Source organism: Thunnus maccoyii, chromosome 16 (genome assembly GCF_910596095.1).
Source record: "Thunnus maccoyii chromosome 16, fThuMac1.1, whole genome shotgun sequence".
NCBI lineage: Eukaryota > Metazoa > Chordata > Actinopteri > Scombriformes > Scombridae > Thunnus > Thunnus maccoyii.
Genome location: NC_056548.1, coordinates 22,026,120 through 22,098,208, shown reverse-complemented (window position 1 = coordinate 22,098,208; position 72,089 = coordinate 22,026,120). Strand labels below are relative to the sequence as shown.

At 39.1% G+C, this 72,089-nt stretch overlaps 3 protein-coding genes across 3 annotated transcripts in view; 2 read left to right on the top strand and 1 right to left on the bottom strand.

Moving 5' to 3' along the window:
- Nucleotides 1-9,453, bottom strand: part of metap1 (methionyl aminopeptidase 1) — a 12,050-nt gene extending 2,597 nt beyond the window's left edge. Inside the window, exons 1-9 of the mRNA XM_042387950.1 lie at nt 9,337-9,453; nt 7,986-8,037; nt 7,608-7,717; nt 7,043-7,103; nt 2,394-2,485; nt 2,181-2,264; nt 1,252-1,390; nt 345-476; nt 1-79 (exon numbers count right to left, since the gene is read on the bottom strand). The exon at nt 1-79 is cut by the window's left edge and continues 65 nt beyond it. Of these exons, the coding sequence (XP_042243884.1) occupies nt 1-79; nt 345-476; nt 1,252-1,390; nt 2,181-2,264; nt 2,394-2,485; nt 7,043-7,103; nt 7,608-7,717; nt 7,986-8,037; nt 9,337-9,453 (866 nt within the window). The remainder of the gene's footprint in view (nt 80-344; nt 477-1,251; nt 1,391-2,180; nt 2,265-2,393; nt 2,486-7,042; nt 7,104-7,607; nt 7,718-7,985; nt 8,038-9,336) is intronic.
- Nucleotides 9,452-21,622, top strand: eif4eb (eukaryotic translation initiation factor 4eb). Its single transcript, XM_042387951.1, has 7 exons — nt 9,452-9,610; nt 11,863-11,966; nt 16,278-16,373; nt 16,515-16,578; nt 18,660-18,773; nt 20,747-20,886; nt 20,977-21,622. Exons 1-7 carry the CDS (start codon nt 9,452-9,454, stop codon nt 21,089-21,091), a joined length of 792 nt encoding a protein of 263 aa, XP_042243885.1. The 3' UTR covers nt 21,092-21,622.
- A 17,035-nt stretch (nt 21,623-38,657) lies between these two features.
- lingo2b (leucine rich repeat and Ig domain containing 2b) lies at nt 38,658-71,169 on the top strand. Its single transcript, XM_042388616.1, has 4 exons — nt 38,658-38,699; nt 38,937-39,236; nt 55,351-55,447; nt 67,832-71,169. The coding sequence occupies exon 4, from the start codon at nt 67,875-67,877 to the stop codon at nt 69,741-69,743; it is 1,869 nt and encodes a 622-aa protein (XP_042244550.1). The 5' UTR covers nt 38,658-38,699; nt 38,937-39,236; nt 55,351-55,447; nt 67,832-67,874; the 3' UTR covers nt 69,744-71,169.
- The last annotated feature ends 920 nt before the right edge of the window (nt 71,170-72,089 follow it).

The following is a 72,089-nucleotide window of genomic DNA, read 5'->3' as shown; positions in this document are numbered from 1 at the left end:
CGCACCACAGAGAAGCCGTTAGCCTGGGCGTGCTTCTGGATGATGTTACCTAGTTCTCTGTAGCGAACGCCAGGCTTTACTGTAAAAAGAAGAAAGCGTGACGGTTATAGCGTTGTAAAAATGAAATGTAGTTTACAGCCTGAGAGATACTGGGAATTTTGATAAGGCTCTCTTAAAAGTTAAGACTGAAAGTTCTGCAATAAGCTAATATCAGCCTGCACAATTAATCGGTCTGGCTCTGTATGAAACACTACCATAGTGAAGGTCTGGTTAGTACAGTAGTGAAGCATTCTGTGTGCGTACAACATCAGGAAAATGAATGAAAATAAAGGTTGAGCTCCTACCAGAGTCGATGGCTTGCATAAGGCATTCATAGGTGGTCTGAATCAGCTTCTTCGCTCCTTCATCCACCTCTCCGACATAGAAGGTTTCATTAAGGTCACCATGGAAACTGTTGTGGTAGACGGTGATGTCCACTGCGTGAGCGAGAAAGGGGAATATGTCAGCGCTATTGTGTTACGTGACAAAATGGATTCTATTATGTTTCAAACACAAAGAGACTTCTGTTATGAATAAACATTTATTGATGTATCCAGCGGGTGAACATCAGTTTTAATAAAAACGCACCCGTTTGCAAGGCCAAACAGAACGTCCTTTTAAAAAAATTGCTGATGAGATTGGAATTGCCAGTGGGCAAACTGGGACTTTTCCCCCACTTAAGGAGAAATATAGAGAGTGGAGAATTTGACTAGCAATGCCCCACTGGTAAAGGTTAATGAAACAATTTGTCTTGTCGGGCCACACAGCGAGAGATGAGTTGCTGGCAAGTACTCCATCAGACGCTCTGAGGGGAGTGGTGGATAGAAGACATCTACTTAGCAGAAATATTAATAAAGAAGCTAAAATTGGCCAAACTCCTGCTGACACCATTTCAGGATGCTAGTACAACCATTTGTCATGGAGGAGAAAACTTTTCCCCCTCTCTCTGCAATAAAATATTTGCCTACATCAAAACTTAACTATATCTTAAGACTTGGTTTGGCTTTAAATTAAGACAAAACGGAGACAAATTTGTTAAGTCTTAAAGAAACGCAACTCGTTTTAAGAAAAGGTCAAAGTTGGGTTTGTTTAAATGAATTCTGTTAATCAAAAACATACAAATGTACAAAGATAAGATTAAGATAAGATGAAAAATGAGGAAAAACAGCTGTTAGAACGTAGGTTATGGTGCCCTGAATCATATGAACCTACCGTTGAGTATATCTCCGTCCTGTAGTAGTCTTCTGTCCGGGATGCCATGGCAGATGACCTCATTGACAGACGTGCAGCAGGATTTGGGGAAGTTGTAGTAGTTTAGAGGGGAGGGGTAGCAGTTCCTTTCTATACAAGCCTGAACAGACAAAGCGTGGAAATAAATGGATAACGGAGAAAGCAACAAGTGAGGAAGACAGAGTGGGTGACATGTAATGAAGATGAGTGACCCCTTTTTCCCCCTCATGTGGCTGCTCAACAGGCTCTGTTTGTCATGCTGACTCTCAGCTGAAGACTAAGGGGGACAGAGCTTTTGAAATAAGAGCCCTGAGGCTCGGGAACATCCTGCCTGAGGAAATAAGGCAGGCTGAGTCTGGCTTCTTTAAAAATCTAAGCTCAAAACTTACTTTTATCACACCGCCTTCTCTGATTTCACCTGATTCTAGTTTTTATTCTGTTCTCTGGTTTTCACTACTTTTAATTATTGTCAAGCTGGCTTTTTTATGTTGCCCATACTTTTATTCTATTATAGTTGTGTTTCTATGTGAAGCACTTTGTAACCTTGTTTTCATAAGTGCTAGATAAATAAAGATAATAATAATTATTGTTATTAAGGTGTGTATCTGTACATCGTCTGCCTTAATGTCAGGATATGGTAAGAATTTAACTTAAGTTAGACTGATGCTCCACTGCAGGGGGCTCTGTTTACATCTATCAACTAGTTGTTTATTAGCAGTGGCTGCTGAAATAGATTTTTTAAACAATTATTTGAGGAGAAGACAAAATTATCCAAATATAACTATTTTCACAACATTTTATTCTCTATTTGAATTGAATTGAAGCTGCATATTTGTATTATTAGAAAACAGAAAAGATACAACATCCCAGATTTAAAACCTGTGTGTGTGTGTGTGTGTGTGTGTGTGTACCAGATGCACGGCGTGGTCGATTTCTTCTGTTGTAACGCCCGGTTTCACCATCTTGGCTGCGATGTCTAGGACTTCTCGTGCCAGCTGAAAGTGACATATTTGTTAAAACCTTAAATGCAATCGATGGAAAACTAAAACGCCAACCATGGCAACACAGTAACAAAGACGGTCACAACATCTAACACAAAAGACGATCTGAATTTCCTTCGTCACCTTGCACACCACTCTCATGGCTTCGATGTCTTCGGGACAAAGGATCTTGATCTGTGACGTCCCCTTCAGAAACTGCTCGGACTCAGACATTCCTGTGGGAAGAAGACGATGACAGACGACTGGAATTATTCACATGTCAATACTCACTGAAGCTGAGGAGAGGACTCAAACGGGACTCTGTAAAAACAGCTGCTGTCAGTCTATCAATTTTCAGACGCGACATTAACTGTGGACCGTCACAGCTGGATTTACATTCTCCTAATCGATTCCTTTTTCCCATCAGAAGCAGCTGTTCAACAAGTTCTCTGGCTGTGAGAGGGAATAAAGTAATAATAAAATAATAAAGTATCATGTTGACTTTTACCTGTTGAGGTGTCTGACTCCTGGAAGCTTTGACAGGTCAAGCAGACATTTTAAAATAAGCTTTATATCATGAGCACAAGTCATGTGAAGAGCTCCAACTTTACACTAATGAATCAATAGACCCACCCTCTACAGAACAAAGGCATATCTATCCATCCACTAGCCAAGTCTATATATAGTCTGAGCAGAAGCCATGTCTACAGTCTAAGTAACTAAATGTAAATGATCATACGCAGCCACTGGTTTTGTTATATTTACTACTTGTATAGTTAAATCTTCATTGTGTGAAATTTTACACTACTCGAGCTGTTCACACATCTCATGAGAGTTGGCTTTTGAGCTACGGCGTATCTGGTGCAATATATGCATTTTGCATCGTCCCTGTCAAATAAACAGAACAAAAATACACTGGAACAGACTAAACCAAAACCTGATTTCATGAACATTAAATATATATATATGTAACCTCAATTATTGATTTCTGAGATTTGAAAGAAAGACTTGTTCTTTTGAATCAAATCAAAAGAAGTCAAATCAAAGTCAGATCGGAATAAACCTAACCTACGCAGACAACTGTGAACTTCTCGAACAGATGAGAGCGAGTGGAGGATTGCTTTCATGCTGCATTGAGGAACTCCTTGCTTTGGGTTTGTTGGAGGCATGCGATGTCAGCATAGTGTTACAGTAGAAATCCCTCATTAAAACTCATGTTTGGGCCTTTTCCTAATGGTTTACTCATTTCATATATTATTTTCATATTTCATACTTTACACTTTAAACACTCTTTTTATTAATATCATTCATTATTTATATTATTATGAATTATTGGCATTGTTTTGTTATTTCATGTTTTATTTATATTACTATTCCTTGCTTACATTATATATACACACAGCACACAATTTGGTATACATTCCAAATTCCTAAGAAACCTAAAAGCATCTGTCAGCACTATGGAAAACTGGCAGCTCCTGCAGAGACTACGCTACAGCATCAGCACCTGAGCAGAAGCACATTATCATAACACCAACACTGACGACTCAGAGGAACAGAGCAGGACTGTTACTGTTGTTACATAAATAAAACTACTTGTAATTCAACTATAGATTCAACAAGATAAGATTATAACTAAACTGAAAAGTGCATAAGGCAGTATTTAAATGTGTGCTGGTCAAAGCACTGGAGTCATCAACAATTCGTTGATCTATAATTTATTAACTCAACATGATGATTGCTGGATGAACACGAACAGTTGCCTGGCAACACGGACTTTAGACAGGTTTGTGCACAAGTCAAATACAGCCCTCCTTCTGACCCAAAGAGTCGACAGTGTGAGTGCAACAATCAATTACACTTACTTACGCTCTGACACAGCTGCTCAAAAAAGAAACGAGGTATGAGAAAAAAATCAAACAGTGAGCACAACATAATGTCTTCATAACGTTATGGTTCACTTCATTTCATGTGTAATAACGGTAATAATCAACATTTGATATGTATCTATTAAAAACAACGCTGGATTTGACAGCAGTGCTGTTGAGAAAAATCAGCTTGTAACAATAGCGCTTTGGTCACTGAGACGGCATCACATGAGAATGAAAGGAGACTGTAACCATGACTACCTGAGTATGGATCTATGCAGTCAGATGACAAGGATGTAGAGGTTGCCATGGTTGCACTATGAATGGCTTGCCCAGAGAAATAGATGTAAATAGACCAGGTTACAATTACGGGTGTCTTATAATTGACATGAGAAGAGGTATAAAAACCACACAGTATGTCAGCAGACCTGCCAGCATAGTGACATGTTGTTGGGCTGCTCAACACTGTAAAACATCTGCTGACAGAAATGTCATCAGGATCGAGGTACCTATGGAAGATTAATTTACTCTTACGTGCTGGAATATCAGAAGAGAAAATGAAGAACTGCATGACATGATATTGTACGTGTATATGAAGAAGAAATAAAGAGATTTAAGATGACCAGTTATCACGTATCAGACAGCTGGAGTTCAAATCAAATTGTTCATTGTAATGATGAATACATTTACATGCAGTGAGGGAAAACTAGTACTGCCAATCCAAATGAGAATAGACATCTCAGCCTGCAGCTCTGTGCAGCTTTCAGCCACATACACAGACTTATCAGTTTATCTCTAAGCCACATGCATGGATGACCACATTGTCCGGACTAAAGTAACACACTGAGACAGGCCTTCAACAGGATGAAGCGCTGAATGACCACTTGTGCGTTATCAAATCTCTGCCATCACAGCCTACTGGTATGTTGTCAATCTACGGATCTCAGAGGTTCCAGAACAAAAATTTAACGATTTGTAACCTGGAGCTTCCCATAACCTAAACGTTTCAGAAACCAGAAGGTCTTGTTTCTGCCTTGTTTTACAAACCAGAACACTCTGGATATGATGTCACTGAAAATGCGACACTGCTTTGGAAACCAGGCCAAATATTGTCATACTATACTCTGCTTGGTAGGCGAGTGCAGTTTTGGGACAGACAACAACAAAGGAAAAGTGGTGCTGATATTGATTTTCTTTCACGTTTATACATAATGACTTTTAAACTTCAGTATCATTAAATGAATGGAAGGGAGCCATACGCCATAGAGGTCAATAGAGAGAGGCAAAGACGGTGAATGAGGCTGGCAAAAACCCAGCTTACACTCGCTGACCGGGCCTCCAGTGGCGGGTGCGTCCCTTGGGAGAGGTCAACTGCCCTGCCAGACGTTCCGGCGGTGGGGAAATCAGGGGGAAATAAACTGTGCGATGCAATCATTTCTGAGTTATTGTTTTCTTATAGCGATAAATTGTGATGTAGCGTTTGGGTAGACTGCCCTGCTACTTAGTGGAAATAGATTATTCATAAATGGAAATGTTACCTGTGCAACCTGAACATTACCTACTATATCTATACAAAGAAACAGGTCTTTTTTTTTACCATTTAATATTCATCTCAGCACTCTGCGCACTCTTCACTTCTTTGCACTATTTGTATCCTGTCAACAGGTTTACAGTTTCACCTGTATATAGTCATTCCTTGTGTGTATTTCTGAAGATTGTTGTGTTGTTATTCTATGTAAGTCCATTGAGAGCCACTAAAACGGAGTCAAATTCCTTATATGTGTAAACATACTTGGCCAATAAAGATGATTCTGATTAGTAGGAAATGTAATTTGTCAGATATTCTGAATCAGAATATCACCAGTAAATGAACAATTCCTCACCTGGCTTATCTAAACCCAAGTAAACCCAAGTACTGCTTTATCAATTTGCGTGTTGGAAATGAGTTGTTGCATTTCTTTCCCCTAAGAGGACCTAAAACTTATAAAAGAAAAGCAGAACATGTGACACCGTCTAAACCTTGAACTGTGGCTCGTTAAGTTCCTGTGTGAAAAAGGCCTAATTGTATACTTTCCACTCGGCCGATAGGAAAAACATTTCATTGGTTCTCATTTATGATTAGCCTTCACCACTTTGGAGCTGAGCGGTGGAGAAATGTGCTCACTGTGTGGAAATTGTTTTTAATGCTTATCAATCATTACCAAGCAGCACAATTCTTACTTAATAACAAGACCGGCAGTTTAGTGCCCCACATAGCCCCTGATCAGTACATCCCACAATATGAATAAACTGGAAAAAATAATTGTTATAATTAGAGTCTCAACAGAGCTGGTGATAAAACTGTAGTTTGATCTGTGGTTGGCGCTAGAAAAAAAAGACCATGGGAGCATTAAAATCAGATGAACTGATCGTCATGAGAGCATCAATCTGCTCAGTAAATTCTATGATTATGAGTGCAGTAGGTTTTGATAATAAATTGACTTTTTTATCCACATCTTTCTTGACAATCTGGCCAACAGGAGCAAAGTGTTGAACAGACAAACAGAACATCACAGTCCAGTCGTACGCACTGCAGTGACAAATCAAATGACAGCTTTGCCGGTGGAATCCAACAGTACTGGGAGACAATAAATACCTCTAACACTTATCAGCTCTTATTTTTTTCTTGTGTTTTGAATTTTTAAACAAGTGTCTGTAGTGATCCTGGGGCTGTTGTGGCTGTGTCTCCATAAACACAGCCTTCAAACAGTTAAATGCATGATGTTGTTGCTATATACAATTCTGAGAGCACAAAGCTACAACAGCGTAGCATGCCAAAAAAATGTGAGTTCTAAAAAAGGACAGCTTTCCGAATGATTTCCAAATGGACGATGAAGCATTATGATCAACTAAAAACGTATTTCCTTGTGAAAGAAGCTCGGTTACCTCTGGGATGATCAGCATAGTCGGGTCTTTGGATGTCACCGGACACGGGCCTCATGGGAGTCTACATCAGGGGCCAAGAAGAGAGATCATCACGTAAAGCAATCAAGAATATGAACGGACATTTCTTATTGTGTGCTGTCCTGCCTTCTTTTTGGGAGGCACATCAGTGTTACAATATTGTTTTGACATATTCAAAACAAATATGTAGCAACAGGTAGCAGTATATACCCATGTTTTTCTCCAAAGTTTGAAATGTATGTAGAGGCGTCTAGCATTTATCCTGACTGCTTGAATGGGTTGATGTACTGTAACCCTTTAGTACCAAAGTGTGACCTGTCTAAGAAAACTCATCTGTACCAAAAAGATTTCTTTCCAATTGCTACCATACTTTCAGCTGTTAGTGGTAAATGATACACCAAATGTTAAGCAAAATGTGCAAATCAGAGCAGTACAACCAATTGGAAACAAAGAGTGACATCATTTATGCATGTCTGCACTTGATTACTCATTTTAAAAATGTAATAATATGTGAAATTTAAAAGTTTCTTAACAACAAAGAACTTACCAGTGGGTAGTAAGGGCGTAGTTTTCCTGTATAGCGGTAGCCTGGCCATGGGTCTGTGTTGATGTCGTTCTCCACACAGTTCTTGGACTCATTCTGGTTCTTGTCTTCCTCTAATGAAACAGAACACAAGGTGTCAAGCATCTGGCACCACTGTGCCAGTTCACAGTCAGAGAGTATCATCTATTCTTCACTTGCATAAAACAGGCTCCGACATACCACGTTGTAGATCCAGTTGCTGGTTTCTAAAACCTAAACTGGTCCATCTATACTATTACCCTAGGTAACGAGCAACTTATTAATATACTGTGGATGAATCCACCACAGAACTTGCCATCTATCTATCTCAGTACACAACTAACAGTGATCGGTGATACCTACTTGCTTTTTTGTGCAGCAACTTGTGAGATGCCCAGCTCCCCTTGAAACATTCCTGGAAATGAAAACACAGAAAAACTCTAAATGAGGAGGTTCAGTGAGAGACACACACTCCTAATTATTACTGATGCCGTGCAAATTGTGGTCCAAAGTACACCTGATTAATGTGTAACAATGTCATTCATGGTCACTGACATTGTTCTGATACAGAAGCCATTCAAACTTAACTAAAAAACTAAGTATAGGAAGTACCCTGGAGGAAGACACGTTTCAAAAAATGTTTCTGGAAGTATGTTCACCGCAATCGCACTGCAGTTGCTTTTTATTTTTATTGGTATATTTGACTTTATTAACAGCAGAAAGAAAGACTGGAAATATATAGAGCAGGGTCCGGTAGCAAAGCCAAAACTGCAGTCTCAGCAAAGGCCTCTAGGGTCAAATACCATGGCATTACAAGAGCACTTCATCTGCCATCCAACCTATCTATTTATAAAACTTTTGACTCAAAAGGACATTACAGCAGATCCACTCAAAACAGAGCTCTTCTGCAGAGAGAGCACCACATCATACTAGTTAATAGGGTAATTTAAGGTGGGCTTTATTGAGAAAGACTTAAGTGTCTGCTGCAAGACAGATAATCCACAAGGCAGCATCCACAGACTTGACCAACACAGTATCAGCTATCAGATGTATCTCACCCTACTTGTTGCAAGCCACCTGCATATTTAAGTCAAGACAACTGTAGTGACAACAGGTCTGTCAGTACTACTGGTTGTAATATTGTTCAATTGATCGTGTCATATTCAGCCAAGTATGACGACTTGTCGACACACGATTCATCTTTAAACTTAGAGATTTGTGAATGGGGTCTGGTCACAGAGGGAAGCGAGTGATATCACGCAGCATTAACTTCGCAGCACTACATAACTCAAAAAAACGTTATGTGCAGCCTGTTGTATTACGGGGATACATTGAAAACTAGACGATATGCATTATTTCATACACGGTTTTTTTACTCTTTAAGCTTTTCATTTTGGATAAGAACGTTATATTAATGACTTTATAGCTAACCAGCCAACCGTTAGCTAGCTAAATGTTTTCCCTCGGCCTACTGTTACACAGTAAGCATCAGTTACAATCGATGACTGCATTATTTATCCTCAGGCACCTGTATAACACTAAACAACCTGAGGGCATTCGCCAACTTTAAACAAACACGTTATTAGCGGTTTACCAAGCACATACACATGTCTGCCTAGCTTGACAGTTAGCAGCCTCGTGAGAAGACACAGGGGCCTTGCTGCGTGGCTACAAGCGATATTTAAACTGGGCGAGTCGAGAAAAACAACAGTACCTGTGAACAGAAATAGGAGCCTTGAATACCAAGCTTAATACATGTGGGACACTGAAGTTTGGCGTCCTTGCTGCAGCCGTCTGTCTCACACTCCCTTCTAGTCTCGGTGCTCGCCATGCCTCCGTCTGCAGGAGGGGTGGAGTCGGCGGAGGATCAGCCAGCCAGCGGCGGCACACAGCGCATGTGCGCAGCGGGGTCGTCACGTTGCACAGCTCAGTCCAATCAACAGAAAACTGTCCTAACACAGATTTGTAAGATGGCGACCGCCGAACCGGTGAGCACTTTCTCTTAAAAAAAAATCCAAAAAATATATTAAAACATTTCGGGGGGGGCATCTTGTTTTAATTACAGGGCGAGGTCACACTTTAAAGTTTTATTGACACGTTTCAGCATTAGTCCTCAAATGAAAATTGACTGTTGTTACATTCACACGGGTTGTTTTGACTTGTTTAAAGTTTGTCTTCTGTGAAGCGACCGAAGCGTGAAAAGAGGAAAGCCTGTGAGTGGAGATCTCCTAAGTTTAAAGCTGACGTTATGGCTAACCGACGTGCCGTTACTACACCAAGTCCCACTCCGAAATTAGCCAAGTTTTCCGTAGCTTGGGTTATCCGTAAAAGTACATACTTGATTAACGATAATTTAATACACGTCTACTTATTAGAGACTTTTAGTAAATTCGGCGTGTAGAATACTCCACCAAAGACAAACATTGTTTTAGTAGCTAACGTTTCAGCTGTCAAAATGAGTTGACGCTGCTCTCTGCCGACCTCTAAGTTACGATGCAACGTTAACTATTTTAGTAACTAAGGTTAACGTCATTTAGCTAACTAGCGTTAGTTGACGGTTAGACAATTCTAAAAGTTTATATTTTCCCCAAGAAGTACTATTTAGTGTATGAAATTGCTCCAAATTTCGAGGTTTTGAGGTCATGTTATAGCTGGTATGTAACTTTGTCCTAACTAAGGCAGCATTAAATGAGCAAATATGTGAAGGAAATGTTGCGCAGTGTTCTTTCCGTTCACCAGCAAACATTTTGGGAATAAATGCGGCCCAGTCTAACAATGAAGTTAACCAGGGTTAATGTATTAATAATTACAGCACCAGTGACTAATGTTAGCTGCGGAGTAACTTAAGTAACATCACAGTGAAATGTGTACCAGATGTTCATATCGGGTTTCGTTAGTGAACAAGTCTGTCACTGAAGTAATTTTAATGGTCATTCAATTATATTTAAGATATTTCTAATTTCATTTAAGTTTCCAAAAAGGCACCATAGTTTTGTACTGTCTAATTTTTTAACTGTATTTAATTGTACCACCAACTAGCTGTTAGGCTAGTGGCCACTGCTTTAAGGTATACTAATGTAATTTAACCTAATCAACAGCTGGACATACAGAGACTAGATGTCGCGTAACCTTTACCGGCAGGCCCGTATCAACACAGTGTAGTGCCCTAGGGTGACCACACTTGAAGTGCGCCCCTCCTCCCACTTTACACGTGAAAAGGTGAAATTTACTATTGGTATATAAAGACCATAGATTTACATGAACCTATCGCTAAAGTACTCAACACACATACTACAGAAAAATGTAAGACATAACCAAAAAAGCTGACACCATAGATAGACCTGGGCCTACAAAAACCATACTAGCCCAAACCATGACGCAACACATCATGCTAAATATCATTATTTCAATCATAAATGGCCTGTATGAGGACTACATGCAAAACCATTACAGAGTATGTCTAAAATTGTTATTACACACATATATACAAAATAAGACAAGTCCAATATCAACTGTTTGCAAGCAACCATTTCAACAGCTGAATGATCACAGAGCGCCAGATGAGGTGATGTGAAGGTATAAGGAACAGCACATTGAGACAATATATTGCAATGTGTAGGCTATTAGAAATTATGGTTGTTCTTAATGGAATGAAAACAGAATAATGATTTGATTTTTGTTTTAAAATCCATAAACAGCAGCTCAGAAACAGCAGATACAACATTTACAAAGGACTTGATTTTCCTTCTTGCCTTTGTGAAACAGAAAATAAGACTTCCACACAGGAGGCTGGACTAGTAAAATGGTCTTTGAACACATTTTCTATCAGTAATAAAATGTACTACTGTTATCACTGAAATAAACAGCGTCCCTCTCTCACTCTCCACGCCTCTGTGGTGCCGACAGACACACAGCAGCGGCTACTTTTCAACTGTTTTCTTATTATTCACATTCTTGTTAATAAGAATAATGATAAATAAAAGCTAAATCAAGTACTTTATAAATGTTGTATCTGCCATTTCTGACCATGAAAAGTATTTATGTTTTTCTTTTTTTTTTCACATTGGTGCCCCCCCACCCCACTTTCCCTCCCTCCCCTCCCCTCAGCATGCGATACATGGATATTCCAGCCCAGGTTACAGAGCAATTTCTCCAGTTAAACCATCATTTGCATTGGTAATAGTAAACATACACATCATATATGTATCATATCTCCCCACTGCCCAACTGTCTTTTTTAGGAAACCAACCCAAGTCCACCCCAGCCTGAGGAAGATGGAGCTGAGCAGACCGGACAGGAGATTGTGAGCCCAGAGGCCTACATCAAACACCCCCTCCAGAACAAGTGAGGGCCCGCTCTTCTCCTTACGGTGGCAATTTAAAATATATTTGAGGCAGCCAGTGTCTATCTGATAAAGGCAAACTTTAGAACACACATATTTGATCTGACATTTGAATTATTTAGAACGGTGTAGCGGGTACAGTGTCAGAAGGTCACTCCCTGAAGCAGCACAGTGACACTCACTTGGCATCAATGAGTCACTTGAATCACAGCGCTGCAGAAATCACTGCACTGTATACTAGTTTTGTGAGCAAGGGGAAAAACGTGAAATTGAAGGTTTACTGTGCGTTAACACCCGCTGTATCAAGAACCTTTTTTTTCTTACATCAAGAGATATTTCTAGGACAGACACAGACAACCAAGCAGATTAACAAACTATTTATTGAAAGAGGAATAACAGAAGAGAAGAACCTAAACTAACAGTGGTGTGTGTGATCAGAAAGATCAGCAGTGTAGGTGACTGCATGAGTGGGGAAGTGTGTCGGTGTTGGTGCAGCAACACAAGCCAAACGCCAACCAAAAACCAAAGGGTCTCTCAGGGAGGAGAGCACGCAGCAACTGAGCTCCAAGAGGGTTTTTGAAGTAGCACTGGCACACAGAGCCCCAGGTGTTGCTGATGACACTCTGCCACGCCCCCCTCCAGTACCTGCAACAGCCACACAAACTTAGTAACAGACAGACACAATTGAGAGGGTTATCACAGATGGCTGATGTTTTACGCCGTTATTACTATCATCTCTGATTTATGTCATTGTAAATTGATTATGTTTTGGTTCTGGACTGTTGATCAGACAAAACATGACACTTGAAGACGTCACCTTGTGCTCTCAGAAGTACTTTAAACTATTTTTTGGACTTTTCGTAGACTTGAGGGATAGGTTCACAATTTTTCAAGTCTGTCTTAAAACAACTTTCAGGTGCTCATATGAACAGTGAAAGAGGTTTTCCTCACTCAAGCTGTTAACAAGGTTAATGACAATTCATATTCCACTAATATTCCTGTTTACATGAAGAGGGTTTTCAGGGTTTCACTCTGCTCCAGTGGGAACAGGAACCACAAGATCTCTGCAGGCAGTGAAGTAAACTAGTAAGGTGAAAAACATTATTGAGCTGCTGCTTGATATTTATAAGTGGTTTTGATATGACTGAGATTGTAAATGTAGAGTTACAGGCTCATCCAGTCCCTAGGTTGTCCCATGATGTTTACTACACTGCTGAGTGTGACGAGTCGTCACCATCAGTCAGGATAATAAGCAAACCCCTCCACCCACATCGTGGAGAAGGCGGGCTCCGTTTTTGCAGCCCGCCCTGAGCAGCTCTCAGCTCTCCTCTCATTCCTCTCCTCTGTCTGCCCTCCTGCTCCAGCATATGTCATTTTGCCTGCACAGGGGTAAATAGGCAAGAGGGCCATGTGTCGCAAACTGTGGTTTAAATCCTCAGTTGAGAAGCATATTCCAAATGTGCTGTATACATGTCCAAAGAACGCTCCTACAACCCAAATAATATTGTCATATCCCCCGTCTTAATCGGAAAATGCTACACTCAGAATGAAGTCTTATTTGGAATATCCAAACGGAATATGCTGTTTACATGACCTGTATCAAATTCGGAATATTGTCATAGTTGGAATAATAGTGGAACATTAGTGTGCATGAAAACATAGTTGCTGACTCCTGTTCAAATGTGCTTTCAGTGATAGGGCCCAAAAATGCATTAAAAGTTGATGTGAAGCTTATATGAGGCTTCAGCAGTCTGAGTTAGTCATATCAAGTGGATATCTGACACATTTACAGTCGTTTTAGCGTCAAATTCCCTCTTTGTGTTTCCTCGGACAGTGTTTCACTGTCAAGCTGTGTTGGAAGTACAGTGACAAAAAGAGGGACTTTGGCACTAAAAAGACTGTAACGTTGAAAGGTATCTACTTGATTTGATTCATTTGGACGACTGAAGCTTCATATTAGCTTCAGATAAACTCTTAAATACATTTTTGCACAGAGGGAGGACTGTGGATTTTGTCCCCCATCACTTCCGTTGTAAGTGCATTATGAAGGGATCTTCTAATGGTCAATATGAACAGGAGGAATGATTACAGCAAGAAAAAACAATTTCAATGTTATTTTGGGCACCTGACTATTGTTTTAAGAGAGACTTGAAAAATTATGAACTTGTCCTTTTAACAGTTCAACAGATAAATTGATAATGAAAATAATCACTAGGTTCCAACTTTAATATTATTTCCTATTTTTAATTTAAGTCAGAGTTGTGTAAAATCAGGCTTTACTTAGCATTTTTATGTAATGGGCTATGGTCAGTACCTATGTATTGCTTTGGCACACCTGTTGAATTGTCTTGGTTGTCTGACACAAGTTAGGTCAGAATGTAATTCAAATAAATAATAGCTGTTTTCTAAAAGTTTAACGTGGAAGGCAGAACAGAGAAATGTCACGCACCGGCCGTGTTTACACATGACATTCGGATACACCAGTATCTGGTCACCCACTGGCTGTGCTGGGCAGCTCCCAGACGTGAGTATGTGGAGCTATATGAATGTGAAGTGAGGTGAACAGTATGCATCACCGACCTCAAAGTAAAGATTGGTGACTTTTACATCATACTATTGTTTGATCTCTCAGCATCACTCAAGAACAAAGTAACCCTTCCTGCATACAACTGAACGGACTCATACAGAAGTGAAAGCGAGACATGAATTGACCATTCACCGAAAAACAATGAACGCTGTGTTCACCAAGTGAAGCGGAGCAATTCACAAAATTGTCTGTGCACTGCACACGATACAAGCAAAATGTCAAAAAAATAAAATAGATGGAAAGAAAGTAATTCCTCCAAATGAAGACATGTTCTAGATAGATTATGTCTGGTTACTTTATATATTTTCAACTTCACTTGTCCAAAAATGTACAATCCATGTACAATAAATATGATTACATTTTGTTTGTTTCTCTAACTCTGGACTTGTCCTAAAGTAACAAATGCAATGATATACTGTATATAATGTACAACATACTGACATCACATTGTGCCTACAGTTAGTGGGTAGCAGTGTTATCTGTGGTTCGGGCCCTGTGTCTGTGTGTTTTTATGTTCTTCAAGTATTGAAGCGGATTTCGTCTCACAGTACAAACACTTGCAGTCTGCTGGATTGGAGACTTTTTATTTCCCCACAGAAAGACTGATTGTTTGTGATGGTCTGGTGACCTGTCCAGGGCGTTTCACTGCTTCCTGCTCAGCCCAAACTCAGATAGGCTCCAGCTCCTGACGGTGCTGAATACCAATAGACGTTGAATGAATATTTAATATATATTTAAATTCCACAAGGATGTTTATGTTCAAAAGGGTCAAATAGAAAAGGCAAACTCAACAGAAAGCCAGTCAGATAAAAGAAAAGTTGTACCTTAAACCTTTTTAGTTTTTTCATAGCTCAGTTGTGAGATTTGAAATACATTGACTGTCGGGTTTAACGGTAGGTTAAAGTCTAATGGGAAAATATTCTTACAAAATTACTGAAATGCCCTCATTGTTTATCATTAGTTTGTATAAATTAGCATGTCAAACATGATTTTCTGCACAGCTAAGCACAGGTCAAACAACATTAGCCTGCTGACATTAATTATTTTTTTTGACCCACATATTTCTTTGCAGGGTCATGGGGTGGATGAGCCTTTCCCAGCATTCACTGGAAGGCAAAGAAACACCCTACAGAGGTCCATCAAAGGCACTGTACAATACATGCTGCCTCAGATCATCAAACATTCAAATGTTTTATCTGAGAGGTTAAGAAAGAGTACACAAATGTGCCATAAACCGAAGACTATTTAATCGCCATATTTGCTTATCAGACAGTCTGTTGTGCAAATACAGTGCACCTGATGAGAGTTGAGTTTGTATCAGATGATTCATTCATTCATTCATTCATTACCCTGCCCCTTTCTGGAATTTATTTGGACTGTGCTCTCATTTAAAAACACCCGCCCATACCCACTGATAGACTAGCTGCTTTAATGGCTTAATAATCATTTGAACAGTCACTTTCCTTTATTATTCCTAAACCTAAAGAGCTTTAGGCAGTTGCTGAGCCATAAGAGGAACAGTATGACACAGCACCACAGTTAATTGGACCACAAGAGTGACGGTATGATTTACTGAACAGTTTGCTTCAGCAGTATCCAGGTGCATCCATACGTCCCTCGTTTGCTCTGAAAGCTCAATGGTTTTGGGTTACTTTTGTTTACCTCATGTTTAATTAGGGGCTTGTTACATTTATGCAAATTCCTCTTTCTGCTTTCACCCCAACAGATGGTCTCTCTGGTTCTTCAAGAATGACAAGAGCAAAACATGGCAGGCCAACCTGCGACTCATCTCCAAATTTGACACAGTTGAAGATTTCTGGGCGTAAGAAGCAATAAAGCTTTCTCTGTCTTTATGTTTTCCTTTACTTGCATGGAGGGACTGTAGCAGTAAAATCCTTGTGCTGTCTTTTGGAATACTGTTAGATCAACTTGTTTTGTTAATGCTGTGCTCTTTTCATTGTAGTCTCTACAACCATATCCAGTTGTCAAGCAACCTCATGTCAGGCTGCGATTACTCTCTTTTTAAGGTACGTTTGATTTATTTACCATTTATGTACAGAAAGTGAGGAGACCAGTAACAGATTAAAGTAGTTAATCCCAGGGTTTTGTTACTTTTGTATGTCAATATTATCTGTGGTGCTGAGGTCATTTCTTATATTTTACACACCATATTGCTGTATTGTTAATTTGTTTAATACTATGTACAAGAACAGCATTTTCTCGCTTTCTTATATTTACTCATAAAGGAACCATGTAAAAGGCTATAAAACATTATTCCTTAAAAGTGAAAAGTCTCATTTACATTGTTTGACATGAAATCTGACAAAAATATGTAACATAATGTATTTGATAGGGGTGTGACCAAATACAAATACATTATTCAGCAAAGCACAAATAGAGAGTTTTATATGAATATTTGTTTCATACAAATATTTTAAAAATTATTTGTTGGGAGTGTTCCCCAGAGATAAAGTTGAAGTACTGACACAAGCAAAACGCTCTCAAAGACTCTCCATGAACTGTTGTTCCCCTTCTCCTTTCCACAAAGTCAGGTTGTAAAAAAATAGGCAATAAATGAAAAGTGCAAAGTAATAATCGCCTTTGAAGTTCCTCCCTACACGTTACAGGGTGTGCTGTCTCTGTGTTATGGGTGTTTAAATAGATAGGTCTGGCTGCAATGAGGTGATGAGTAAAGTTTTAGCTCAGTAATCATATTAATTTTCTAAAATTAAAAGGGTAATAAAAACAAAAACAGGATTTTTAAGCCTCTTTTTCACCTTTATTCAAACACAAATACAGATACAAATAATTTTGCTGCCTCAACAAATACAGATACAAATACAAATACTGGGATCTCTGCACATCCCTAGTATTTGAGCCTGTTTCTTAAGCAAAAACTCTGTAGCTGCAGCTCCTCCAATGTGTGAGGATTTGCATGTTTTCTCTGTTTTGTGTCATTGTAAACAGAATATCTCTCAGTTTTGGATTGTTGGTTGGAAAGAACAACATGAAGCGATGACCTGAACAAGAACTTTCCACCATTTCCCCACATTTTATAGACAATTAATCGATCAATCGGGAAAATGGTTTGTAGATTAAACAATAATGAAAATAATAGTTAGCTGCAGCCCTAAAGAAATCATGCAAACTAAATGAAAGCCTGAGCCTCACATGGCAGCTGATGTCATTTACACTGTAAACACAGGAAGGAAAAGTCATCCATTCAGTCCTAAAATAGTAGCCAAAATGTTGTTTACAACTGAGGAAAAAGGCATCAAATTAAAATTAGAATATAAGTTTTTTTATCAGCAGTTCATCAATAAAGAAAAACTGCAAGATTTTAAGACAACAGAAGCAAATAAAGCTTTTGCAAACAGAACATTACGGGATTGAATCATTGACGCAAAAGTCGAAACAAAAGATCAGCAACCAAAGACAAACGTCTGCGAGGATTTTTCTCTGTCTACATCTGTCTCTACCAACTCATAGCTCATCAGCAAAGGAGCTCATTTAACCAGGTGTGATGATAGAAAATGAGTAGCGTGGGTGGAAGTTTAGTAAGTTGAATAGCAGGGGGCAGCTAGCAGCCACTAATTACACTGTGTTTGAGATGAGGCAGTAATCAAATGTGACTGAAGCCTTTGATTATCGGACTTTTATTGAAATCATTAGCAGGATCATCTCCGTCAAAGACTAACCACTGGTATTTTTAATTGTAATTAGTGGAATTAGTTCATTAACACCTGTAGAAAGTTAAAGTTTCTCACATTTTACTTTTAAAACCTTAGAAAATGCAGTTTTTTAACAAACACTGCAATACAAATCTGAATTCTGAGGCAGAGTGTAAGCAGAGGGGCAGAGAAAAATATGTTTACCAAATATTTAATAGTCCCTTGATACTTATTGAGTTGTTGGTACCTGTTTAGTATTCCAGCTGTAACTCTTAATCAGATTTCAAGAATTTCTGCCGGGATTATTGAAGAGCTGGAAAAGATTGTTACAGGCAATGTTGAAACCTCTTTTTTTTTTTTAAAAAAAAAAAAGGCTGTTTTGAAGTTTTGGTGCGATGGTTTGTGATGTGTATTGACAATTTGAACTATGGCTGCAGGACGGCATTGAACCCATGTGGGAGGATGAGAGGAACAAGCGTGGCGGGCGCTGGCTGATCACACTCAACAAGCAGCAGAGGAGATCAGACCTGGACCGCTTCTGGCTGGAAACTGTAGGTTTGACTGTGGGCTGCTGTGCTTTGTATCCTACTCAAACAAGTGACACTATTAATCATTTCTTGAGCCTGTTCCCAAAGCAGTATATTTATTACCTGCTGGCAGCCATAATTAGTTCTACCACCACTCTATCATTACATTTTCACAATGTTAAAATGGGTGATTACATCCACTCATACCTTTGACAACTCAACTGAACTGCAGCGTGATCAGTCTTTAATGTTCTTGTCATCCTGTTGCACGACAACATCTAAGACACAAAGGTTTTTCATAAGAAAATCTGCTATGTCATCGACTATATACAGAGCTGATGATGAGGGGTCAAATCACAGTCAAATGACGGGAATTAAAATTATTGGATTGCTTGCAGCTAAGTCGGCAGATCATGCAGAGTTGTGGTGTACTCTCTTGCTGCTCTAAAGGTCACTGACAGTGATACACAGACATTTAGCAAGCTATGACTTGCCAGTGAGCAAACAGCACTTAATGTACTGTCAATACTGTAGCCCTGTGACCTCTCAGGAATGGGGTGAGATTCACTCTGAATTATATGTTTATTTGGAGAGAAAAACATTTTTTTAATTATCGTTGACAGTTTTGAATGAAAAGTCCTTGAGCTCTGATACCAGGTTGTCATGAAGGATGAAGGGTGATGCTCAGCCCTGATCCAGGACCAACAAATTACAGTCCTGCATGGATATTGGCTGGAACTTGGATATTACAGTCACAGATCCGCACATAAAATGTCTCACTGGGAGAATGTTGAAAGTACAAAGTCATCAGATGGAAGGGAATCCTCTTAGCGCCCTACAGGTCAGGAGGCTGTAAAGTAACAAAAACCTGATTTATTCTGACAGAGAAAAGTCTCCAGAGTCTAGAACCACCTATACTTCCTTCCAGCAATAGCAGTGAATAAAACATAATCTCATTTATACTCCTTCAGGCCATCTGTGGCAGCATCGAGCGCTCAAAGGAATCCTGCAGCATCTTTGATTTTTATGGTTTGTACAGTATACGCTGACAGAAAAGAATCCAGAATCTTATCAGAATAGATTATTTTGCAGCAGCCTGATGTTGTTTTTCCAGCCTGTAGTTTGCAAAGAAAATTTCCTACCATCCAGTGAGTTAGTGTTTCCAACGCTATTCCCATAGCAAATTAACATAACATAATTTCATTCTGTCTGGGAGATAACAATGCAAGATCATGTATTGTATCATATAGTCCTTGATCAGGGCTGGTGATACTGAGCTCAAAGACTGATCAACCTAATCCTTGTATTTTGTTTTGTCAGCACAAGTCCTGTGCATGGCTTTTCATTTCTTGTCTCGTGTAATTGGTTTAGTTTGATAGTATGTCATCTACTGTGTGGTAAAATAACATTTTGATCATCTGAATGCTGGAAAGTTCTGATGGGTATGTCAAACATGGGGCTAATGTTCTTCGTCACAAGAAAAAGTAATGATGTCAATGTCAAATGTTACGTAATATTTTACTACCCCTATGATCCCACGCTGAGAGCTGATTAGTCGATGAATCGATTAGTCACTAATATTAAATTAATCATCAACTATTTTGATAATTGATTAATCGTTTGGAGTCAAAATTCTCTGATTCCAGCTTCTCAAATATAAATATTTTCTGGTTTGTTTAGTTTTCTGTGATAGTAAAGTGTATATTTTTGAGTTGTGGACTGTTGGTCAGGACAAAAGAAGACATTTGAGGACGTCATCTTGGGCTTTGGGATCAGTGATGCACATTTTTTCACTATTTTCTGTCATTTTATAGGCCAAACAAATAAACAATGAATCAAGTAAATGATCGACAGATTAAGCAACGATGAAAATAATAGCCCTAATCATGTTGTGACAATAGTCCTTTATTCCTTATTCCCAGATTAAGCAACAATGAAAATAATAGCGCTAATCATGTTGTGACAATAGTTTTTATTCCTCTCCATCACCGCACCAGCTCCTGTGCTTAGTCGGAGAGGCCTTTGACGACTACAGCGACGATGTCTGCGGAGCTGTGGTCAACATTCGCACAAAAGGAGACAAAATAGCCGTCTGGACATCAGACTACGAGAACCGGGAAGCTGTAACACACATAGGGTGAGGCAGTCCTTCAGTGTCAGCTGGAGTGTTTTTGTTCATAATAACATTCTCTTCATCCTCTCACGGTGTCATTTTTCCCCTCAACAGGAGAGTTTACAAGGAGCGCTTGGGCCTTCCCATGAAGATGACCATCGGCTACCAATCTCACGCAGACACAGCTACCAAAAGCGGTTCAACCACCAAGAACAAATTTGTTGTTTGAGAAATGCCCCTATGTGCCTCTTTCATCCTCTTGTCTTATTTGTTGTTGGTGCGTATGTTTACTTTGCTGCAAAGACTCTGCGGAACGCATTCTGGAAGAAAAACCTAATCCAAGACTACATGCCAAATGTTTCCATAACCTGCCCAGGACTTGAACCACAGGGAAAACCCCACAAAAAACACTAACAATGAGAGGTATTAATAGTGGTTGACATTTAGAGTGCTTCATACTCTTCTAAAGAAATTTGTGTTGATTTCTTTTTTTTTATTTTTTAATTGCAAGCAATCCTGAAATGCAAAACAAATGTATATTTCCCATTTTCTACAGCATCATTGGTTTGCTGTAATCCTTAATGACATTAAACCCTTTTAATTTATTATATTAATTTGCCTGCATATTATTAGATTGCTAGGCCTTTGTTTTATGCTTTTTTTTGCCTTGAACTGTTGCACGTAATCAGCCTTTTTAAAGTATTTCATGACTCATATTAATTTGAGTGTTAATATAATTAAAACATTGGTTTTGCAATTATTAGCTGTTAAATTGTGGATTTCTGTACTGGGTACATTCCTTGATATAAATGATTACTATGTGACAGTGCTGTATTGTAGGACATCAATTTAATAGAGATTGACTTTAATATACCTTGAATTGGAAGGCAAAAAAAGCAGAGGATGCTTGTAAATCAAGGTTTTGTTACTTTTACTCACCTCATTTAAAAATATTTATAGTAGACCATCTAATAGTTTTCTACCAATGGTTGACATTCCAACCATGTAAAATAAAATACTAAAAGAGACACAATTAATCTTAGGAAAAGTACATCTCTCAGCTTCCAGGCAGTTAAGGATTTACCATTAGCCCTAGCTGGTGTGAAAGCTCCAAATTCAAAACCCACCCAACACCCCCACCCCATCATCCCAAGATCCCTTAAAATGTCAGTACATAAAGAACTTTGAAAGAAAAGGTTACTTTGGGCAACATGGTTTCCCTTCTCAGTTCATTGCCACCAGGGCAACTTTAAAAATGTCACTTCAGCATGACAAATGTCATCACAGTCTCAAGGATCGGCGTTCTTAAAGCCAGCAGGCGAAGAATCTACAACTAGATCCTTCTTGATCTGATGAAGCGTTAAGTGACTGTAGACGTTTCATTAGGTCCTTGTTGAAGTTGTGACATGGTTGTTGTAGCAACCTTTAAAGGCCAGATGATCTCCCATGTAAGATCCTTTTCAAGAACGTTGTTGAACGAATGTTTGGTGCATGATGAACACGAATCAACCAAACATCAGTGGAGGCATTTTCAAATAATCTGAGAAAATCATTACAAAACTCAAGAAACCATACAGAACATTTAACTTTTGCTAACAGTTGCTTAATATCAGTAATTACAGCAAGCTGCAATACACCAATTTTAATATTGCAAATTAACTCAGCGATTCAAACAATTAATTACTATATTAACACCTGTATAAACAAATTACTACTTACACAATATAGGACGTTGTGGTCAATTGAAAAAAGGTGTCTTTAAAATCAAATAACCACTGTACATGCCAATGTACAAACTGAAGTGAAGGTCTGCTTCATTAAACACATTAATAAAATAAACATCCCCCTATTCCACAAAAGCAGAGTTGAGTTCTCCCAGGACCACAGTTAAAAAAAATGGATATATCAAGAGTTAAAAGAAGAATACACACTTGTACGTGTGACATTAAAAAAAAGCAGAATTCCACATGAAAGAACAAAACAATTTAAGGTCCACTTACTTGCTTATTTTAGGCCATATCACAAGGTCTTCATCTGTTTCCAAGGTCAAGCATGAACTGTTTTAGCCAGTTGGACAAGTTCTGGTCCTAGAGGTGTTCAAAATAATAAAATAAATGGAATATCTACAGTTTCATGACAGTCCTCTTCTCCAGAACAACCAAGTAAGTGGACCTTGTGTTGAGATTGTTTTATCTACTTTTTTTTCCATGGTCAAAACTGAAATGTCAAGCTCAACAATAACACTTTCTCACAACAGTCCCACTGCTCAGATTTGTTACATCAAATCAGAAATTGGAACTTCAAGTTGTCTGATCTGGATACTCAGTTCTTGTAGTGTTGTTAGGACTCACTGTCAACATCTATAAATGTTAAAAAAGCCTTTTGCCCAATCCACAGCTAAAATGTCTCGGATGTTAAAAATCTGTCTGTACTAGTCCGTAATTCATCTGCTTCTCTTATGTACATCCCCTTCTTGTGATTGATATTATTAAATTAAAATGGGGAATGAATAACAATGACAGTTATAACAATAACAATCATTAATTTTACATTTACACTACTAATGAACTAGTGTTTTGCATCAGTGCCAAAAAATAATACAGTACATTATACATTATATTATTTGTAAATTTAATATGCAGTGTAACTATTTAACCATTTGAGGAATAAATGCAAGTTTGTCTGCATCCTGCATTCACTGAAAACTGCCCACCAACAGAATATTTTTAATTATTCTGTTGTGAACGTGGATGTCCCAGTCTGTGCAGACAGGTAAACACAAGGCCACTGACATGGTCACTTTATTAAATGGGGTTACAGACTAACCCTGGCAGTAATGAATGCAGTCAATGTGGTAAATTGAATTGAGCATAGTTTCTCAGTCTCCAGTCAGCCGCGGTAGCCGCAGGGCCTCCTTGTTTTCCAGTCAGAGGCGCTTATCAAAATCCCAAACCCTCCAATGCCACACAACAGGTCAAATCAATTGGACAGAAGGACGTAATCCAGCATGGGAAATACATAATGGAGGCTAAAATCAGAATACACTTACGAAAGAAAAATATTGCTAAAGCAATCTGTTTCGTAGCTATAATACTTACTTTTTTTAGATTTGCAGAATAGCACACAAAACCAACAGCCAAACATAAAATATTATTACTGTGGAATATTTATCCAGTTGACTTGTTTTAGGACTGCGCTGAGTATTTCTGTTGATTCTGTGGCAGGCAGGACTGCTGTCCATCACTTAAAATCTGGAAGGAGCTGCAATCCCATGGCCAGTAGGCAGTACAGGAATGGATTTGTTTACAGCCTCAAGTCTACACCCTGCAGGCTTTCATCTTAAAAGGCAGTGATTTACAATTCACTGTTGTCTGGATTGCACTGCGGTCTTGTCTGTCTTACTGGGATATTTCCTATCTGGGGCTTCGATGGTGGCAGCGCACAATTCAGAGGAAAAGAAATTAACTTAGCAGCAACATAAGGTGAAAAATCTATTGTGTGTGTGCAAAGGTGAGGAGGGAATTTCAGACAATCAATAAAAGTATAAAACATGGAAAACTTTTGTGTATGTTGATATGACTGTAAAGGCTGACGCAATCTGGTTCTCAGTGTGAGTGAATAGTAATGCATAGAAACGGAGCACCCCAGTAATTTAACATAAAAAATCTATGTATTATATATGGTGTAGGTTGCCAGCAGCTATAATTAGGACATTACATTGTGTAATACCCTTACAAGTAAATGATCTCCACAGCCATTTGTGGAGCTTAATGCTTTATCAGCTCACCATTCTGTAGATGGCTGATCAATTTCCCCAGGGACCATCTGGGCGCTCATTTCTCTCCCAGTAATGTAAGGATCAATGGCGGGATTTGTTAGCCCAGATTAAATGAAGGAAGGGTAATCAGAGAGGCAGTTAGCCTAGTCTGTGATCTTGATTGTGAATACTTGGATTACATTTAAAGCCTCGACACATGCACTTAACATATATATAGAAAGACCCTTGAGACACCATCAACACATAAAGACAACACAGTCATGCAGTGCAAAGCAGTCCATCGTACACATCGTGGGGGTTTTTGTTATTGATCCAAACTCCCTGTACACCTGTCTGAGCCAGTAAACTCCTGACAGCCAACTAAGAAGAAACAGCATATTATCCCCGTGTTTCACATTGCTGGCTCCCAGAGCAGTGTAGGATTGTTTTTACCATTTTATTGATCTCTTTGGACTACCACCTAGTTATTTCTCTTGCTTTTCAACTGCCTGTGAGATCCGAGAGGCTGCATGAGATTTCTGGTCCCAGGAGCAATTTTCCTACTTTGTGTCCTGCTTCAATACTGACTCCGAACAGCTGAAAAGGGATGAAACGTGAGTTCTGAAAGCCTGAAATTTTAGTATCTGGCCACATATTCATTAAGGGCAGTTTCACATTTAGGGAAATATGCTTATTCGCTTTCTTGCTGAGAGTTACATGAAAAGATTGATACAACTCTCATTCTGTTACATATAAATCTACTGTGTGAGATCAGAACAAAGACTGCAAGCAGGGGGAAACAGCTAGCCTCTGTTGTATCTCATTTTTTTAATCCATACAAAAACTTTAACTACATGATTATTATCATTAATATGTACCCGACTATTTCTTGGCCAGGCACAGTGACCTCCTCCGCTTCCAGTCTTTGTGCTAAGCTAAGTTAGCCATTTGTAGCTTTATATTACTGGCTGGCGATTTTCTATATTTTTCTTATTGTCTCATGTTCAGAGCCAAATCAACAATGAATTGATCCAAAGTATTGATCAGAAGTATTGCGTGTATTCAAAGGCTGATATATTGTATTCCTCTGTGCCATGTGTTGTCCAAAAACTATTCAAAACATGTCACTGAGCCACACTGTTGCACTGGATGACATGGTTCCTTCAAACTTATGTACGGGTTTGGTCATTTGTTTAGAAATGGCTTCAAAGACTAATAACAGCAATCACATTTTCAGTGGCCAGAGAGTAGTTCTGGCAGACATGACTGCGCATGTGTGGGACTGTAGTTCAATTTACAGTGCTTCTCTAGCTTGTTGAGCTACATATCATAACCTCTTTACTTTGTGCTACATTGTAAATTTCTCAAAGAACTTCAATACAAAGTCAAGAGGTTGTGTAGCACAGTAAGCTAGTGAAACATGCAGTGGTGTCTGCCTAACACTGAACTACTCTTCAGAGACTGAAAATATGATGGCTGTCATTTGTCTTTGGAGCTGTTTCTAAATAAACTATTGTACCCATACTCTTTGAGGCAAAGGAATATGTCACCCAGTGCAATGCTGTGGTGCACTGACATGCTTTTAATAGCTTTTGGACAGGGGAATAACATATATCAGGCTTTGGATATGCATACAATACTAGGATCAATTAATTGTTGGTTTGGCTCTGTACATGAGATTTGTTGACAATAAGAAAAACATCACCAGTCATATCTTTTAAACAAAAAATATGAGAGTGGTATCAATCTTCTCATCTAACTCTCGGTAAGATGTCCCAAAATATCAAACTCTTCCTTTCAGCCATTGTTATTTTCCCCACTAGCTGCCTTCCTTGGTCATTTTGTAACGTTAAGAATCTGACTTTTTCTCATTTAATCATTGATACAAACCACTTTGCCCTTTTCTTCTTTACTTTACTAATTGACAAATTGACATTTAGTGTGTATTGTGTTAATTAACACAGTGGTTCTCAATCCTGTCCTCAGGACCCAGAGTGCTACTGGTTATCTATCTTACCAGGTGGTTAATTGCAGTTAATTACATTCACCAGGCAACACAGGTGTCAGTTAGTCCCTCATTAGATGGCTGGAGTAAAAATCAGCAGAGCTGTAAATCCACAGGATGGAAAACCACTGCTTTGAAAAGAAACCTTAAAGTTTATTTCTCCTAAAACAAGTGGGTCAGTCAATGAGTTTGAGCACTTTTGAAACAGATTGAAGATATTCAATCGATAGAATTTCTCATTAATTTGATCTGTGCATTCATCTAACTTTCAAAGGATAGTGAGGTCACAACTGGCAGGGTTCACACAAACTAGAAATAATTAGCATAGCCTTTTGTGAAGTTTCATGGTGTTTGCACTGGCAGTTATGTATTAAATTGCCTGGTAATAATAGCCTCATGTGCACTCCCCGTGTCATTCATCTGTGACAAATAAGCTCGAGAGATTCAGTAGTCATATTTAATTTGTTGTCTCGATTCACTGAGGTGAATATTTTCCTACCATTTAATTTCATAACATTTCGTTATGCCACGCCCAAAATCTACTGCCAGAGTAACAAACAGCAGCAGGGCTGTTCTTCCTGCTATTGGTTGAATGACTGCAGTTCCCAAGCACAAGTCTTAATTGTGAATGAGACTACATAAACATTACTTTGTTGATCTGTAATGATAGTTGTAGTGGTTATAGTAGTCGTAATCATAATTACATATTACACAAATAAATAAGCCAAGAATATGTGCCAAGGACTACTAAGGGTCATCAGATTTTTATTCTAACCAAAGACTTAAAGCTGCATTAAGTCATTTTTTCTGGCCTCTTGGGGGCAGCAAATCAAGCTGAAGACATTGGACAAATGTTGACATATTATCACCTTATAAAGTTGTCATGGTAAATATTTTAGCAATCATTTCCCTATACATCATGCAGACACAGAGCAACGTTAATTAATTCTGGAGTCGTGATTGTTATTCACTCTCCTTTTAGTGCTGTTTTGGTCCCCACCAACTGAGGGAAATATGTTTGTTTTGCCACTAAATTCTCTACTATGTTCTCCAGTTGAACACTAACTTGGTCTGTCTGCTGTTTTCTGCTGGGCAGGCAGGATACAGTGGTTTTAGGAGAGTTTATTTAGCTGAAAACAGCTACCTGCTGTAGCTGGAAACAGGGTTGATGACAGCAATTGGACCGACTCAAAACACGTAAGTTACGGACCATAAAACCAAACAATGAGATAAAAAGGATAAACTGGTGGTAACTACAGTCTGGTGATAATTCTTTGTGAGTTTGTCACTGTGAGCAACTCCTTTCACATTACACAATGTAATCTTATCCATTGTTAACATAAAATATTGATTAGTGCAGCTTTAAGCTGTTAATTTAGCAAAGTAGAAGAAAAATTAACTAATCAGGGACATCTCCTGGGTGTCACTCGTTGTAATTAAAGCTCAGGTCCTTCACAATCGGGTTGCCTATTCCTCTACATACTGTATATATTTCAAGACAAAATTATTATTACAGCTCACTATCACATACAATAGCTGTTCCCTAATTCCACTAATACGAATTCTATGAACGCTTTGAGGGTTAACACTGGAAATTGACAAAAAGTCAGTATTAAAAAAAAAGCTTGATTTGTGAGTGTCTTGTCCCACAATCGAGTGCACAAAGGAAATAAAGAAGCAACTCGCCGCCCCAGATTTTTTTTTGTCTTGACTGCAAAAACATTATACTATGATAATTAGCATATAGTGAATACTGTGTATAGTTAGAATGTAGTATGGAACTGGGACATAGCTAATGTCTCAGTAGGCTTAAAAGATATAAGAAGCCTTGGGAGAAGCAATTCAAAGATAAAATAAACAGAAAGTTATGACAAAACTACTGAGCTAAACAGTAAAATATTAATATTAGTTAGTAATAAATTATGAAATTATGTGATATCTGCAGGCACAAACACAGCTCAAGAGATATATGTTCTCCTCCACAGATTATCTAACCTCTAAACCACTACTGGTCTTATAAAGACTTCAACAGCATTATTGCTGCTTTCATCGAAAAAGCACAGATATCCTTCAAAACATAGCCTTCTTTTTGAAGATACAATACTTGTTTTCTATAAAGTACAAATATGCAATTGAATGCTTTTGCTAGTTCATGGATGTACCAAGAGGGAAGCCCTAACCTTAACCCAATAGTAATGTTCTACTGAGCTCTTTTTGCCTTTACTGGAAAAGATGAGAAAAAAAATACAATCAGTAACAGTCAGTCAGTCAGTCTGATTTGAAAGAAATGTTCTTCTTTCAAATTTATTCAGATATTAAGATTATGATAATGTTTCTCGATTGACTATTTTCCAATAAGTTTATTTAGCTCCATTTCTGTAACTACAATGACATTTTATCGCTGCTTGTTTTTAATGCCTCCAGTACTTTGCAGTCAGTCGCTGCCTTTGTGCACTTGGCTTGCATTCATCAACTGGTGCAGCCTCCAACCATTCAACGCCCACCTCGGAGCCAGTTGTCACTTTTTCATGGTTGTTATCTCTCAGTAATTCCAAAACAAGTGCATTTGTGCGAGACTGTATAAAGGACTGGGTTGTGTTGATTTAATGTGCACAATAAATTGGCTTTGTTTTTTGTTTAATTGCTCCTCTGAGACGTATATGGTGCAGAATTTAGCTTTAGTTACACGACTGCTGCTGAAATGATACAATATTCAGACTCAAGATAATGAACAGTTAAAGTAATTATAAACACTGTTATACAGTGTTGCAATAGGGAAAGACAGCTAAATAAGGTTTATTTTATTTTTCATGCTCATTTCCATGCCATGTCCTTGTTGCCCTGTAAATACATTTCACATGTAAACAAAATGTTAAAAAAGATGTGACCCCGACTTACTTGTTTTAAATTTGCCAGTAATCATGAAATGATCACGATATGCTCGATATTTTATGAGCTCAGTGTAGTTGCTCCCATGTCGTTCCATTAATGATTTGTTTATTGCTCTGTGGTCTGACTCCTCATCCTCTAATCACAGTCTCCATGTCCTTATTTACCAGGCATCGGTGGTAAAATAATTTCATTACACATGTTGCACATCCGCTTGTTATTACGGGGGGTCACCGGGTTTTGCTGCTCTGTGTGTGTGTGTGTGTGTGTGTGTGTGTGTGTGTGTGTGTGTGTTGTAGTGGTGTAAATTTTCAGAAATTTGAGTTTCCTTCTTTATCTTTGTTCAATGTCCAGCTTAAAGGATGAAGCTTTTGCTTTTTTTCTCCATTGTATAGTGGGTCACATGTAATTCACCATTTCGTACACCCGAATTGTTTCAGCATCTCCCTTACAGGAATAGTTTGACATTTTGGGAAATACTGTACTGCTATTCACTTTCTTGCAAAAACTGTAGATGACAAAATAGATACCACTCATATCTGGACCGTAAATAAGGAGCTAGAGCCAGGAGATAACTAGCGTAGCATAAAGAATGGAAGCAGAGGCTAGCATGACATGTTATATCTTATTAAAAATTCAAAATGTATGGTGTCTCACAAATAGTTTGACATTTTGGGAAACACACACACACACACACACACACAAAATTAGATGACAAAATATATACCACTCTGTTTGTCTGAAGCCAGAGCCAGGAGACAGTTAGCTTAGCTCAGCCTAAAGAATGGAAGCAGAGGGAAATAGCTAGCAAGGAGAAAAAAATCCTATCAACACCTCTAAATCTCACTAATTAACACATGATAGTTATATTTTTATGGGGAGTTACATTCTGGCACTATTTCTTGGCTGAGTGCAGTGGCTTGCAGTCTTGGTTTTTGTATGTATTAAAGATGTGATGTATAATGTGTTAACTAGTGAGCTTTTAGGGGTGCTGATAGCCAGATTATTATTTTTGTACCTTTAGACAGAGCCAGGCTAGCTGTTCCCCCCTGTTTCCACCTGCTGACTCTACCTTCATAATTGGCGTACAGATATATAGTCACATCATTATTTTCCAAAGAGTCAAACTGGACTAAGTCCAGTGCAAACCCATGAAAATAATTTCTTCAGTCTACAGCATTCAGCTATCACATTGGACTTTTTACCAAGAAAAAAAAAATCTAATAAACTAGACTGAACCAGCCATGTGTTGTGTATTTAGTTTGGAGCCTGACCTTTAAGCACATTTCTGACTGCCCAGATCATGGCGATACACAACCTGACTCAACCCCTGGACAGTAACAACAACCGTGGCAGACTGAGCACATCGGCTGGAGGTGCTGCTGTTTGTTTAAAGGCGAGCTGTCACACATCCTAACATCTCCAGCCTTATGCAACCCCACTGTAGTACACAAGATCACCAGGAGGCTGGTCAGGCATCAGCCAGAGATAAGCCAGCACAAGACAAGCCTGTGTAAGGTATAGGGGTTTATATAACAATCCCAAATGTTACTACATTTGTTTGTGGGATACCCATCTTTCCACAACACTGATGTGCTCAAGTACATAATAGATAATACCAAAGGAGTGTGATTCCACTAATGTACACCCAGCGTCGTCCCAGCTAGGGCTCACTTGACACAGAGCACCTTCGGCATGATGAAGTCAAGATGGCACAGTCGTTTTCTTCACAGCCTTGAAGTTGAGACCAAATGGTGTGCCTTCTGTCCCTGTTGTTTCTGCCTTTCTGCACAACTTCTGCGTGAGTACAGGCGACATTTATGATCTAAGCCAGATGATTGTGACTCGAGGCTTCGTCACCGCCAGGCTCTGGGACGGTGGAAGCAAGTCGTGTTGAGAAGAGGGACTGACCTGCAGTCTGTCACTTAGCCCCTTAGATGTTTCAAATTAGATTAATCTCTTACTTTACTTTTAAGTTACACCAGAAGTACTAATTTAGCTATTAAGCTGTAATTATATTTTTTTCACATGTATTTAAGAGTCGATATCTTCCATTGACTGTTCCATTCCATTGCACACTTTCGTTTAACTTACTGTATTCGGGTGAATAAATAGTCTAAATTTAATGATCAAATACTCTACTTTAGTTGGTCCACAATAAACATCAATACTGCATGCTATGAGTTAGTTTAACTTGGAATCTGACAAATGCATCTTGGGTTTTTCTTTGTGTTTAGTTTTTAAATTCATGGCTCTTGCCATAGTGATAAATATTTTTCCCAGCCTCATCCTCTTAATAATGAGCCTGCTGAAGAGAGTGGGTGAAGCAAACAGATTGGTATTAATGCAGGACATATTAGATTATTGCAAAAGTGACTTTTACTTCATAAGGCATAATTACTGTCATCCAGATCTGGCAGTGTACGCTCCTCGTTTATGAAAGGGCTGTCACTCTCAAATTAAGTTTACAGTCTCCTCATCTGACCTTTTGAGTTACATTAAAAAAAGAAAATGGCATGTACTCAGTGTTTTAATCATTCTGAATATTAATACAGAGGAACAATATTTCCTGTTTATCAATCCAAAATGTCAAGATGCAAGTCACTTATTTTTATAGCCTTGCCGCTGTTGTTATTTGCAATCAGTCTGGAGAACATTCTACATTTTGGCTGCAGTCTGAAATGGTGCAGGCATGACCAGAATACTTAACTATTAACGACCTCATCATTAGCAAAATGGTTTGTAAAAGAAAAATGAAAGCAATATTTATTTGCTTAATTATGTTCTGCTGAATCAACTATCTAGCTCCATACTTCTCAGGACTTAGCCTCGCTGGTTTTCTTTGTAGTTTTAATGAGGGGCTGATTTTCCACCTGGTGCACAAGGTTAATAACTAAAATTAACAAGGGCTTTTACATTTTTATTGTCCTTTTCACATTGACCCACACAATATTTTGTTTGGTAAGATAACAACAGAAATAGATTTTTAAAACATGGATGATACACAAAGAGGGAGCTGGCTCCTTGGAGAAAGATGAGGAAAAAAATCCCTTCATCATGTTAAAAGGATAAGGCTGGCGATTTTCTATATTTTTCTTAGTGTCAACATCATGTGCAAAGCTAAACCAACAATGAATTGATCTACTTACAAGTATATAATAAGTATTATAATAACAGGAATCACTGTTTCATTCTCCAGAGAGTGGTTCCTTGTAAGGCAGAGCTTGCATGGGAATGTGATTGTGTTTATAGAGCTTCACTGGTTGCTGATAGATATTGTAACCTCTTGACTTTGTGCTACATGGTAAATTTCTCAAAGTACCTCAATACAAAGTAAAAAGGTTGCAATATGTAGTACAACAAGCTAGCAAATCTCCATAAACAGAATCATGTTCCCACAAAGTGGTGTCTGCCGTACTACAAACTATTCCCCTAAGACTGACAATGTGATTGATGTTATTAGTCTTTGGATCCATTTCTAAATAAACCACCGTAACCACACTTTGGGGTGAAGGAATATGTCACCCAGTGTAATGTGTGGCTCATATGAATATGAAATATCAGGCTTTGGATATACACACAGTACTTGTAAGTAGGATGCATTCATTGTTGGTTTGGCTCTGCATATGAAATGCATTGACAATAAGAAAAACAGAAAAAAACACTGGCCATATCCTTTAAGTCTTGTGGGATCTTAATCATGGGTGGGGATGGGTAATCATGCTTTAGTTGCTATGAGCGGACATTGTAGGAAAACAAATCAGTCAACGTTTAACTGATACATTCAGTACAAACATCTGAACATTTGTAGCAAAATGTATTTGCTGTTGCCAATTAGACACACAGGGTTACTTGAAAGAATATGTTACAAGTGGTGTTTTTCTTGTGTGTTACCTAAAGATGCCTTGTTATATTTTTGATGTATTAGATATTGTAATCCTAAGTAGGATTGGCAAAAAAATTTTGTCCATTATTTCTCACGGCTCAGTCACTAACCTCTCCTGTCATTCTCCACCTGTCCAGCAGCTGCCCTCAGCGTGTTCCCGCCATCTCCTGTCACCCAATTCCCACACCCACCTGCTCATCTGTCTCTCATTCCCTCATTAGCCACTCAGTATTTACAGTATACCAGCTCCTTTCCCTAGGCATTTGCAAGATCATGCATTGTGCTCTGTAGCTTTGACGTTCCAGCCCTCTGTTCCACTTATACCTGCCTGTGTGTTCATGGCTCCTGCCTGCTTCCAGTTTTTGCCTGCCTGCTCCTTGTTTGGTTTTGTCTGCTAATTGACTGTCTGTTACTACCTTGATTATCGAGCTTTTTTAACTTCGTATGCCTTGTCTACCAGTCTTGCTTCTGGGTCCACACCTCTGCGTACAGAACACACACCAAAACAATCTGAAAAAGGAAACAAGGAATTTTATGTCTACTAGAGAGGAAAACACTTACAATTGTAGGTAAAAAAAAAGGAAAAATCTTTAGTACTGCAGGAGGAGTAATCACCTCATCTATATCCAGTATGTTACCATGACAGATATTTCAGACATACAGGCAGTTCAACACAGATTTAATGAAAATACCACAGGCTCCAATAGACATTTCAACACATGGAGAAACTGGCATCATAAATCCAAACATAGATATAATTTCCACAAAAATACAAACATAAATAACAGAAAATATTATTGGCTTCTTATGCACCCTATTAGCCTACACGCAAAGGCTGTTTTAATTGATATTTTGGATTGAGTTGTTTCTAGGGGGAGAAACATGTTTGTGACAAAGCTGTCAAAGCTTTTGAGAATAAATAGTTTTTTGTTATTTAAATTCCCAAACCTTCATTTAAGCTCTGCATGTTGATTCAAAGGATTGTCTTGAAAAGAAAATAAGCTAATGGGAGGATTAATTCCTCTCATTTAATGTGATTATTATGTTTTTCCTTCTTTTTAATTGAAGTGTAACAGTAATTTTCAATCCATCAAATTGAGTTTTTTTATACTGCCCTTACAACTTAATGTAATTAAAGTTGCTTTACAACAGAATACGCTGAAACAAGGACAATGCATCAAACTGAGAGAGGAATCATTTGATGTTAGTATCACGAGAGCTGGAAGTGTGATGAATTATGGAGCAATAAAAAGTGTAAAGAGCTACAGACATTTTAGGTTATAGTTCATTTCTTCCTCAGCATGGTTGCCATAGATGCCAGAACTGTGTCTGTTCCTCTTTGGTCTCCGGTTCTGTCTTTACTGCTTCTATTTTGGTCTCACTCTCAGTCCAAAGTGTCAGGCGGCACAGGAGGGGAGTGGTATGCCCGTCTTTCACCACAGGGAGAGAAACGGAGTGTTAGGTTGTCTAGCCAGAACCCCATAGAGACGTTAGCCCCACAGGTACATGCTAATGAAGACAGTGGAATCAATATTCCTGCCATCCTCCCCACAGCGAGACACACACACACACACACAGATCGTATTTCCATATTTGTGAGGACCTCCCATTGACTACACTTGGTCCCTAATCCTGCACTTAGAAGGTAAAGAAATAATGTCGCTTATAATGTTAAATACCATTAATTCAATATATTCACTTTGCTTTAAGGTGCCCTCTCTTCAGAATGCCTTTTGTTAACCATCAAAGCAACATGCATTGTTTTACATGCATGTAAACATCAGTAATGTTAAGGGAATAGTTTAACATGCTTTTTTGCTCACAGTTAGATGAAAAGATTGATACCACTCTCGGTCTATTACATATAGGTATATAGAGCCAGGCGACCATTAGCTTAGTTTACCGTAAAGACTTGAGGCTGGGAGAAACAGCTAGCCTGGCCATGTCGAAAGATCAAAAATCTGCTAACAGGCACCTCTGAAGTTCACTAATTAACACATTACATCTTGTAAAACCACAACTTGTCATCATTCGTAGGCAGATTCTGTTATCTTAGCTAAAGAGCAAGGCTAGCTGTTTCATCCTGCTTTTTTGCTAATTGAAGCTAACTATGTCCTGGCTTCATATTAAATAGACAAACATGAAAGTGGTGTTCATCTTCTCATCTAACTCTTGGCAAGAAAGCAAAAAAAAGCTTATTTCCAAAATGTCTAACTATTTCTTGAACCATATGAGCAATTAAAGAGGTTTTAGATTCATCTATAACCCAACTTGTCCTGTGGCTTCACTGCATTCTGGTCTGTTGAGGATACTGTCAGTGAATAAATTGGCATTTCTGCCTCTGGTATTATTGATCCCTGTATGAATGATTGCTGAAAATTGGTACAAATTTTGAGTGCAAACCTAATTCTAGCTGGTAAACATAAGAAAAAGGCATCATTAATCACAAAAGTGTTGAGATAAAAAATATTCTATTATCACCAAGTTTTTGCTGGTCTGTTTGTGCAGGCTGTGTTTATTCGCAACAAACCAAGCCAATACACTGACTATACAAACGTTAGCTTAACTAGCTAGCAATGCACCAACTGTGTGGGAGAGTTTCAGTGCCCCAGGATAAGAGGCACACATTTTTAAAAAGTTTAAACATTTTTAACTTGTGCAAATGCATCTTCACCTCATTTCACACCACCCCGGGCGCACCCACCCACAAATTTCCATTGACTGTGTATGTCATGCCAACTCTAACATTTGCATTGCATTCTGTCTGAGCACACCTTTAGAGTAGTTTGTTATGGACCCTTGTTTTAATATTACCTCTATATGCAAAAATAACTCCTTCCTTACCTTAACTCATTCATCTTAACCTGATCCTAAATGTAATATTCAATAAAAAACTACATCCATACTACAAAATAACCCTGAATATATGTCAAACCTGGGATTTTTCTCACACTATACTGTCTTCCTGATGAAATTTGGTCCTCATAAGGATAGATGTGAACACTCACACACCTCATATCTTCATTATGCCACATGTACGTCGGGGGTCCCTTGTGACTTAGTTACAGGGGAGAGTATGTCACAGAAGATTCAAATAAGGGGAAGATAAGGGGAAGTGTGGTGTGCATGAGAAACAAGGATAAAGGGTAAAACTGGATAAAAGCTGATCTCGGATTAAGTCACAGCGAGCACAGTGACAAAGAAAGAAGAGACAAAAAAAAAAGAGGAAGTGGAGGTAGAAACACAATAGATCCCACATGCACTCCTCTCTTTTTTGCTCCATGCTGTGAGCTGCTGTTCACTGGTAATAGAAGACTGATTAACTTGGAAGACTGGATTTCCACCATCCTGATGGCAAGCCAGAAAGAATATAATCTAGGACTTCCTGTGGAAACTTTCAAAATAAAAACTTATTAAACATATCAAGTGCTTTTTAAAATTAGATAAGCTTTCAGATCTGTGGAAAAATGGATTTGTGGAAAAAAACACTAAAAAACATTATTTAATTCTTTATCTGCACACATTAGATGGTCTAAGGTGACAGGATTTCCACTCTCTGAATAAAGGAGTAAATGCTGCTTCTAGCATGAAAGATTAGATCAGGGTTTGTGGCTGATACGTGAGCCTGATATTGACCTTTCCTCTAGAAATCAGATACGTTTATCTGGGTGTCAGTGTTTCCCATCTCTGATATAATGATTGGGGAATTGATCAATACTGGTTGTCTGTAGAAAGCCTTTGAGCTAATGCTAATGTGATATTTTGATCTGACTGCACACACACGCAAGAATGAGTGTTCATCACTGTTGTCTTTTCTTTATCTTTTTTTTTCTTGTCTCTAATTTTTCTTAATTTGAGGTTGACTGTAGTTTTGTGTCCTGTTACAGTGAGAGCATGTTTTGGCATGAAAATGATCATACTTTGTCATGTAAAAAAAATACTAATGATACTAAATAAGTAGGCCTGATGGTCATCAATTTCACATACAGTAAGTTCACAATTTATATTAGATTAAATACCTTGGTCAAATGTCCAACTGTATGGAGGACCAATCCTGATTTTTTAATGAATTGATGAATAGTCAAATACAATGATCAAATAAATTGAGCAATAAATAAATCAATGCCAAATTATTTAATAAAAGAATGAAATAGACAAAGAAATCAGTAGAATTATCTTGAAAATGCACAGATGAGAAATAACTTGATGCCTGTGATCAGAGCTCATCAGAGAGTTTTTTCCCCAATAGTCTGCCAACTCTTTAGTGCGGCTACTTCTTCTGCCGGTTACACTTATTACCTTCTATCTTCTATCTATCATTTGGGTCTATTCCTGAAAATCTTGCCATAAATGTTTAAATGAATTGCACATTTTGTCTTGTTAAATTTATTTTCCCTCAGAAGACTTTATTTTGAACAAGACTTTCCTCATGACGGTGGATTCATAAAATTTAACTTCAACATCTAAAAATTGGATTGCATATTATATTTTATCTTCACTATGCACAAAATGGGGCAGTTCAAGCAATTCCTCTTGTGTTGTCCTGGATTTATCTTTTTGTCTATTCCTACATCTTCAGATTAGGCAGTTTTCTGTATAATTGGGCTGCTTTTGATCATGATATGAAAAGGGTTGATGGCGTTGGTTTGGATTCATATAAGCAGGTTAAATTATATGCAACTTTAAATGAACTGCAATTTGCTTTCAAACTAGATTCTGGCTGTCCACCTGTTGTTTCTGTATACAACTTGTGATTGTCTGTATATGAACTGTGTGATTGTATGATCATATTTGTTATTGTGCCTCTCTTGAAAAAGAAATCTCAATATCAATGAGACTACACGGCTAAATGAAGTTTAACTAAATGAATAAATATGCTGCATATTAGATATAACAATGATTTTATATGCTAATCCTTATCTTAAACTAGTCATCTGTCCTGTGAAGCAGTGGTGTGCTTTGTAACTGGTACAACTAATAATGATTTAGAATTCATGCTCTCATAATTAATCAATTAAAAAAACTCAAAGCTAAACATTTGCAAACATTAGCATATTACTTGAAAAGTAAATAGGCCACACCCCATGAGAAAATATTGCAGAACATAAGTTCTACTGAAGGAAAATAAAAATAAAGTGAGTGTAAATAAATATTTTGTCTTTGCGCATTGTTTATAATTTTTATTGGTCTCTTAATGTATTTCATCACTTAATAAATCAATTCATTATTTTTCCGTCTGGTTTGATCCTCCATACCACAGCAGCAGGACGGTAGCCTCAGATACAACCACAATACTGCAGGTTTTTCCAACACTTGCAGAAGGAGCCATGTCAAAAAATAACTCATTATTGAACTGTTGCATTTGCTTCAAGCTTTTACTCTGAAGACGAAGTCACCCCAGCCCCATCTATAGCTGCGGCTGGCTTGACGCATCACCCTCTCTCTCTCTCTCTCTCTCTCTCCTCTCCATCTCCCTGCCTCTCTCTCTCTCTCTCTCCTCTCTATCTCTCTGCCTCTCTCTACCCGCCGTCATCCAGTGCGGTGCCGATGCCTCCTTAAACCTGGAGCCTCCGTCAGGAAGGATGAGCTGCCGGGTAACCGGAGAGATAACCAGATAAAAAAAATAAATAAATAAAAAGATAAAACGGATTTTTATGAAGGTAGTTTTTTTTTTCCATGGAAGACAGAGTGGAAGGAGACCAACTCAAGAAAGAGGATTGCATTGACAGTCTGTGCAAGTGTGTGAGTGTGTGTTAGTCAGAGTGTGTGCCTCGGACTCCCACTCAGTGATGTAAAACGTGAAGGTGGATTTTGGCATGTGGAGGAGCAGGTAAAAGGTAAGACTCATGATACTTTAGACTGAGCACTGAATCTCTTTAACAGTCTTACAGCTTTTTCTTGTTGAGGATTTGGTGCTCCTGTGGTTTCAATCTGTTGCCAAGATGAATGAAAATCTTTCCCTGCACGACTCACTATTAACTGGCTGTTAACTCACAGGAAAAAAAAGATATTGACACTTGGTTTCATCAGCAGACTAATAGGCGTAGTCCCTCTCTGGGCAAAGGGTGTGAGGAATTTTGGGGAGGTGGCAAGTAATTCAATGAATAAATAAATAAATAAATAAATAAATAAACAAGAGGCCTGACGAGGTCCCCATGGGGTCTGTGGTGATGAATGGAGATAAAAAAAAAAAAAAGGAAAAAAGCTCTGCCTCACAGTTTCGGAGTGATGTAGGTGTTGAGGGAGGAAAATGCGGTGCAATTCACTGTGTGAGTTTGGGTGGATGACGACACTTTCCCCCCCAAGCATTCTGGGATGAAAAGAGAACCAATTAAGTGATATTAAATGAGATTTTTAAAATTTAAAAGAAGAAAAAAAGGTGTAAAATCCAGCCTGGGTGAATGGATGATGTGACGCCTGTGGATGTGACTGTACTGTAGTTTCCTGTGAGGATTGTTGCAGCACAGAGATTGTATATGTACACTGGGTGACACGATGACACCAACACACTTCACAAGGTGGATAAAACCCTCCCTGAGCTGCACAGCGGGGATGACACATGCACTGTATGATGTTGGCGGTTGGTGCTCTGCTGTGAGTCAAAGTGGCCCTGCAGTAGAGGAACACAGTCCTTTTTTTTGTACCCCCCAGAGTGGACCAGGATCTCTAAAAGCCTGCGGGGGTGTGATATAGTGTCTATATATCCTTTCATGCGGATGAGTGCTTGCAAAAAACCTTCTGTCCTGACCTTAAGTATGAGAAATAGGACTGAATTATAAATGAGTTATGCTCCAGCTGAGGGACTCAGCTACTGTCTCTTGTCTGACTTCCATGAGCATTAATTGAGCATGGCATGTCCACGGTAATTGTGTGCAAATTTAATCTAGTTGTTCTTATCTTGATAATGGAGAGCAAAGCTCAAGGGATATTGGCAGAAATGCATTTGTAAGCCATAGGTATCTAAAAATAAAAGGGGTGTTCAGGAACAATATTTCATCTTATATGAGATAGTTTGGTGAGCTGTGTCCAACAATTTATCACTTGGACCAAATTCTGACATCTTGCGCCCATAAATCTGGAATATAAAAGTATTTTTTTCTCTAAGTTTTCTTGTGACAAATGAATTCAGGTGCGGAGACTTTGCCGTACCTCGGGGTTTCAACAACTGCCGCCCCTGCTGTCTCCAAGCAAGAGGGATGCTAATGGAGGAGAGAGAGGATACAGGCGTTAACCGCTGCAAGACAGAGAGACAGAGAGAGAGAGAGAGAGTGTCTGTGTGTGAGAGAGAGAGTCTGTATGAGAGAGAAAGAGTCTGCGAGAGAGAGAGAGAGAGGGAGAGAGTGTGTGTGAGGCGTTTCCATGGCAACCTGTCAGGGGTGTGTTTGGTCCCTGGAGATGGTGAGGAACGGAGGGGAGGAGAGAGATGAGAGGCGAGGAGAAAACTATCCCTCGTTAAGGGTGAGAGGGGGATGGGAAGGAGATAATGGAGAGAAGAGGGGAAGGTGGGAATGCCCCCCCTTCCACCTCCCTATTGTTTGTTTTCTCCTTCCTGTGTTGCACTCTCTTCACTGGCTTCCTACTCCTCTCCTACCACACGCCACCTCCTCTGTTCATTTGGAAGTAACTCGCAGCACTTGTCATGGCTATGTGTGCGTCATATGGGAGGATTGTACATTTAAGATCAAGTGCATGAAAGTGTTTGTGTGTTTGAACTCGTTTGAAGACATCATGATCATTTCCTATTGACTTTGGTTGCTTTTTAACAAATGTCATGCTTCTTTAGTTGCTCACACTAACCATAACCAAAATCTTAACCTCTATATCCTCAACTAGATGAGTAAACTAATGAGTTCACATCCCATCGATGAGGCTGCACACAAACCAGCTGGCATCTTCCTGGCACTTTTTCTTCGCTCAGATGGTGCCAATGTAAAAAAAAAGCAACGCCAGTGTTTGGGTTTTATCCACTGACAGTTTAGCTCTGTTTTACTTCTACTTATTTGCCTAATTGGTATTCTTTGGACTTCCATTCCACAGGCAGCAGCTCACCACCATCTGGCTACATTCATATGACACACCCACAGCAAACTGTAAACACCCTAAATTGTCTGACACATCAAAGAAATCCAATTTCAGGCAAAGGAATCAATCTAAGCTTGAACACACAAGCTCATGAACCGACGATGTGAAATATATCTTGTGCGTTTTTTGTGAACCGCAATGTTGCAGAGGTCACACGTCACAGCAACAAGTGTGATCACTAAATATTTGACATGAATACATTACTCCCTTCACTACACTGCAGAAATTAGGATCCATTACAAACACAAATTCAGATATACATCGAATACACCTGATATCTCATTGGCATATATAGTATTGTCGTCTAGAGAGCTTGTATTTTCTGTCTTTTCTCATATGGTGGGAATACAGTATGAGTGAAATTAAACAAATGGAGATTTGGAAGGCTGAAAGATGCAAAGTGTGCCAGAGTGATGTTTTGCTGAAGCCAACTAAGCAAAGTCGTCTGCTGGCTTTAAGTGCTGCTGCTGCAACAACCTGTAACTACAGTAACAGATGAATCAGCTGTCTGTCAGTCAACCATGTCTGTTTATTGAGAGTATATTTTTTGTATTCAGAAATGTATTATTTTAAGAACAGAACAACAACAGCTGGCTGCCGAACAGCACCATTATTAATGCAAGGACCTAGCAAATTCACACACACAACTTTAATTGCTTAATAATTATCTTCTGAGTTTTATTTTTCTGCAACAGAACTAATGAATGAATGCTGTTCAGTAATCACCTCTCCTATTAGAGATGTTGCAGCTTCCCAACATCATACTGTACTGTAAGTTAACATTATATGACAGGTGTTGACTGTATTATTGTGTGATATGATAAGGTGGCGAACACAAGTCATGGATTACGAAAGTTGAGCGTGTTTCAAGTGTCTGCAAGTTGATTTTAACAGCGTACTGAAATGAATTCAAACTAGTGGCTACTTGGAGGATAGTAACAGTCCTGCTGTAATGTAATTTATAGGACGTGTTAAAACAACAGTTGAGCTCGTTTACATCATTTGTTGTCCAAAAATTGTGAAAAATGTTCACTGTTTCCCAAAGCATCGTACGGAAGTCCTCAAATGTCTTCTTTTGTCCTGACCAATAGTCGAAAACCCAAAGATATTCCATTTAGTGTCATAAAATATTAAAGAAACCGGAAAATATTCACATTTGAGAAGGTAGAACCAGAGAATTTGGACATTTTCTCTTAACAAAAATGACTAAAAATGATTAATCAATAATCAAAATATTGGGCAATTAATTTTCTGTCAATCGACTAATCGATTCATTGCAGCTCTACAACAGTTTATTTTTTAAAGAGGACCTATTATGCTTTTCCTCATTTTCAGTCATATATATAATGTTACAATGTTGGATTGTCATATTAAATGTGGCCAAAGTGTCAAATAATGAGGTAAACGTACATAGAAGTAATCCCTGTGAGCAAAAAGCACTGGCTTCAGGCTGCTCTGAACGTTCGATTTTTTTCTACTTTCAGCCTGAGCCAGCATCAACTCATGATAGATTTCTTTATATGGTCATCTGCTCCACGCACAGCGCACCCACAAGTGCTGCAGTGTGTGTTGGTCTGCTGCGCTCATTTGTTAGTGCTGGGCAAAGTAAAATAAGTAGTTTACCTCTTAGAGATGTGCTGGGCGTCTGCAGCTCTTCATCAAACATCATCATCGCTATGGCTGTTTCTGCTTGTACTATTCCTCCCTGCATTATTTCTAACTGACCTGTAGAACAAATAGCTCCAAATATCTCCATATGTTGTGTTGTCAACAAATTTTTAGCGCTGCTAACAAAGCTCTGCTAATTCAGTGATGAACACGTTTAATTTCCTGTAAAATCTTCACAATAAAAGTCTCCTGTTATTTAGTCATTTAAAAGCTTTAGCAGTAAAGCAGGAAATGTTGGGTTTTCATCAGCAGTAACTTAACATGACTCTGATACATGCTGCCCCTCAGCAGGCCTCTGGAAAGCTGGCCAATCAGAACAGAGGGGGCTCATTGGGAGGGGGGCCTTAAAGAGACAGGAGCTAAGACTGCCTGTTAAGAGACAGAGGCTGAACTGAGGGGCTGCATAAATGGTAAATGGACTGCATTTATATAGCGCTTTTCTAGTCTACCGACCACTCAGAGCATTTGACAACACATGCCAACATTCACATTCACAATGTTTCTACTGCTCACCCATTCACACACACACTCACAAACCAGTGGCACGGCCATTGGGAGCAATTTGAGGTTCAGTGTCTTGCCCAAGGACACTTTGGCATGAGGACTGGAGGAGCTGGAGATTGAACCACCGACCCTCTGATTAGTGGACGACCCACTCTACCATCTGAGCCACAATGGCTGCCCCAATATAAAGGATAATAAGCATAAAGGGCCAATATAAGATAAATAAGCATTTTTTTGAACCGTGAATCATGCAAAGATACTCTAGTGGAGTCCCAGAATTAAAGTAAAGAGCTGGAAATGAGCCTACTAGGTCCCCTTTAAAGAAAAGCGAGACAAAAGGAGTTTTCAGTGGATTATCGCTATGTCTTTTTCATAGACTTCAACAATCAGATACATGTATATACAATGCATTTTTGTGCTTTGCTGTGTGTTGTGTATATATCATTCATTTGGGTTTAGTCCTGCAGTTCTTTGTGTAGAATACTGTAAAGCCCACCTCTCCTTTAACATGACAGTAGAAAGTTGTGAGGTGAAGGTTTTTTTCTAACTTGCAGCAAAGCAGTCATCTAAAGCAGAACAATTCCTAATACACATCAGCACAAAAGCAGAAGACAAAAAAATGTCACTTTCATTGAAAAGAATGTTCTGCACAAAAACTTGTGTGATCACACACCAAGAGTCATATTTACAAAGCTGTTGAGAACTAAGATTTGGTCCCAGTGGTAAAATCTGAAAGGAAGTTCTTTGAATTATGACGTCTTCTAAGAATTTTTCCTAAAAAGATTAAATCCTTGTGAAAAATAAAAGCTATCCAGGATGCGTAGATGTCAGCCCCTATGACTATACCTATAAGGTGCAGTATGGAGGAGGACTTTTATGTAGCTCAGGGGTTTCTTAAACAAAGGCTGCAACAAGTGGATACAAGAGAAAAGTTCACCAAATGCTGAATTACAAAGACGTGATAAAGTGCTACGGATTGCAGAGATGAAAGCACTCCTAAACTGACACTGCTTTTTAGATGATGTTAAGAGCTCTCTGAGTATTCTCAAAATAGACACAAAAACAGGGTGCAGCTCAGGTTTCTGATCATTGCTCTGCCCAAATTAAAAAATGACCGGACGGCTAAATAAAGTAAAAAGTAAGAATAATTTTGCAAAAATCTGAATACATGTGAATACATTAGCTTAGCTGTTTTGTAAAGGAGGTGTCAGATAATGGGATACACAGATGCCTAAATTAAGATGAAAGATAAAACAGCACCAAGGATGTGCTGTAAATACACACAAGTAACATCACAAAGTAGTAAAAATAGAAACAACATATCATCATGGGAGAAAAATGATACCATGCGACCAGTACAGGAGCCACTACACTGACTCACTTTATCTCCGTGATCTTATTCTGAATACTGATTTGGCTAAAGTAATGGGACATTGAAGGCTTTCTCCAGATGTAGCCCCGCAACACATTAGCAATGCAGCAAGCTATGGAGTGCTCGGTTGTTACTGGAGACGAATTTTTCGTTTGACAGGGAAGACAAGGCTAGTCTGTGGGGCCCTTTGCTGTAGTGTGATTAGCATTGCAGATGCAGGTTTCTGTAGGCGTCAGTTTCAACAAACTCAAGGTTCCCCTGTCTCCAGTGCATGATTAAAATGTAACAGTGGTGCGTGGGAAATTCACAAGAGCAGAATTATGCTCCAGCACTCAAAAGAGCCTATTTTTTGCTCAGGTATGTTGCACCTCCTACTGCACACACTCTCTTGCTCTCTCTCTCACATATAAATACACACAAGGGCTCGACCCACATGGGGGGGTTTTCAGCACCGAATGCCAAAACTGGCTCAAAGCTGCCAACAGCCATTATTTTTTTGCAGGTATTCAGTGTCACCGATTAATGTGTGAATGTGAAGGACACTGGCGGAAATGAGAGTCATGTGACTTTCCTAGAAAAACAAAGATGAGAAATAATATTTGCAGTGTGGAAATGACTCTAAAACAGGAAGTCTGCTGAAGCCTTTAAAATAATCATAACCATTACTACAAGGATAAGCAGTCATAGCTATAATGATAAACACAGCAATAATTGCAATAATGAGCATACCCACTGCTATAATTATAATCATAAAAATCATAGTGATAATCATAACAATAACAATAACCACACTCATGGTTATGTAATCCAACTGAAATGTATTAAAATCAATAAGATCCTCCCACAAGCAACACATATCAATTTTTTCCATAAGCGTGATCAGTCAAACTGGGTCATATCCATTACCGTAGACAACAGTAAAAAGCTGATTCTTAATGAAAGCCTACAGTATCGGCCCCATTTATCAGAAAATCAATAGACTGTATTGGTCAACATATATGTCAACCTATATACACACACACACACACATACACACACACACACGCAGGAACAGAGCTGAACATGGATCCAGATGATGTACAGATGGGATGCTATGTTGCTAATAGTGCAAGAGCTACATTGCTTCTTTTTTATAAATATTTTAAAACATCAGTTTTTTTGTATTAAATGAACTGTGATTACTGTGATTTAGAGATCTATTGTTATCCCTCTTCTCAAAAATGTCTCCCTTATTCATCATTTTTTTGACATTAGAATGCCACATGTGGTGTCTTTAAGTGGGCAGTGTTCATACTGGTATGTCAGTCTCGACCTGCTGCAGTTACACATTGCATTAATAACTAATAAGGTTATCCGTTGCCTTAATGAAAGTCAGCATAGACCCTTTGCATCTCAGTTTTTGTCTCGCGGCACCCAGCAGATAGAGGAAACTCTGCCGACTGACTGAAAACACCTTTGAGGTGCTTAAAGTCAAAATGTTTATAAGTGCCTGTCACTCTTGCTGCTATATATAAACATGCTCAGCTCTCAGCAATGTCAAGAGCACATAATAGCAGACGTCCTTCCCATTGAGAAATGAGAAAATGAAGCAACAGGCAGGTCTCTAGAGGACACACTCCTGTAAGAGATGCCAGTAAAATGGGAAAAGGGCTTTCAGCACAATGGAGTTCTCAGGTTAGTGCGGGCTTCCCTTCCTCTGGCATTATCACATTCCCAGAGGAGGGTTGACATGAGTTGTTCCTCGGAAGCCGATTTCTAGATTATTTAAAAGAACAGTCTGTAAAAGGAGCCGGGTGCGTTTTTTAAGGCAGTACATTTATTAACATGTTAGTGTAGTTAAAGGAAGATATTTTCAAATTCACCTCTTTACAACATAACAAAACAGCATTGTTTCTGCTTGACCACAGAAATTTTGAGTTTATCCAATATCTCAAATTTGTCCATGATAATAGTTTATTAAACGTTAGCTAAAAAAACTTACCAGCTGCTTGTAGTAAGATAATATCAATTTATAGTAGTATCTCTGTAACTGTCTTATAGTTATAAATACAATAATAATATCAGTAATTTAAAGAGTCAGTTCAACCAAACTACATGAAAAAAAACACATATTTTTAGTACTCTCTCTTTTGAGAGATCCATCTGTCTCTGCCTCTACCTCAATACAATAGAGGTGAATGACATTTTGTTTGTGACGCTCACAGCATTGAAAAATGACATTTGAAAAATACAACATCAATGTATTTTTCCAGAAACAATGTCATGGATTACTCTGGATAATCCACAGACCTTTTTTTTTAAAACTCCCACCAGATTATCAGGAAAGTAACATATTTTAATGGGACCCTGGTTTTATGCATTGCTGTGACTATCATGGAAACAGACAGTTGAGTAGAGGAATTAAATGTGACATAAGCCAAGAGCCAGATTGAAGGTCACAGCGCCTGCCGACCCTCCTGCCCTCACCCTCGTCTCTTTCCGTTTTGGTATTTATTTTAACAGTGAGACCCGCAACCCTGCATCTCCAGGAGTTCTGCCTGCATCTGGCCCATATTCTATCATTAGCTTCCCCGACCTCTCTCCTGCTGCCTCCCTCCATCTCTGCTTCTGCAAATTTACTTTAGTCACACATACAGTAAAAAATAATAGAAATGCATAAGAGGAAAATAGATTACACATCGTGCAGATGATGGAAATGAAAGCCCTGAGGGGGTTTATAAAACTAAACAAAAGAAGGCAGAAATTATCATGGACAGGTTATAAAAGACCTTACTGAATTGGATAACAGAGTGGAAATGATGCCAAAAGTCAACAGGGAGGCATTTCGGAATGTCATTTAAAGTGCACGAATAGCACGGCGTAAAACAAAGCAAATCTGATACGGAGAATGAAAGCGAGTGGTAGGTGAATGGGAGCGTGCCCTAATTGAGATGTTTTGACTTAAATAAAATAAGATCATCCGCCACCTTGAATTCTAAATTTCTCCCTCTTCGACTTGGAAAATGAATCGGAATGTGCAATAACTGCCTATGTGCGAGGCTTATACTGATTGTTTTGCTTTTGTGTTTTCCTCCATCATGCATTGCTTTATTAGATGCGGTGGCTTCTGATGTGTTTGCTGCTGCAACAAAGATAAAGTAAACATCACAAGCAATAAGCTTAAGCGTTTCATTGCCTTCTGAAGCGGGGATAACGCAACATCTACACCATGGTGGTTATCATGCAACATAAATTTTTTATTTCTAGAGAGATAAAACTGCTGTATAAATAGATAATGTTCATATTAGGCTTCCTGGCCCAAGCACAGTGTAATAAACGACACCAGGTGATAGACAAGCACAAATCATACTGATTTCCTGACAACGTATGCGTGGTAATAAAAACAGCTCCTGATTGCCTGTCATGTATGATAGAAGGAACGAGCCTGCCTGCTGTTTCGCATTTCAGAACAGATATTGTTTCAATCCAAGATGGTCAATATGACTTTATTCCCCTCTGTGACAGGATGCAGGATGGCTTTGCTGGAGTGCTCAGTAATAGCACAAATAAAAACAGTGAGTGCAGACACAAACAGGTTGTTTGTTCGGGTAGGGAACAGAGCAGCGCTCCCAGGGAACACCTGCTATACTGTAGTAACTACCCTGTCAATACAATTGGCCCAGTGAGCTGTAGTCTTAATGCACTCATCCCCTTATCATTATAAAGCACTTCAAAGAACACAAAGGCCATTAAACCCACAGTGTAGCACCAGGCCTGTGTGTTTCCAGTTGTGGTGCCTGTGGCCTCTCAGCTGTTCCGTTATGTGGACGCCAGCGCCCCGCTTGATCTGCTGTCTGAGAGCACACTCCTTGCCGCAGGGCCATGCGGCTAGTTGACGGCCAAAGCCACAGCTTCAGTGGCTTTTTAGGATGACAGCATCAGCACCACGTGTCCCTGCAAAAGCTGTGTCCCTCTGTGTTCTGCCACACTGAGCATCTGAAACAAAGGCAGTCTGCAGAGCTGCCTCTCAATCAGGATAATTATAGTTTTCATTCAGTTTCTTGATAGGTTTGGAAGTGGTTGTTGTGCTTTTAGTTTACATTTTATTAGGTATTTTCATACATTGGTGGCATATGCATAAATAGAAGTTCTCAAAGATATTTATGTTATGTTGTTTAATATGCCAAATGGGATGGACAGACAGACTAAATCTCCCTCACTGAGTGACTGACTGACTGTATGTTCACTATTGAAACTGTTGTGTATGTACCAGATGTGCAAATGACGCCAGATGAGAACCCACAACAAATTGTCCAAGCATCTGGCATTGAGTAAGTGACCAAAGAGTTAATTAAACTTTGGAAGGTTTATATAATTACAGTACGTAGGTAGATTAAGACAGTCACTTGAGTGAAGTGTTTTTCCCAGCATGCCTCTCAATTCCCATGCAGAGTGCGACCTGAAATATTTTCGAAAGTGTTTTCCACAGTTTTCTGACTGTGGAACTTTAGTTGCAGAAACGTTTGTACTGATGTGGGCTTGTTTGCCTGAATACATCAAAAGATGCTGGAGACAGCCACAGATGACTTTTCATCAATAATTTTCACTTTATCTTACTGTGCAGAAAACATATTTACTGTCTAAGACAGGCAGAGAGGAGGATGACAAAGGAGCAGCAGAAGTAATTTCATTCAGACTCTTTTCACCTCCAGTGTATTACTGCGGTGGCTTAAATCTCAGCAGCAGAAATCTGAAAACTTCAGCAAATAAAACTGAAACTATAGAATCCAAGAGGTCTGGGTGCCTTTTTTTCAATATGGATGAACTGACTTTTTACACTAAAATTAATATTATTAAACTAGAATGATGCTGTCTTTTGTGAGTAAAGCAAAAATGTTAATAGAAAATCATTTTACCATTAATGATTTGAGCTACAAAGTATCTTTAGCACATATAAAGGAAAAGCTGCAAAGTTATGTTATCTCATATAAATCAAAATAAACGTGAACTAAATCCCAAAACTGTTTTATTACACCTGAAGTGAAACTAGTTAAATTAATTTTACTGAAATTTAAAAAATGACAATCAAAGTAACATACTTAGTTTCAGGGTGAATTTTACATCTGTAAACCAACAGAAATTTAGGGCAATCAGGAAGCATCTGAGCTTTGCAAATTGGATGTTTCAACTCCACCTTGTGACTCAGACTGATCTGATGAAACATCTTCCAGAGTGCAGCACTAATGCATGCTCTATGAATTTTGAGTCATTTAATGTTTACGCTCCTTTGCCAAAGCAAGTACATTCGCTGTAATGCTGTAAGACTCTTGCAATCCAGCTGGCAAACACACTGGAACAAATGAAAATGTTTAACTGTGGGGAAACGTGCACAAAGAGCACAGAGTGCTTGGTGAGAGTCAGTTTTTTGCAGAACAAATGTTTCGGAGCCATCTGAGTGTCACACTTTGGAGTGGGTGTGAGCGAACGGAGCGCTGCTGCTGGGACAGTGACAATTAGACGAGGGAACATCCTGACTGTGTTGCATTTCCCTAATCTTGCAAAATGTGGAAGCATTACTCCCTGCTGTATTTGTCAGCTGCTTTGGGGATTAATTAGCATAGCAGAGTTGGAAATGGAGCCCACTGCAGAAGAAGACTGTCCCTTTTTTCACACACTGTTAGTGGGCCAGCAGCGTGCTCTCACACAGATACACAGCTCTCACTTACTACAGCAAACTATAGATAGAAACTATAAACTCTATGTTACTGTAATACTGTATATACTATAATATTACATACATTTTTTACATAAAATGATACTATGACCTAGCCTTCCATCTGGTATTAATTACCATTAATTAATTACGTGTTGGGTTGCAATGAAATAAAGCAGAAACAAATGAAATTAAGGTGTCGAGACAGAGACAAGAGGATCGATGCTGTGATATTTGTTGTAGAGAGAAAAAGTGAGACCCTGTATTAACAATTCAGTATCCGGTGTAAAGGTGTAAATGTCATGCTGGGAGGGAAGAGGGAGGTGGGATTGTATACAGTAAAAAAGACGTGAAGAGTTTGTTTAACAAGTTCAGCTGTTAAATGCTGACGCCAACAACTTCATAAACTGAAAAGATTATTTTGGAGTTTCTGGCTATCAGCCTGTTCTCTATTTGGAGACATACAGTAGTTTGCTCAGTAGCTCACCATGGGATTCATTAGAGGAAGAATGATTGCTGGAGTGTTTTTCTTAAGTTTGCCTACAGCCAAAGTTTTCATGAGGGAATTGCTTGTAATTCCACCCTCAGACGTTTCAGTGATGTGCAGTATGTCATTAACCTGTTGTTAAGTTCATGAAGGAATTTCATTATCGATGCAGTGTTGCAATTTACCTTTTTAGCCTTGTCTTTATAGAGTTAAGTAAGTTCTGCGTTAATTTCCCAGAATGCCTTATGATGCCTCCCAGAGATAGGCTAGCGTTCAGCTGAGGGTTACATGTTGGTGTAAAGAGCAACAGAAAAACAAAGAGTGCTAAATTTCCCTGAGTAGAGAAAAAAGTCAGCATCATGCCTTTATACAGAAATATGTTGCATTGTGCTCTGTTTAGGCTGCTGATGATGTTAATGTGTTAGATCCATTAAGCGTTTCCTCCTGAGCAATTTTCCAATGCAAAACAAAAGATCTGCACACTATCCTCCTCCAAACACACCAAATAGGATATGGCTTGTTGAGTCACAAGAGCTTGGAGGAAAATTACTTTGGCAATTTGCCGCTGATTGGTCTCTGAGAAGTAAGAATACTATTACGGTGAACAACTAAGTGGTTGTAATGTTTCCTGTCATTGATCAGTTTTAATGGATCATTAAAGGAGAGGAAACAAGCAGGGTGCACTCAGGTGGACAAGACATGTGCTAAGCACACTCAGCATTCCCACATGGGCAGGATCCTCCATCACAGAGCTTTGCCGTATTTGGAGGATAATTTGCAAATCCACTTATCTCTCCAAAATCATAATCTCTTCATGTATTATGTGCACCCTTTCCTTCCCATAATGTTGCCTAGATTTCTGCAATAGGAAGTACTATTGGGGCATTTTAGTGAAATGAGCAAGTAACACCTCAAAGTTCTTGCACTCCAGGACTCTGTTGATCACTTGAGCTCACTTTATTAACAACAATTCACCTTTATCAGGTAAAATTCATATAAACAAAGAGCATCAGTGCTGGTGAAATGCATGGCTTGAGACTGAATAATGAATGGCAAGTTGCCATCAGGAACCTTGACTTTTCAGTAAGTAAATAATAATAGCGTTATTCATTTTTTGTAAGTATTCTATGTATTTTACATTTTTACCTAGTTAATACATTTCATTAAATTAAGATACTTAAAATCAAATAAATAGTAATAAACAACTGAATAATAATGAACTAACTTAATTAAAGGTGCATGCTATTAGCAACGCTATCACCAGACAGAACACTGATTTTGAAAAATTCTGCAGATCCCCTGATTATATACAACAATATTTCAAATTAGTTTTTTCTACAATATCTGTGCAAGGAAATGTCAATATTCTTAAAGTCAGTAAAAAAAAAAGACAGAAAACATTCACTGCTATGACCGGTCCATATCACCATTACTTTCAGCATGTCTTCATAAAGGACACACTACTTCCTGCATTTGCACTGAACATACACATTGAAATCATCCAATGTGAACATAATTCCTCGGATACTGGGTCACTATTAGGCATAGTACATTCTATAAAGGAGATTAAGTCCATGGCCCAATTTTACAAAATACTGAAGGGATGGGCGAAGAAATCCAAGGTTCTGCAAGAAAAAGGCACACCCCAAAATCTTCTGCACTGTACAGATCTTCATTGTCTAACATCACCTTTACAGCAATGGGAAAAGGGCCGTGGGAAAGGTTTTTTGTAAAAAAAAGTAGAAAACAGGAGTATCCTTTGCTATAAAACTGTCTGTGGTAGCCAGAGCAGCTGCCACTATTTACTCTGCTCCTCTGTGTTTTATTGATAGAAAATAGATGAGGTGCTAATGGATGCGTGCCACCAGTAGTTCTCCATCCTGTGTAAGACACGAGCTTTGCTACAGAGGCCCCTTTGTCCTCAGCCTCTCCATATTGATTTTGTGGCATATGCTTGGGTTTTCCTGAATGGTATGATTTGTAAGATTCATAATGTTGGGATGAAACAGTCTGCAGAGGGATTAAAATGTTGGACTTCACTTCTCTAAAAAGGAATTGGGCTGAATGATTTTCTATGGATGGTCTTTAAACTACTGGCTTCCCCTGAAGATTTGCTTTTTAGGATACCAGCTATTTAAGTGATGACATAAAAGGAAACATTGTTTAAACACATAATAATAGAAGTTATTTCTAAGCCACAGAATGTCTTCCAATAGCTATTGTGCAGCAGTAGAAATTGTTCAGGCTTTCAAGTGGATATCATAATGTTTTGGAATATTCATGAATGCATGTGAATGTGAGTTAGCCTGGGATTTCGGAGCATTTAGCGAACATTTAACTGGTCCAAACCCGCTCCATTCCCCAGAGAGTTCACATTTATTTGCCAGTTTCTGGTTATGTTTGGAGACAGCCAATTATGCGGCAGGTGTAAAAGGCAGGTATTATCCTCTGAAAGCATCCAGTAAGCTCTCTGTTTCTCTCTCTCACACACACACACACTAATTTGATGCTGTTACATTAAGTCTAAGGATCCGCATTCCCGCGTAAACAAATCACAGGAGAAGGCTTCTGTCACAGTTGTGGTGAGAAATCCACAAACGGTGTACTGCAGTGCTTGTATTGCAGGTATAGTTCCACCTAAAGAAGAGCTGCATCGGGGGGATTAAGTAATCATTGATCTTTACTGGTGGCCAGTACAAACTGTTACAATGAAGGTAGAAATCATCTGTAGGAACGACTGAGGATCCTCCTTTGAGAATTTTAATATTTTATGAAGCAAAAATTCAAAACATTCACTGGTTTCTTACATGTGAGGATTTGATGCTTTCCTTTGTTTTATGCTTGTGCTATAAATTGTACACCTTTGGATTTTGAACAAAGCAAGCAATTGCAAGATGTCACTCTGTACTTTTGTAAATGATTTCTAACATTTTATAGACCAAAGGGTGTAATAAGTAGGGTTATGTGATATGGATTATGTAAATTATGGATTGTGTGGACCAAAGACCATACGGGTAAGCTCAAGCAAATTATTTTTTACTTAACCTTGACTCAAAAAGAGCTGAACCAAAACCAAAAAAAAACTTCCATATACACATATAAAACTGGTATTTATAAAAACAGAATGTGTGGTGAAAATATGTTCACCTCATGCATATTTGTTTTAGAGTAATCTGAGAGTGATATGATAAGGTGGAGATGAAAAATTGGGTGAAAGACAGAATCTAATAATAAAACATAGTTTGTTGTTGTTGGCCATTTTCACTGGGTCTTTTTTTGCAGTCTGTACAGCAATCTGTAAAATGCCCATCCAAACACTGTGTGATCAGTTTTATCATATTTTTTTATTTATATCTGAGGCATTTAATTTCATCGGTCCTTGTGAAGCACTTTGTAAAGTCTGTCTATATTGGCACTATAAAGTAAACTCATGATCATCTTTCTGATGTTTAAAAATAATGTTTGAGATATCACCGTCAATGATGGTTAATAGGTACACATGATGAATTACTTTTAATATGCAGCTGTTGCTATAAATAGGCACAGCCGTGTATAATGGTTCTGCATAATGACAGCTGCTCTGGCATTACTGGAGAACCTCACCGATGTGACACAATCCGGTATGGCAGAGGTATTGATATGCAAACAGGTGTCAGGTGTCTCATTCCAATGTGCCAAGAGGAGAATGCATGTGCATATTTTTGTCTTTTATGCATCTGACCCATGTCGTGGCATTTTTGGAGCACACCGGGGAATGTAACATTTTTTTTAGTAATGGCACAAAGTTAGAGCAGTCATTTTTATTAGGATATGATATAAAAATGTGTGCTTTTTGGGGGATATCATGAAAACGCCTGTATGAATATGTTTAATAGGAACATGTGGTCATATAACATATCACCTTTGCAAAATACATGAATGTAAAAATAATTTGTTTGTTAGCTAAAGAACAAGGCTTTATGGCTTGCACAGTGTTGTAGATAAGCTGGAAATGCTATGTAGAAAGTGTTGGGAGGCTGTTGACCAGTGTTGAGCAAGTTACTTCAAAAATGTATTCAGTTATACATTACATATTACTCTTTTTTTAAATAGATTACTTTTGTTGTTGAGTAATTAGTAACTAATTTACTTTTGTTTCTCTCTCAGTCAAGCTCTGTCAAAGGTTTAGACAACTTCAAAGCCTCTGCGGCCACACATTACATCTTCTGTGTAGACAAAGAGACAGCCATCCTTCAGTTTGGAGGTATGTACTGACTATCATCAGCTAGTCTAATATTAGCCCCAGTGACTGCACAAGGTCCCGTCCTCTGAGTGGAGCTCCATTATTCTCACACCCTGAACTAAATCTGTGATTCCTGAATGTAACCTTACCAGTGAGTAATGTTAGAAAAACTGTTAAGAAGACACAACATGCAAATAAGACAATTTAAGAGTTACCTCGAGTCATATTTCTCCTCTTTTGGTGGCAGCTACTACTGTCTCCACACCTCCAGCCCTTGCAGCAAGCTCACATGAGACCAAACTGATATCAACCCTCCATCAAACTACCAGTAAAACAGCAAACAAGTCAACCCCCAAACTGTCAAAATAACAGATCGTTATTGGGATTATTTACTGGAATGGAATCACTGAATTTCAAATTGTAATCCCTTACACTTCTCATTACTGACAGGAGCTTTGGGAATTTATGGATTCAGAATGGTTTGGGGTTAGGGTTAGGGTTAGGGTTAGGGTTCATTTTGTGTTTGTTTGGGTTTTTTTAAATGTCGGTTTCTGCTCAGACACCATTTAAATTCAAACATTTTATTCTCATATTTCCTTCTGTGCCGCTGACAAAAGTAAACTTTGATCTGTAGCTGAGTTACTCATTAAAGAGTACTTGACAACACATGAACCCACCTGACTGCTGCTGTCCATGCTGTCGATTAACGCCTCCCACTAAATGTCCGTCATGCTAACATTGTCCATGCTAAGCATCGTGCCAGAGGTTGTCAGAGGAGGTTGACGAAAATGACTTGTTCCCTCTCGCTTCAATGTCACCTTGGCTGTCACACTGACTTGAATTCGTTTAGAGCCGGAGTGAATTCTCTGGAGTGACAGTGGAGATTGCTAATCCGTCAGAATGATTTGGTGACAGGCGAAAGTGCTAATCCCCCCCGTGTCATTCAGTGCCAGTGAGGACTGCCTAATCCCTCGTTGAGGGTCTGATGTAAAAAGACATGACGCTAACTAAACGGCTCTCCAGGAAAATGACAGGAGGGTGCAGGAGCAAGTTCATGTTCCCAGTACAAACTGATATTAGCACAAGCAATTTACAGCTTCTCGTTTCTCGTGTATTTTGCAGTCATCGTAAATATATTTCCATTTTAAGCCAAAAACTTCCTCAGGCAAACAGAAATCATAACTCTGTTGGGGAAACATGAGCATCTGTGGGATTTCAGAACCTTTGGGAGAAATTTCTCAAAGTAACAGTCACATACATGAAACTTTTCAAAGTTGATATCAAATATGATATCAAGTCTGAGTAGGTATAACATTCAAAGATCATGAATATGTGATTACCTCAAGTTTGATTTAAAAAAAAGTCAAATAGACTTGTCAAAATAGGTTTTTCACTCTCAAAATGTTGTTTTTGTGTTGTGTTATTTATATTTTCAGTTACTGAAAGAAGCCTTGAATGTAAGTGAAGCTGCTGCATCTTATTTCACTCGCTCACTGCCTAAATACTAACTGGTTTGAAGCCAGTGAGAACATGCCGCAGCAAGTTCAAACATCTGTTTGAAAAGCTAGCTGCTCCAGAGATCCACCCAGCATTCAGGCTTTCATCAAATTCTTGTTATTAATAATTGCTAACAGGCAAAATTGCTTCCTAGCAATGTTGAGCTGAATACAGAGAAAATATCGGTTCCCAAGCTGACATAGTTTGTAAGTGGAGGAGGCTTTCCAGGGAATGAGAGCAGTCTAAGTTTCAAGACAAAATATTGGGCATGAGAGCATATTATAATCACAAATCCTTTGGCAGCCAATAGCACATGACTTAAAAACTAGTATTCACAGCTGACAGCTTTGGTTTCCAATAACTTACATAACTACAGATAATATATTCTTAAAAGAAATTTGAAAGTAGTTATACAATGACGCAAGGGTAGGATGCTAAACAGTACAAGTAAAAAGTCGTGTAAGATGTCCCCAAGCACTGTTTTTGAATCTGCACTTTTATATGCAACAGTGTTGGGAACTTCTTTTCAAAATGCTTGAGTTAATCACCTCATTATTAGCCCATTGATGCAGCTACAGTATTGTCAACTGTGGACCTCTCGTTCACAGAGAAGAATCATCTTCTCAGACTGAATGAAAAGGCTGAAACTGGGAGTGAATGGGCCCAAGAGATTCAGCAAAAAAGGATCTAAAAATATAGCATGCAGGTAAAAACAGAAACAATTCATATCAAAGGGATTGAAAATGAAAAAAAAAAGAACTGTGATTTGTGAAAACTAATTATCATCACCGGAAACTGACATCGCACCAATATTGTCTTCATTTATTAGTGCTTTGACAGCAGAAAACTGATTCTCTTCAATATACAGCCTGCACTATAAAAGTTAATAACAAAAAGGCTATTGCATTATGTTCGCCTGTTATCTTTCCCCATAATTGAATCTGTTCTTACTGACTCTTATCAGTGCATCAGCTCTTGTGAACCCAACAAGGGGACAAGATGTAGTTAAATCATTTATATTTCACTTCTTAAATTAAATAAAAATGCTTTATTTATGAGGTTTCTTGCCATCTTAAAATGAGTGTAATTTCCATTGCTCTCATTTCCTCTGAAATCCCAAGAAATGTCTGTTGAATCTTAAAATCAAGAACAGACTTTAATCAATACTCGGGATCGATGCGGGCACCATATAATTGCAACAGGCCCCTACTAGGACAGTACAAATGTCTCCCTTGAGTTTTGTGGCAAACATAAAAATATTGACTACCGAGACCATCTAACATCATCGGGCTCCTTTTCCCCTCTTATTTTTAGAGGTAAAGAATAGATGTAAGTTAACACTTGACCTTTTAAAATGGAGACGCCTCTTTGCCATCGTGGTTTGGTGTCATTCTAAATTGAAATAGACAAAGTTTTGAAGGGAGCTGCAAGAGTTCCTTCGCTGACTGAAAAAAGAAAATCACACATGTATGTTACATTGTGTGTAGATTTTCTATGGTATCATAAAACCTTGTATGTGGGCTATTTTGGTGTTTTTAATATGGTTGTTAGGATTTCACACAAGCTTAACAGAAAATAATCCTCACCCCTAACCCAGCTGCAGTAAGTCTTGGATGGCACTCCTGCAAAGTGCAGAAACTTGGATCTAAACTAAATTAAACATGCAGTTTTGAAACACATAATGTGGAACTTGTTTGAAGAGGATAACATTATTAGAAGGAATGCAGGAAAAACTGGTTTAATATGCTAAGACAAATCTCATTTTGGTGAATGGGGAAGGGGCCTATGAATCAGTGGTGGTATACATATACCATGAAAAATGGATGAGTTCTACCTCCCGAGACTAAAATTAGACAGAAACCTAATATGGTGAGTGTCCTTCAAGTAACACTGATTTATAAGCAACAACAAGGGAGAGAGTGAGAAAAATCTGCTATTCTACAAAACACTTGCCAAGATAGGTGGAGAAACGTAATGCCAGTCGACACACCGTGGAAAATCTGATTATTCCTTTTGCATGAAAGCTAAGCAGCCATTGAAATGTAGCAATGGTGTCTTTTCAAGCAATCATTTCACACAATATGATTTCTGTGTGACTGTCCTTCAATGACTACTGTGCTGAGGTAGAATATAAAGTGGTATAAAGGATAATATGCAATGTAGTATGAATGTTGATACACAGTTGTCAGGACCTACACATTTGAGTGTGTATATGTTAATGTTTAGAAAAACATTTTTCAAGTGGAAACATTTGGCAAGCAGAAAATAAATTAGCTACTAAACTACTTCATTAATTAAAAAGGAACAATCTTAATGGACTTTTTGGTCCTTAAGCCTCTGGAAGAAGACTGCAGAGCATCAGCAAAAAAACTGTTAATTAATGACTTACTAACATTTAAAAGTGCTGGCTTAGTGGCTAATTAAAGCCTTTGTCATTCAGACATAGCTGTGTGTTACGTAAATTTCGGTTATGGCTTTATTCGGACATGACAGTCCCGTTGCTTGAGCGATATTTGGCAAGAGGGAGCAGAGGTACTGCTCAGTGGTGTGCTGGAAAGTGCCCCCCTCTTCTCGCCCATGAATTTCATCAGTTATTAGTTAACATTTTTTTCTTCTACTTCATAATGTCCGACAGTGCCAAAGATTAAAATGACATGATTTTAAACCTGCAGGATTTTTTGACACTTAGAAGCAGCGCAATAAGCTTTAAACACAAAAGCTTTAAACATATTATCTCCTTGTAAAGTTGAACTTGAACATGTTAGCATACAGTAGCTTGGGTCCAGCGCCATGAGGTGGCTTAACAATTTTTGTGGTTTATTTTGTAAGAATTCTGCTGGTTTGGTGTGTCAAAGAATTACGTGGCCAGTATCATTTTAGGCTATTTGCATAGGTTTAAGCTTGGGCTGCGTTGCCCACATAGTACTGAAACGGAGCGGAGGAGATTGATAGACAGACAGAACGCGTCACCTAGTTCGGTTTCTTAGCCTTCTTGCTTTTCATGGTTATAAATATAACTTTTAGCCCCATTTCCATTTTCCCCCAGTTGTAGCGATCCACAGACAGAAGGGAAACAACAGGAAGTGAAGGGACGGTCAATGACGTTTCTACGCTCTTTCCCCTACTGATTTTGACAGAGAATCATTCGTAAATTAAAAAAATATTTTGCGTTCTGCTATGTTCTTATGTGAGATATCTGTCAGTTATCTGATTAATAAATGTGGGCTGTTCTTCGAATTTGCAACAGTAGCCTTATGCTGTTGTTATTCAGCCTTTCTGAGGCTATTGCGTGGTTAAATCAATGAATTTTATTTTATGAAAAAAGTTGCCCCTTCGCAATTTCTAACAGTCCCTCAGTCACTTCATCTGGTGCCGGGCCTGCAGTAGTTTATTCACACATCCAGCAGACACAGAGCAGCATTAGCATTCCCTTCGAGGGTTGTTTCTGTTGACCTGCCAAATGTGGGTCCAGTATTCACTAATATTTCATGTAGCTTTATTTTGATCTATACCTGCCCTTGAGGGAACTAGTTGCTAACTTCGTCTGTCTACCGTTTGGTGCTGAGCAGATAATGTACAGCAGATTTTTGAGTTTCATTTTGTTGGTGAGAGCAGTAAGACTGAACTTAACAGTAAAGTTGCATGCTGGAAAACCAAAACAAACAGCTGAACAATGCTAAGACACTCTGTAGGTGTCGGGTGACAGTGACACTTTCACATTACACAGACATTTGAGCCACCGTTTATATTTAAGTATTAGAGCAGCTTTAAGATGCAACTTTAATTCATGTTAAATTGCCCTCACATCTATGTAAAGAGGTCTTAAATGTTTTAATATGAAAGGCTGGGAAAAGTGGCACATTGTGACATCATTCAGCTGGTGGAGGAACATACTGTAATGCTCACATTATTCATGTCCACAGCATGCAGGCTGTGTTACAGAGCGTGTCACTATGCTCTTTGTTTCAGTTCTGGAGGCTGTGGTGTAGCAGCACCATGCTGTCCCTCCCTCTATCAGTATGAGCAAACACTGACTAGTATTAACTGGACTTTTCTAAATCCAGAGACTGCGGGGTAAAGCAACATCCCTTGTGAGCCTGCAGCACAGCAGACATACAACAAGCCACATGGTGGAAGACAGGATACGCTGTTGATGGCTCAACAAGGCACCGCTTCAGAGGAAACATGGCCAGTGGTGCAGAAAGGAGCTGTTTAATTGGCAGAGTTTGAATGCACAAGCGCTAATTAGCCGAGAAGAACACGGTTCAACTTCTGATTCCCAACAGCATCCTGAAAACTCTGCTGACATTTTGCACTCTGCAGGGTGGTCATTGGGTGCGCAGAGTGCCACAAACCCCAGAATAGAAAATGTATTTGGCTTGTTAGTATTTGTGGTGAATACACAGTGCATTATCATTAAATTGAACTCAGTCATCACTGAATGTACACAGAATTAGGGATGCCTTCCCGGTCTCAGTTCTCTCTGCTTAAAAGTCTTGCAGCTCCTCTGCTTCTCTTTCTCTACGTCTTCTTTTTAATGATATGGACATAAAAATGAAAATCAACAGGGTTTTTTTCTTCATCTGACAACTTGATGAATTGTATATATATCCTTTGTGTTTGGTTAATTCAGTGTATCGGATCACAACAGGGTCTCTCTTTGAATTACCATCAAATTCCATGTAAAACACTGCTAGCGTGTCGTTAACGCAATTTGCAGGCACATTTGTTTGTGCATCAATACATAGACACACAAAGGATGATTGGTTTAACGAAGTGTCCTTTCAGGTCAATTATCATATTGAGTGTGTTATGTTATATGCTCACACTGCGGCAATAATCGCCTACATGTGAACTCTCTCATGTGAAATAATTCCATTATTCATGCCACTATTATATCTAGAAATGAGCAAAGCAGAACGGTGGGGACATGGTATAATACTTCAAGGAAAAACAAGAGAATGAATGAACATTGTACCATTTTTATGACTCCAGTGATCCAAAGTGACAAATGAAATAAATGCTTTTTTTCTTAAAAAGGAGCAAATGAATGGAAAATGTGCTTAAAATTTCTTTGTTGAGGTTGTAGTTGAAGTCGACTGAATAAGATTTATGTTAAGTAAAATAATAATGGCTTCTTTCCAAGGAGCTTGGGTGCAAAATAATTGCAGCCACGTAAATGTATTCAAAGCCTCATGTTTGCAAGGCTGTGGGAAGACGAGAGAGGATTTATAGTCGAGATTATTATGCACAGTAACCACAAAAAATAACCAAGCCTTTAATGCTATATACCTCTAACCACACATATTGGGCTAACTGTGCTAATAACAGTTTTAAAGTTGCAGTGCTGCAGATCTCTCTCACAAAGATACAACACAAGCACAGATTTAATGGATGCCTAAAGGCAAAAATAAAAGTGCCAGACACACATTCTGTCAATAAAATTCATTATTAATTCATACATAATATTGTGGGGATCAATACTGTAATTTAGAGTAGTTTTTAAAAATTAATTGGTACAGTCCAATCAAGTCCTCCTCAGTCTGAAATATATTCCCTCTGCTCTTGTCAAAGGCCGCAGATTTGGCAAGTGGTGTGATAATGAACAGGGATTTAATGGTGCTCATCTTGACAGATAGGCCCATAGATTAAAATCAACATGTGCACCGAGCATTGCCCAACTATTGCGGAGATCTCCTGGAAGAGCTGTAATCTGTTTCTCAAGCTTTACTCCGTTAAAAGCACATTAGAAATCATACTCAAGTCAAGCAAACAAGAGTTTTATCTAATCTTGTAAGCGTGGCATTCCTCATTTCTTCATGTATTTCTGCTTTATCTCATACTCGGCTCTCTTATTTTTCTCCCTCTTCTTCTCTCTCGCATTCACTCTCACAGTGACTCATGCATCACCCTACAGCTTCTATTCGGCTGTCAGATTTTCTACAGTTTCACTGTGACTCTAATCCAATTCAGAACCAAATCCCAAAACGCTCAACCCTGTAGGCTGCCCTTCTCAATGACCCCCCTCACCATTACCATTTACCCAGAGTTCTGTGGGATCTTGTAGGTTTTCCGTCTTGCCCATGACACAACTGGCTCCAAGTGTTTCTAAAAATATGGCCAGGCTCGGAGGGAGTTAAGAAAAGTCCACTACAGTAGTGTATGTGTGCCACCCAGGTCAGCCTGGGTCAGACTATCAGAGCCATCACTGTATACAAATAAGCCATTCAGAAAGAAGAGTCACATGGCAGTAGTGTGTGCCAGGGATAACTTTCTTTGAACTTGAATTACATTTTTTGCCGTCCTATACTTGTTATAATAATAATAATAATAATAATAATGCTTTCTGACACTGATATGGTGAACATGTTAGCAAACAGTTTCTCATTTATTCATCCAGCAGACACAGAGAAACATTAGCTTTCATTTGGAGTCTATTTCTGGCTATGTGACGAATGGAAGTCCAATATTCTCTCTCCTTTTAGCACTGTTTTGATCTCCACCAACTCCTGTGGGAAATATTTGGCTCTTGAGCTGCTAAATGGTCCTGTGTTCACCAGCTAGTTGCTAAGTGCTGGGCAAGTAGCACACAGTATGTCTATCAGTGCTTTTTTTTGTTGAACAGCCACCTGCTGTGGATGGAAGCACTGTTGTCAAAACAGTGTGCTGAAAGACACTAAAACCCTCTGTAGAGCTGAAGTGAACTGCAGAGCTGGGTGATAATTATCTGTGGCAGTTAATCACTATGAGTAACAACTTTCACATTACACATTATCATTTAATATAGAAAAATATAAAAAATGGTGCAGCTTTAAAAAAAAAAAACCCAAAAAGTACAAATCAAGTACAAATAATTGTCTCTTACATTTGGGACCACATTTCCCATGAAGCCAATGGCTCCATTCTTAACATGTTGGAAGTGATTTTTTTTCCATCTGCCTTTCACTCCTTCCACCATCTGCCATCTCCAGAAAGTCTGAAAAGCTTTAGCTCTGTTTTGTTTGAAAAATAGAGCCCTCGTCAAAGCAAGCCAGTAAGTCTCCAACTAATTCTGACCAGGTGCAATGTAATATAAAATACAGTGGAAGCAGCAGAGGCCACCGTTGTTTAGCAGTGACCTCATTTAATTCTTTTAATCATACCACTGTTTGAATTATAGATTTAGTGATGCTAAAATGCTATCTGTTGCAACTTCAACAGAGTTACAGTTTAGGGATTTGCTATATGTGATTTCAATTGTAAAACAGTTTTTTCTTAATTTTTTCACCAAAATTTCATGTTCTCTAAAACCACATTATAGCGTGAATTACATTAAGTCAGTCCTCATCAACTATTTATATAACTATACTAACTACATTCAGTCATTCTGTGGTGACAGAGGTGAATAACAGAAAAACTGTAGCTTATTGAATAGGCGTTATCATCACACATCTATCCCAAATATATGCAACAGTAGGGGCCGACTAAACCTGGGTTCAGGATGCTGTTATCACCCATTTATTTCAGTGAGCCAATATTGATGGAGCCCAGTGGGCACAGAAAGCCTGTTATCATGTATGTGCTGTCAGATGACTGTCAAGTTTCTTTCTGCGAAAACAAAAACAAAAAAATGGCTGACATTCCTTTTATTCTCAGTGGAAAATACAATATTTTAAGATAGTTTCTTAGATAGATTTTTGTTTGTTTTGTTTTTGCAGAAAGAAACTTGACAGCCCTGAACCCACAAGTAGGTTTAGTAGGCCCCTACTAGCTCACATATTTGGGACAGGTGTGATGATAGCACCTATTCAATGTGCTGATAACAGTCAAATTGGGTGCGAAAGACAGAAGTTGGAAAACAGCGGGTTCCATAACACTGGGACTTCAAATAGACTGCTGGTCTTTGGGAATCAAAGCTACATCATTTTTCAAGGTTATGCACTTGTACGTAAGTGCTGAAACAGTATTTTAATCCAAGGACATGATTTACAGTCTTTGGGGAGTCATCTTTATTTTATCAATGTCTCACTGTAAAACCTGGATAAGGACAGATTTTGATTTATGATATTCTCTGTAACTATGTCAGATTTTTTTTTTTTTTTTTTTTAAGATTACAGCAAAAAAATACAGACAATTATCTTGAAAATCTCATATATTTACAATTTAGAAATTATATTTTTTCAGTGGCCTGTCAGAGAAGCTGAACTCATTTTTCCCTTTAAGGTTTAACTGGAGAAAGCAAAAAAGTGGTCCAGCATATGACCATAGCCATTTTATCATGTGCTTTTTTTTCACATGAGCTTAAATAACTTACAAGGTTGTAATGTCTCGTGTGCACACCAACTCTCTGAGCAGAGCCGTGCATGACGCACAACTCTCAGAGAGATCACCACACCAGTTCCCCACTGCAGCAACAGACAACTGGACTGTAATTATTAAACAGAGAGCCAGAGAGGAACAGAGGCTGACGGGCGAAGGCAGACTGATAAATACACAAAGACAGAGGCAGGCTTGTGGACGGATAATAAGGTAGACAGACAGAGATAGTTACCGGAGCACCAGATGGATGGGCAACAAGACAGGTCGACAAATAGCAAGGCGGTCAGAATGACAGCTTGGAAACACCTTAAACTAGGCTGCGCTATACCAATGACACTGAATTTCCAGGAATATATTCAATTTGTGTGTTCTCTCAGCGTGTGGAGTAAAGGAATATGAAAAAAATGTCACCCTCCTTACTCTATTTCTTCCTTTTTTTCATTAATTTGATTGGCAGACTACATAGAGCGGATGGGAGTAAGGGTTTGTAGTTGCTGTGGCAACGGCCTGCTCTTTGTTAAAGGCTACATTCCTGGCATCTGATGTGTCTGCGCTGTGATCGATAAAAACCCAGCCTGCAGGGACTGATGAACGAATTGGGTCTTTTGCCAGGCCAGGCAGGACCGGGGAGAGGAAAGGAGTTAGGTAGGAGATGTGTGAACAGGAGGAAGGAGAGATAAAACAGCAATAGAAAGAAGAGGGAGATATGGAGATGCGAGCAGTGCCGCTGCTGAGCCTGGCGGAGGGGTGAGTGCTGTGGGAAAGAGAAAGAGTGAGTGTGTATGCTCTATGGCTCCTGCCTCATCTCGGCTATTTTCTGAATGTCACTCACTTCACTATCAAAGTACGGTTTGTGTCTGTCTGTGTGCTCATCATCTGCTTACCTTGGCAGGATTTTGCTTTGCAGTGATTGACTCTGCAAGCTCTGCAAGCAGTCGAAAGTCAAAAGCGCATCAGACTTTGTATTTCTAGCATTTTTCTTTGCTCTTAATGACAGTGCATTAAAATTTCCACCGCTCACAGATGTGTCTTACATTTTGCACACCTAATTGGCAAAGATAGCCATGAGCAGAATGCAGATACTACTGGTAATGAGGCAATTATGGTCAGCCTCTCTGTCTACATAGCCATCTGTCAATTCAACAACCTGTGGCTGCGGGGAGGTGTTTTTTCTGTCAAGGTCTATGTCTTTTCAGGCTGTAGAGAGGCATGGCTTTCAGAAAATATAATGTTTTACAGTTGAACATTAACCTGTCGTTATCTTCTCTTCCTGTAAAAACCTCCCTGTATGGTCACTCACAAAACAAATGAATTAAATGTAAAGCAAGGATTGAATTATAAAAACAATTCTAAATCTAATATAATATGCAACCAACGAGGAGAAATATTTTCTTCAAAGTTATTTTTAATTGCAGTAATTTATTGTTTTTCACATAGAAGTAAAGTGCAGATATCCTGTTATGTGAAACAGAAAGTTCTGCCATAACAATCTTGCTTTTTACTATCTTGAGCTGTGTGTTTGCATTCACAGTGACTACAGCAGGTATTTAGCCTACAAGTAATGTGCATCATATGTATTGGACATGAGATGAAACTTTACAGATTGCTGTGAAATTGAACAAGTGCAACAGAATTCAGCATAGAATATAAAGAACATAAACCAGTAGTAATCTGCGATAACAGGCAGCAGCCTAAACAGAAACGAACAGAGCAATAAAGCAATGAAGCAAATAGTAACAGTTGTGGGGGATTATGTAAATGTATGCAACTGTTATTTTTCACAGTCCCTGTTTTCAGTACTTGCTTTTTTATTGATTATTAAATATGAAATATATGCAGCCTTGATGTAAAAAATCCATATTTAGACATTTTAGAAATGAATGTAGAAACTCAGTGTTTTCAATGTAAAATGAAACAATGAGTCAGTGACAGACTAGAAAGGCTGCTATGACTCAGTGTGTTGATTACTTATTAAGGAGTCATATATACTGTGGGTTTCCATTCATACTGGTGAGGTTATATTTGCCTGGAAAACAGTGCTGTAAGCCCTTTAGATTCACTTGTAGACACACACACATGATGCCATTTCAATTTGTATTGTTTGTATATATGTTTGTATGTTTAAACACTTGTCACATAGTCCATTCGCCACCCCATGCCCCCTACACACACACATACAGTATATCATCAGTGATGCAAAAATACACATTCACGCACATGCAGGCACAACAAACCCACATGGGCATTTAGCCTCGCTGCACTCTAACGAGGGTCATTTCTCGCCATCGGGCTGAAACATCTTCCATCCTCATAAAACATCTCCAGTTAGCCTGCAACCTTTTGTGCTAACACAGTCATGAACACTCACATTTTTCTGCAGCTGATATTTCTCTTGCTGTATCTTGCCCTGCTGTGAGTTTAATTCCATTATTTCCACCTTGCCAGGAATAGTGATAGTTCATTAAGGGAGAAAAGACTTGGCAGTTAAGGGAGACATAAAGTGTAAAAGGTTGAAACTGTAGAAAGGATGGGGGGCAAATGGGTGAAGACAGTCTGAGTTAAGTATGGAGTATTCTAACACATCTCTTTTTTGTGTATTGTGTCTTGCAGGGCCTGATCGTGATGGTGCTCTGTATGGATAAGAAGCTGTGCCATGACAGAGGGCAACGTGGGTAAAAGAGACATGCGACACCCAGCCCTGCACCACTGCCACCTCTTCCTGGGCGGGGCCTTGCTGCTTCTCCTGGCCAGCTCGGCTCTTAGCTGCCCCGCCCGATGTGAGTGCTCTGCCCAGAGCAAGTCGGTGAGTTGCCACCGCAAGCGCCTGCCCACCATCCCTGAAGGCATCCCCATTGAGACACGTGTCCTGGATCTCAGCAAGAACAAGCTACGCATCATCACGCCAGACAACTTCTCTTCATTCCAGCAGCTAGAGGACCTGGATCTCAGTGACAACCTCATCAGTGTGGTGGAGCCTGGCTCATTTCGTTCTCAGCTTGCTCTCCGCTCGCTAAACTTCCGCAGTAACTTGCTCCAGCTGGTTCCTGCAGGCGTGCTGTCAGGCCTGACCAACCTCACACGCCTTGATCTCAGCCACAACCGACTGGTGGTTCTTCTGGATCATGCCTTCCAAGATCTGCGCAGGTTGACATCTCTAGAAGTGGGTGACAACGAATTGGTTTTTGTCTCCCAACGGGCCTTTACAGGATTACTTGGACTCCAGAGTCTGACCCTGGAACGTTCTAATCTGACCGTGGTCCCTACTGATGCTCTGGCACATCTGCACAGCCTGGTTGAACTGCACATGCGCTACTTGAGCATTAGTTTTCTTAAGCCCTTCTCCTTTAAGAGGCTATCACGTCTCCGCCGACTAGAGATTGATTACTGGCCCTGGCTGGACACACTGCCTCCCCTCTCACTGCATGGCCTCAACCTCACAACGCTGTTCATAACCAATACTAACCTGTCTGCCTTCCCCGGCACAGCATTGCGCAACCTGCCCTACCTCACGCATCTCAACTTGTCCTACTGCCGCATCCAGCACATCCATCAAGGAGAGCTAGGCCAACTCCCATATCTGATGGAGCTCCGTCTCCAAGGGGCTCAGCTGGTTTCTATTGAGCCCTTTGCATTTGTTGGCCTCAAATCTTTGCAACTACTGGATGTGTCACAGAACCGCCTGGACTCTCTGGAGAGGGGAGTGTTTGCCTCACCAGACAGCCTCCAGAGGCTTTGTCTAGGTGGAAATCCATTAGTGTGCGACTGCAGATTGCTTTGGTTGCTGAATAGCCACAAGCCCCCCTCCCTGCAGATTCTGGATGTCCAGCCTGAGTGCGCCGCCCCTGAGCACCTCCTGGGAAAAACTATCCGTGACCTCAAGGAACCTCTGGTCTCCAGGTACATGACCTGCACCAAGCCACGGATTGGACCCAACACGACACAGCTGCTGATGGCTGATGAGGGTCAGCCTGCCCGCCTGAGCTGTATGGCAGAAGGAGCACCTCGGCCCTCAGTGGTCTGGATTACTCCTCACAGACGCTACATCACAGCCAAGAGCAGTGGTAGGGTGGAAGTCCAACCAGATGGTACCCTGGAGATCAAGGCAGCAGAGCTGCATGACAGCGGGGTGTACTTATGTATTGCCAGTAACCCTGCTGGCAATGCTAGCCTGTCAGCCTCTTTAGCTGTGAAGAGCCTGGGCATTGGTGACAGATCTCACTATATCAACAGGAGCTCAAACTATCTCACAGATTCTAACAGCACTTGGGGGAATGGGACAGTATTGTACAACATGACAGTCCCTATAGACATAAAGACTATCATTATATCTACAGCCATGGGCTGCTTGTCCTTCCTAGGTGTGGTCATCTTCTGCTTCCTGCTTCTGTTTGCCTGGAGCCGAGGGAAAGGACGCCATAAGAGCAACTTTGATATTGAGTATGTCCCACGTAAATCCAACGGGGCAGCAGCTGAAGTGACAGAAACAAGTGGCCCCCGACGGGTCAATATGAAAATGATTTGAAAACAATGCAGACTGAGGCATACGATAGCAACGTCAACAACACAGTGCACACATATCAACTGAAAAAAATGTTTTTCTATGACACAGTGGATTTGTGACAAAAACGAAAGTGATGTACTAATATAGTGGGTGTCAATATGAAGGTGATCTAGTGATAAAGTGGACATGTGAATATAAAAGTGATATATGAAACTGTGGACGTGTTTATATGAAATAATGTTCTCATACAGTACATTGAATATAATACTATAACCAACATATCAATATGGGAGTGATATAGTGCTGCACTAGGCATGTGTTTCAGTGGTGATGTGATGAGTAATGATGTTGTCGACTCACCGTGACATCAAGGTGAAGGAGGGAGCCGCTGGGAGTGACGGGGGACATCTTCGGGTGGCAGTAGAACTATCATCGCTGCAACATGTCAGGACTAAATTGTCTAATACCCATCTTAGCTGCAGTATGAGAGGTGTGTGTTGTGTTCATGTGTGCGTGGGTGCGTGTATGTGTGTGTGCATCGGTGTGCGCATGTTGCATTTGTGTTTCTTTGTGCATGTGCACGCATTGCCTTTCTTATTGGACGGAACAATTAAAATGAATGGTAGGGTCCAAAGCATTTTTCCAGGCCTCTGTTCTTGTTCGGTCATTGTAACAACAGTATTGTCACTGTTGAGTAAAACAGAGGACTATCTATGTTTGTATGCAAAATCACAGTTAATATATTCAAGAGAAATGCTGCATAAATTTTGAAATAGGTCGTTGTCCCCCTTGGATTGACGCCAACATTAGATGGGGATTTTTCTAAACTCAAGGAAAAGTTATACACACACAGTAGTTACAATGTGAAGTCTGAGCTTTGTCTTCACCGTAGAGCTCAGTTTCCAGCCACACAAGACACTTTTCCTGAGAAATAACAGTGGTCAGTGGTGTTATTACTCTGAAAAAGCTGCCAGCTATAGAAATGGCATGTTAAACCCATTTTATAACATAATAAATCATGGGCAGATTTTCCTGCCAGACAAATCCCTTGATATGATATAAAAGAGTCAGTGGCCAGACACAATGGCAAAGATTTACTGGCCGGTGTCCTCTTTGGGAAGAGACAAAGTTGAGCTTCACAGATTTATAGGTTGAATTTCCTCCCTCTCTCATTTTTCTTTGATCGCACCACTTCAAGCTAGCGTGTCCGGATTCTTCCCTGGGGCACCAAGGGGTCGTGGTTATTTAATAGATGGCAATTTGAAAGTTGTAGTGGAATCTTGTATTGTTTAGTTTTTTTGTTGAAAATGTTTTAAATGTTTAGAGAAAAAAACAACTGTAAAACAATTAAGGGCAATTCTTTGTAATGCAGGGACGTGGGTGTTAAGTTGTGTGATCCTGTTGTGATAAAATGTTCAAGGTTGTATAATTGTTTTCATATGACAAATTTATGGGTATATTTTCAAAAGGAAATAAATCTTAATCATACCCCTAAAATTGGAATTCCAGTAGTTTAAATTTTGTTTAGTGACTTTACAGTGATGTTAATATATTTAAAATCCTTATATCTGAATTATAATCACCCTAATAATATTCCATAGGTTCTATAGTAACTCATGGTATTTCTCTGTCATTGGGCATTGTACTAATACCTACAGCCATGACTTTCTCCAGCTTTACCTTATTTTTCCTATTTATATCATGTCATACAGTAAACATTCTGTTGTAGCTCCTCAATAGTGAGTTTATGGCTTTTTTCCTCATATGATATCAGTATAATACAGAGTATTTGAGTCATATATTCGTGTATTTTTAGTGCAGACTATTTTGACAGTTCAGTGTGTGCCCTGTCCAGAGTCTCTCCAAATTAAAGGGGAAGAGATTTGTCTACCAGGTAGCTGTTACAGGTGTTAATGCACTAGTCAAGTTTTCATGCGCACCTCGTTCATTACTGCGTACGTGGTGTGTTGTGACGGCTCTGTCTTTGTGACCTTTGGGGGAGCAGCCAATCAGTGTTGTGCACTGCCTGAAATGAAAGGCGCACGATGAAATGAATTACTTGTTTTTCTGAATTTCCAGAAGTACACAGTACAATAAGAAATTAGTCTCATAGACCAGACACAAAAGATATTTCCTTCACAAAATATCAGCACACAGATGCAGCTACAAGGTTTGTTACAAAAACAGTGTTTGAATCTCTGAAACATACTGCTAGCAACATCAACATTGTAACTTGCAGATTTTTACAAAAGTCACTCGACATGGTAATCAGAAGTAGTCAGAAGTAACAACTGTGCTGACCAACATGAAACACACAGACCCTTGTTAATATGCTTTTAGTCTTGTTTCTGGATGACCACTGGGACA

What these genes read in the sequence shown, in the direction of transcription:
- lingo2b (XM_042388616.1), top strand. Translation starts at nt 67,875, where the DNA reads ATGACAGAGGGCAACGTGGGTAAAAGAGACATGCGACACCCAGCCCTG.
- eif4eb (XM_042387951.1), top strand. Translation starts at nt 9,452, where the DNA reads ATGCCTCCGTCTGCAGGAGGGGTGGAGTCGGCGGAGGATCAGCCAGCC. An exon ending in AGATGGCGACCGCCGAACCG is followed by an intron (nt 9,611 to 11,862) that starts GTGAGCACTTTC and finishes TGTCTTTTTTAG; the next exon opens with GAAACCAACCCAAGTCCACC. An exon ending in GAAGCTGTAACACACATAGG is followed by an intron (nt 20,887 to 20,976) that starts GTGAGGCAGTCC and finishes TCCCCTCAACAG; the next exon opens with GAGAGTTTACAAGGAGCGCT.